The sequence below is a fragment of the Podarcis cretensis genome, assembly GCF_951804945.1.
Source record: "Podarcis cretensis genome assembly, chromosome: 10".
Taxonomy (NCBI): domain Eukaryota; kingdom Metazoa; phylum Chordata; class Lepidosauria; order Squamata; family Lacertidae; genus Podarcis; species Podarcis cretensis.
The window spans coordinates 73,934,892-73,995,839 of record NC_137179.1 but is presented as its reverse complement, the minus strand read 5'-3'; the positions used below and the strand labels follow the sequence as shown (position 1 = coordinate 73,995,839).

Genomic DNA, 60,948 nt, shown 5'->3' with positions numbered 1-60,948 from the left:
GCCAAGAATGTTGTTTTTGTTTCAAACATTACAGATTGTGGACAAGACGGAGTGCTTCCGGAAGTGGCAGAGAGATATTTCTAAGTTTGTCTGGCAGGGCAAAAAGCCAAGAATCAAGTATAACATATTAACTGATGCGAAAGAAAGAGGGGGCTTTGCCCTGCCAGACCTAAGGTTGTACTATGAGGCCGCAGCTTTCTGCTGGCTAAAAGATTGGCTACTTCTTGAAGACACTGATGTATTGGATCTGGAAGGTTTTAACAATGCTTTTGGTTGGCATGCATATTTATGGTATGACAAGGTTAAGATCAATAAGGCCTTTAAGAACCATATTGTCAGAAAAGCAGTGTTTAATGTCTGGACAAAATACAAAGACTTACTGGAAAATAAAACTCCAGGGTGGCTTTCACCACTGGAAGCTAAGGCCCGAAAAAGACCCAATATGGAGGCCAAATGGCCAAAATATTGGGAAATATTAGAAAAAGATGGAGACAATAGGAAATTGCAGAGTTTGGAGAAAATTAAGGACAAAGTGCGAGACTGGTTACATTACGCTCAGATTAATGAAGTTTTTAAAAATGACAAAAAGTTAGGGTTCCGGGTGGAGAAATCGAAATTGGAAACAGAACTGTTAGAACCTAAGACTAAGATACTTTCAAGAATGTACAACCTGCTGTTAAAATGGAATACACAAGATGAAATGGTTAAATCGGCTATGATAAAATGGGCACAGGACATTGGGCACAACATTATGTTTGAGGACTGGGAAAGGTTGTGGACCATTGGGTTGAACTTCACTGCATGTAATGCTTTGAAGGAAAATGTAATGAAAATGATATATAGATGGTACATGACCCCAGTTAAACTTGCCAAAATATACCATTTGTCTGATAACAAATGTGGGAAATGTAAAGAAAATGAAGGAACATTCTTTCACCTCTGGTGGACGTGCCCTAGAGTGAAGGCCTTCTGGGAAATGATATATAATGAGCTGAAAAAGGTATTTAAGTATACCTTCACTAAGAAACCAGAGGCCTTCCTTTTGGGTATTGTCGACCAGAAGGTATTAAAGAAGGACCGAACATTTTTTATGTATGCAACAACAGCAGCAAGGATACTTATCGCTAAGCACTGGAAAACCCAAAATCTACCTACACTGGAAGAGTGGCAGATGCAGCTGATAGAATATATGGAACTAGCTGAGATGACTGGCAGAATCCGAGACCTGGGAGAAGAGAAGGTTGAAGAAGACTGGAAGAAATTTAAGATTTATTTAAAAAAGTATTGTAATTTGGTTGAATGTTAAGAAGGATGCTAGATCATAAATAATTGACCACCACTAAATTAGATGGAATTAGGACGATAAGTAGATCGAGGAAAATATAAATCATTTGGAGAACGATTAGATTATGTTTAAAAGAATGGGACCTAAGAATTTAAATAAGATGATAATTTGCTGGTTAAAATTTAAGACGATGTAAGTGGGAGCGGGAGATGTGAGGGAGTCCAAAGAGGTTTTGAAAATATGTTATGATATATGCTATATTGTTGATTATTTTTGCATTTGTATTTAAAAAATCTTAATAAACATTTATAAAAAAAAAAGAGAAAAATTCCAAAATCCAGAGTTGGGAAATATAATTATTGGAATAATCAAGCTAAGTGTGACAAGATAGTGAGCATGACTTTGAGTTCTCCAGCCTAGACCCCAAGCTAAGGTCAGTGGCGTAGCGTGGGGGGTGCAGGGGGGGCCGGTCGTACCGGGTGCAACACCTGGGGGTTAGGGTTAGGGGGTGCAAATCCACGGGTTAGGGGGCGCAAATCCATGGGTTAGGGGGTGCAAATCCATGGGTTAGGGGGCGCAAATTACTTGCCTTGCCCCGGGTGCTGACAACCCACGCTACGCCACTGGCTAAGGTGGGGAGGATGGGGGTGAGCTTAGCACTCAAGTCACTTGTTTTTGTCTCTGCTCTCCGATTTTTCTTACATCCATCCTCATTCTGTGTCCTGCAGAACTGGAGTGATTCCTCACTATTTTATCAAATGCTGGGTGGGACTAATAAAGGTATTGGTGCACTGTAGATGTGGGGATTCCCCCACCCCATTATAAAAATGAATACAGAACCATAGAATCTTTTGTTGGAAGGGATCCTGAGGGTCATCTAGTCCCAGTGGCGTAGCGTGGGTTGTCAGCACCCGGGGCAAGGCAAGTAATTTGCGCCCCCTAACTGAGAGAGAGTGAGTGAGCCAGGTAGGGGCAGAGAGCTGCGAGTGTGAGTGCGCCCCCCCAGATGTTGTGCCCGGTGCGGCCAGCCCCCCCTGCACCCCCACGCTATGCCACTGTCTAGTCCAATCCCCTGCAATGCAGGAATCCTGCCCACAGGCTCGAACCCCCAACCTCCTGGTTAACAGCCAGACCCACCGAGCCACAGAGTGTAGAAACATGGTGTCAGGGACTCAGCGGGAGCGCAGGGAGGGGAGGAGATGGAGAGCGAGGGGGAGCAATCCGAGGGCAGCGTAGGAGAAGATGACAGCAGCCCGAGAGATTCCATGAGCCTCTCCAGCGAATCGGAAGATTCACAGAAGGGGGCGCCGGTGGCCAGGGCAAGGGGGGACCCAAGGGGGACACCCCAGAAGCAAGGGGCCAGCGGGGACTCCCAGAGCAGCAGTTGGAAATCAGGACCAGCTTCCCCACCAGAGCGCAGTGGGGGGGAGGAGTCCCAGATATCAGAGCCCACATATGCACCACCAGCGAGAGAAGATGAGTCAGGGTTGGCCACGCCTCCATTGGAGAGCGAGGGAACGGTCAAGAGGAAGGTTGCCGGCTGGGCGCGCGCGCCAAGTTCAAATGTACAGGCGAGCGGCACAGAAGGTAGCCCGGATAGGGAACCAGGTCCTAAAGCCCACCGGAAGGAGGGGGAAGAATCAGGGGGGTCAGCGTCAGAAGAGTCCAGAAAGGATGAAACCCCAGCGGGCAGGAGGGCCCAGAGGAGAAAGGAACTTAGGAAGAGGTGGAGCAAGGCGAGAGTCTTAAACTGGTGTGGAAGGGGCGGAGACTCAGACGGGACTTCGCCGGTCTAGGCTTTAAGACGTAGAGCTGCGCGCTCCGGCTTTGAAATGGAAACTAAACCTCAATAAAGACTTTTGTACATAACGACAGTCTGGCGTTGGTCCTCTGTGAGCTGGGACCTAGAGGCAGCTCTGACACATGGGCATACTCACTGGCAGGAAAGCTAGCATAGGAGAGACCAGGGTTCAAATCCTCACTTGGCCATTAAGCTCACTGGGTGACCTCAGGCAGGTCACTCACCCTCTCAGCCTAACCCACCTCACAGGGCTGTTGAGAGGAGATGTATGGAAAAGTGGGCTGTATCTTTGCAAAGGGATAACTGGATAAAGCGTCTTCCTCGTTTTCTAGGGGCAGGGCGTTCCGCAGGCCAGCCTCTCTGTCCGCACCTCCAGCTCCGCTGACCCGTGGCTCCCCGCGTCCTGCCAGCCTCGTGCCTCGGGGCTTCCCCTGGGCGCCTGGGCGCGTGTCGTGGGCGTCGCGCCCGCCTCTCCTCCCTCCCTCCCTGCGCCCTGGGCGCTTCCCCCGGTCTCTCTCTCTCTCTCTGGACTGGCTTGGAGGAGAGGCGGGGAGAGAGAGGAGGGGAGGCTTGTCTCAACACTTTCTTACCGTCAGAGGGAGTTGGGACCCGGAGCTTTCCAGTTAACCACCCGACCAAACTTGGCTCATCGCGATAAAAAGCAGCAGCTCGGCTCGCTCCGTCTCCTCTCTTGGCCGGCGGGGCATCTTCTCTCTCTTCCCTCCTGGCGACCGAAGCCCCCCCAGCCCCCATGTGGACCAGCCGGCTTTTGCCCCTCGGACTCTTCCTTCACTCCATCAGCAACATCCCTTGGGCAGGTGAGTTCGGCTCCTGGTTTTCTTTTCCCCTCAAGGAGCTGGTCGGTCGTTTTCCACTCGGGACTTCTTGCCTTTTCGTTTTCTTTTTTGAACAAATGTGCTTCTTGCGTGCATGGAAAGTGCCCCACGTTTGTGTCGGAAGAAACACGCGCACACGTGCGTGTGAACGCGCGCGAGTATGCATCTACGGGAGAGGGGGGGGGGGGTATTGAGAATTTTCTGTGCTTATGATGTATCCAAATGAGAACTATTTCATTTTTTTTTTTTCTGGGATGTCCGGAGGGCGAATGAACGTGCGAAAAGCGCCCGGCAACTAAAGGGTTAAGTTTGTTTTGCGAAGTCCCCTCCCGGGACAGGGCTAAAGCTACACCCCCTGATCCGTGTCCCAGGACGCTCGTAGGAAGGGCATCAAATCATTCAGGTGTCTGGATCGAATATGGTTCCCTTTTATCCATGCAAGCAAGTGGCAGCGAAATAAAAATCCGCCTCAAAGCAAACCCCGTTATCCTCTCTTAGCAAGTGAGGGACCAGTGGGAGACTGGCTGGGTTAGAAATCAAAACAGAAATGTATTTTGCCCCACCTAAGTGTTCCTGTAAATACAGTAGATCTAAAAAGACTTCATGGATCTGTGCAGGAAGAGAACTCTGTGGATGTTGCTGCAGAATTTGTCTTGTTCTGTGTAAAGGCACTCTCTGCCCCCTCAACCCCCCCCCATGTGCACAGTTTTCGGAGCCCAAAGACCTACATATGTGCAATCTTTGTGAACTGGACAGATTAGCAGATCTAAGGGGAAGCGGGAGAGTTATTTCACCGCTTGTTTCTAGGCTCTCTCAACTGTGATGGGGCAAGAGGAAACATCTGTCCCTTATTGCAGTGTAATTGATTACATGTTAAGCAGTATGAGGACAACAGTGAGCATCCTAACCTCAGGAGACCTAATTCCAAGGCTTGGAACGAACACCTAAATGAGGGCCATGTCCTTGTGTGTGCCCAGTGCAGTAAACTGTCTATTTCTGGACCAAGTTAATTAACATTTCATCTCCGAGCCAATCAAGTTCCCGAGGCTGTGGAAAGTAGGAAGAGCAACAATAAGCAATCAACAACTGGAAACTGCTGACTTGGTTTTTTGTTTTCTGAGTGTCTTCCATGGGACTGGAACACCAGAGGGAAGGGGCTTGTATTTCTCTGTTGTTTGGGGGATATTTTTTTATTATAAAGGAAACACGTTGGGTTTTTGTCCCTCTTTCTCTTTTTTGAAGTTAGCTAAGGCAAATGTTGTGGAAACAGATATACCTGCTTATCGGTTTGGAACCACGTGTACCTTTTTTGTAGATAACTTTGACAGCATGATGGAGCACTTTGCTAACTTCCTCTAATTTATTTATACATCTTATTAATGCAGCTTATTTATACAGCTGTGAAGAGTTGATAGTCGAGTAGTTTGTCTGATACGAAGTGCTATTTCTATTTATTTATTTTAATGACCGTCCAGGTGAACTTTTCTCAGAATGTAAATATTTCACACGCTGGGAAAAACAATAGATTGACTCCATACAGTATTATAAACACAAATATTCCCCCCCCCCTTACCATTTATTTTCTTTATTTTCTTCATAATTTTTTGTTATGGAAAGTGTTACTTTAATTTTTGCTACAGGATTTATAAATTCTTAATATCAGTTCTCAAAGAAATAGATAGAAACTCCAGAAGCTAATCTAGTTGATCACTGCAAGTGTCTAGGAATCAAATAGTCTTATTACATCATGGTTATTCTGCTGTTGGATGTCTGGGCTAGTTTTGAATTGGTCAAGTTTTAAATATATAAACATAAATGTTTATACTTGCAAAGTAGGTTTTTGTTTGTTTCAGCCAAGAGCAAGACCTCTGTTATACATCACGCCTTATTTGAATTGCATCACATTCTTGAGGGCATGGGCAGGGGGGCTTCAATTAAAAATGCATGCTGACTTTTTCAGTTGTGAGTTGCTCTAGATTATCTGAATCTCTTTCAATATACATGCGAATATAAGTTATAAAAAACCACAGATAAAAGTTTGTGACACTTCCCTGAGCTTTTAGAAAACCTGCTGTCTATATATCTTAGTGACAGTACACTATAGATTATAATTGCTCCTAAATATATTTTTGTGATCAACTAATTAAAAACATTACCCCCTTATATTTTGGATTTATTAAATTATGGTAACACTTTGGTGGTAGAATCTGTTGGCCAAATTTCTGCATAGTGGATTAATGCTACACCCTTAGCTCAACCCTGTGCATTAGATCAGTTTGAGAGAGAATTATTAAGTCAAGGCCATTTCTGAGTTTATGGTCTGCTGCTTCCCATTCTCTCTGTAAGGGCGCTGTATTTGATGTGCACCAAATACAGAGAGAACCGGGAACTGTAGACTTTTAAATTGTGCTGACCTCACAAGTTCCCAGCACCCTTAGCAAACTGCCGTTCCCAGGATTTCCCCTGGCTATTAAAGAGGTGTAAGAATGCTTTAAATGTACTGTATGGTGTGGATGCTTCTCCAGAGTACTCAGACTTCGAGTGTGTAAATAAACCACCTAACAAGGAAGCTGAGTTTCCTGCAAACATGCCTGCTCCTGGTCACATTTCATGGCATTTTCCATGTGACTCATGTAGCCACACATCACAGATGAAGAAAATCTGAACTTTGGTCAATCAAAATATTCAGAAGCATAGTAGAGATTTTGCTGTGTCTTGTTGGCTCTGTGTTTACATAACTACATGTCATTAGCCTGCAGTGATTTATTCTTTCAGCTGTAGATTATTATTATGCCGTATGCTGTCAGCAGTTAAAATGATATTCTGCCAGTCTGAAGACTGTATTCTTTTTGGATAATGGAATCCATTCGGTGCAAAGTGCCAATAGCTGCTTATTGGTCACACACACACACACACACACACACACAAACTGAGAGGGGGGGAGTCCTAAAGCACATAGCATTTGATCCCCTTTATCAGAGTTCCCCCCTCCACTTTTCCTATTTAAAGCTATTTTTGTGAGCAGAGCAGCATGAGGAAAGTGGAGCTGAAGGGCTCAAGATTAGGATGTTGCGTAAAAACTGGAAAATCATCCACTGAAATCAAAGAAAGGAAAGCCTCTTAGTGGGGAAAGCTTATCTCACTCTATAACATGGTCTAAAGCTAGAGTGGAAATGTGCATTCTCTGTTATAGAGTGAGGGCTCTCTGCTTCTGAGGGCTGGTGGATGGGTGTGTGAAGGCTGTTCCTCATGAAACTTTTTTTTAAAAATGGGTATAGATATCAGAGAACAAAGTGCACACACACATTCTGTGAAATTTGGAAGACAGATTTTAAAAGGCAGGAAAATGACAGTTTTGCTGCAGGTTTTGTTTTTTTTTAAAAAAACACCCCAATATGTCTACTGTGAGCAAAACATGGTTGAACGCCACCCATAATGATCAAGTATATAGAAGAACAAGCCTTGCTGGAGCAGAACCAATATGGCTTTTGCAAGGGCAATTCCAATCCAAAGGATGCCACCAAGGAATCCTAAGTAAGCTTAGCACTCATGGGATAGGTAAAGGTAAAGGGACCCCTGACCATTAGGTCCAGTCGTGACTGACTCTGGGGTTGTGGCACTCATCTTGCTTTATTGGCCAAGGGAGCCGGCGTACAGCTTCCAGGTCATGTGGCCAGCATGACTAAGCCACTTCTGGCGAACCAGAGCAGCGCACGGAAACGCCGTTTACCTTCTCGCTGGAGCTGTACCTATTTATCTACTTGCATTTTGACGTGCTTTTGAACTGCTAGGTTGGCAGGAGCAGGGACCGAACAATGGGAGCTCACCCCGTTGCAGGGATTCGAACCGCCGACCTTCTGATCAGCAAGTCCTAGGCTCTGTGGTTTAACCCACAGCGCCACCCGCGTCCCCAGCAGTCATGGGATAGCGAATGGCAAATGCATTTCAGTGTAAACAACGATAAAGTGATGCATCTCAGGGTAAAAAAGAAAATGAAAATTACATATACAAAAATGGCTGGTGCAGAGCAAGAAGAAACTTGCTGTCAGAAGCCCTTGAACGCTGTTATTTGACCAGAATTAGCTATTTTTTGGAACAGCAAGTTTTGCAGTCCATAGTCATGGATACAGAGGACAATGTTGGTGCTGATAATCAGACTTCAATAAGCAGCCAGTCCAGACCTGGGGAAGGGACTGGCTGGGGTAGGGAACAAGCAGAATTCAAGAGGAAAACTGCTTGTGGGGAATTGTGCTCACGTTGATTCTGCTTGCAGTTTTTCAAATAGGCATATTGGAACACCTTGGCTTCAAATGCACATGCCATCTTTAGTTAATATGATCTGATAAATATTGTACCCATTATAAGAAATACACAGTACTGGAAAGGAATCCAGTGGATATTCAATCACAGGGATAGCCAATTTGGGGCCTCCAGATATTTGTGGACTACAGCTCCTCAAATCCCTGTCCATTGATTCTGCTGGCCAAGGCTGATGGAAGTTGTAGTCCACAACATCTGCAACACACACACTGAATGGTAAGATAGAGTAAGGCAGTGGTGTAGCATGGGGGGCATGGACCCAGGTACATTTTTTAGAGGCACAACTAGGTGCCCCCACGACAGGCTCCATCACTGAGGCCAGAGCTGCGGGGAAGGAAGTCGCACCTGGATTGGGCCTTTGGGAGACAGCTTCCTTGTGCGATGGTCCAATGCTGCCGGCCTAAGCTACCCAATGAGTTCGTGCTGGATGTGATAATTGAAAAAAGGACTTCCTACTTCTCAGATCATTCTCATAGAGAAGGTATGGGGAACTGTTGGTCCTTTGGATGTTGCTGTACTACAACTCCCATAATATGGATGGGTCATTCTTCTTAGGGCTGATGGGAGTTGTAGGGCCAAGAGTTCTCCACACCTGTCAGAGTGGCATGTCATGTCAGTGACTGTTGTGTTTGGGTGTTTAGCGAGGAATTGTTTTGCCTACGCTATCACACACTGTGTTAAGCTGGGGGAATAGGTATGGCCATTCATTGTTCCAAACACAGGAGGGGATGTGTTGCTTCTTCCTCTTTACTCCCTGCCCTCTTTTCTTAATTTGGTATGTATTTCTGTATAACTCAGCTCAGGAAAATGTCATGGTGAGCTAACATTTTTTAATGAAGTCCTTCTGTGGGTTGTTCACCGTGCAGTAATATTTATTCACTTCTGCTTTCAACCATTGTTGCTTTTTCAACCTGTCATCATCATTCATTTTTTCCGTGTGTAGGACTTTGTGCACATATTATCCTCCTGGTCTTCTGAAGCTAGCCTGCCCAAATCAAACTACTTAGCTAGAAATGAGGGAAGTTAGCCTTAATGAGGCAGTGCAGGGACTTCACAGAAGAATGAGACTTCTGTATTTCTCAAGTATTAAACCTGTTCCTTTGCATTTCTACATGAGTACTACAACTGCTGCTGTAGTAATTTGAACTGGTGCAAGTGGAGAGCCATAGAATGTGGAGTTACATTTAATACTCACTGGATGTATGTCTTGCTTCATCCCTCGCCCTGATTCCAGCTGGGATGCCCAGGAAACTGGCGCCACCCCACCAATTGTTGTGTTCAGGGTTTCTTGGATGTGATACCCTGCCACACTATTACCCTTCCAGATACTCCTTCCCAAGCAATATGGATGAATATGAATCGCATCACGCGCTTGCGCAGATGCAGTGTTGCGGGTTGCGAACACTGCGGGTTGCAAACGTGCCTCCCGCACAGATCATGTTTGCAACCCGAGGTATGACTGTGGTTAGTAAGTTTAGGTGCTAATGACCACAGAGCTGTATTGCTGGTAGGCAAAGACTCAGACCATAGAAATGTAATTGGTAAAGAGAGGGCTCTGTGTGATGTCATTTCCCCTTTTCTCTTGAGCAGGAAGAATCAAAGAAGTATTTCTTGTTCCTTCCCTCCCATTTTCTTCCTTGGACCAGCGAGGGGGCAGACATGCCCTCCACGTGCTCCAGCCCAGGCATATGCCTGTTTCTACTGCAAATATAAGTATTTTATCTGCATAGTTTTTACTACTGCTGTAACTGAGAACTGATGCATGACTATAAGTAAATAAATCATATTTTAAACTTACTCCCCAATCTGCTGTCTGATTCTTTGTTAGGCGGGGTGAGAAAAGCAGGAGCCAGCTTAGTTTGTAGCTGGACTTGTTCAAAGCAATGCTTTACAGCAGGGGTCAGCAAACTTTTTCAGCAGGGGGCCGGTCCACTGTCCCTCAGACCTTGTGGGGGGGGCTGGACTATATTTTTTTTGGAGGGGAGGGTGGCTGCTTACCTGTGTCTTGCGAGCGGCAGGGGCTGACAGTGGCGGCGGGACGATGAGCAGCATGCAAAAGGGCTCCAGAGAGGGGCTGCTTAAAATGGCAGCCGCTCGAGTGCTGCTGCTGCTGCTGCTGCTGCTGCTGGCACCAACAAAGCCCAGCCCCCTTCCTCCTCTAGGCAGGGCAGGGAGAAACCAGGAGGAGGGAGGGAGGGAGGAGGTGCCGCCACCGCCGTGTGAGGGAGGAGGAGGACGAGGGAAAGAACGCACATGCTGGTGATCCACACGGCAATTCCCGGACCATCCGCAGGCCAGATCCAGAAGGCAATTGGGCCTGATCCGGCCCGCGGTCCTTAGTTTGCCTTCCCATGCTTTACAGCCTAATTCCTATGCTTCAATTTTGCTACTAAAGATGGGACTTCAAACTCTGTTCAATCCCCACACATGGGTGCCTGGAGAGATAAATTCTAATTAAACTATCCTCTCTCATCTATTAAAACCCACTCCTCAGGACTAAGATAATAAAATTACAAGAGCTAATCGAGGGGTTGGATATGGAATTTGACTTGGGCTGAGGACACTTGAATTCAAACCCAGTGGACTGCACAGGCTACTTATATTCATTAGCAGAATAAAAACAAAAATGGCACCAGTTATAAAATTATACATGTCACATAAGGGAACTGTTTCCTATGAAAAGGAGTGGAAACTTTGGTGACGTTATTACTGGTGGGAGGGGACGCTGAACGTCGAAACAAAAGCTGCTTATTCGTTGTTTGGAAGCTTTGTGCTGCTGTTCGTCCGATGTATATCTAGACTGATTGGCATCTACAGAGGGACAACAGCAGAACAAAACCTTATGCCAGGCTGCCAAACCACCCTGATGTGCAGATAACCTATTCCTGGAAGAAGGAAGGAAGGGGCTGTCCCTGTCTGGGGCATGTACCTTCCAATTATAGTTAGGGTTGCCATATTTCAAAAAGTAAAAACCAGGACACCCCAATAGAAAGACCCCGAAATTGTTCAGCTTTTTTTTAGATAACACCGCCCCATGTGATTTTTCGATTGACTTGCCTATGATTCAGGACAAAGTGCCGCCTTTCAGAAATTCCCCCTGGACTTGCCTTTGAAGTCCCAGTAATGTCCAGGAAAATCTGGGTGTATGGCAGCCCTAACTATATTATAAAACAGCCTGTGTGGCTCTTTGTTACTGCCTGTTGCATTGGTAGCCCTTCTTGATGTAGGTTGTGAAGGCAACATGTACCAGAATGCAGGATGCAAATGAAAGGCAAATCCTTTGGGGTCTATGTGGCAACTGCACAAACAGAAGCCTCAGTAATATACTGAAAAATGGATTACAAAGAAGATAAAAAGACAATTCAATGTATATCATAGCTGGGTAACATTCATTTCCTTGGTAAAAATGGTAAAGTGTTTAAAAATACCAAACTGCCTAAAAATTGCCTTCTCCCTCACCCATTGCTGTTTCCAGCATATTCATTGCTGTTTTCCCTTAAAAATCAATTGAGCTGGAGTTCAATTTTATTAGCCCTGGGGTTGTATTTGACTGTACTTTGTAAATCTATTTTGTAACTGCTGTGACCTAGTTGCGTGTGCGTGTTTTACTACAAATTACTTGATTTTTAGTATTTATTTGACTTGAATGATCCATATGCTAACTGCTAACAAGCAGTCTTACACAATACCAAGTGAAATTCTTTTCTTAATTAAAAACAAAACAAAACTACAGATTGCATTTTTTAAAGCTGATGGTTAAGGGCTAGTCAGATAAATATCTATTGACATTCCACCTACTAATGCGAAAGATGTAATCTTTTCTTTGGCATGTCTTCAGTTTTACATAAGTCCAGGGAAAAAAATGGAAGCTGTATACAATTGCCTCCTCTGTTAAAGTTCCTTTCAGTTTGGAGAGTTTGGAGATTTCATGTTTCTTCACTTTAATACACTATTGTTGTACCCCAATCTCCTAGCAGTGTGAGATTTCAGGGTTCCAGGCACTTACCCAGGGTTTGTGCTTCCTTTGTAATGAAGTGTAGCCTGGTGTCTTTATGATACATGGTTTATTTACACATATATACAACCTGAGCCTACGATGGAGGGTTTCACAGCATTAACACCTCAAGAAGGCCTTGCTTCCCCAACAGCCACAGCCTTGAATCCCAAGAGAAAGCAAACATTTTAGGGAAGGGGACCCACCCACTTGCCATCTTGCACAGATCCACTTCTTTGTTCCTCTTAATAGCCCATCACCTAGGTGATCACCTTACAAGGAAACCAGCCTGGCTTATTTTTTTAACACTTGCTGAATCCAGGAGTTAGAATGAGTTGGCATATAGCCTGCTCCCCACCCCCCAAACTTATAACACTATTTATTTCAGAGTTCCCCACCCCCTGCATAATGTGCAGGAGTACTTGGAAAAGAATGCTAGTTTCACCGGTTATATACAGGTGGTACTTGCAACAAAATATTGCAGTATATCCACATCTCATTGCAGAAGTTCTCCTGTTCAGGGTTCTTGCCAGCCAGCCATGGCTTCCTCCAGGATACTATAAACTGTAAAGATCTCAAGCATTCCACTCCCTGACTATATGTTATTTTTATTTTCCAATTGACACTCAATATTTCATAGCTACTGGGCTTGCTGTGTAGGCTGTTTGGGGGCTTTGTGCACCCTCAAGATTTTTCGAAGGGTTTTTTGGTACTTCTGCAAACCTTGGGGTTCCTCTGAGCTTTCTGATGCCACCCTCTTGATTCCCAGTGGCCCATTGTGGCCCTTGGTCCTGTTGGCACTAGCTATGTTCACTCTTAGAGGGGGTGAAAGCAGCAGGTTCCCAGTAAGTGATTTCTTTGTTATACTGTAGTCAGCTGCTGACTGATGGGTGCACAAGGGATTTTGAGAGGTGGGGAGGACAACCCACCTATCAATCATGTGACGTCATAATGATAATAGAATAATAGAATTGCAGAGTCTCAAGAGACCATGAGGGTCATTTTAGTCCTACTCCCTGCATTGCAGAATCTTTTGCCCAACATGGGTCTTGAACCCACAACCCTGAGATTAAGAATCTCATTCTCTGCTGCCTGAGCTGTCAGCTATCCCAGGAATAAAATGCCATGTCACCACATGGGTGGCCCTCCCGGCATGTCAAATTTGGCCTGCAAGGTTGATCTTGATAAGGATCCATGGAGCTGAAAGGGTACCCTACCCTTGTTCCAGCATTACGTTTTTCACCATGACTCAGACACTCATTTTGTGCTTTCCTACAGAGGCCAACCTAGCAGTTTGAAAGCACATTAAAGTGCAAGTAGATAAATAGGTAAATGGTGTTTCCGTGCGCTGCTCTGGTTCGCCAGAAGTGGCTTAGTCATGTTGGCCACATGACCCGGATGCTGTACGCCAGCTCTCTCGGCCAGTAAAGCGAGATGAGTGCCACAACCCCAGAGTCAGCCACGACTGGACCTAATGGTCAGAGGTCCTTTTACCTTTTACCTTTACCTCCCCACAATGGGGTGAGCTCCCGTTGCTCGGTCCCTGCTCCTGCCAACCTAGCAGTTCGAAAGCACGTCAAAGTGCAAGTAGATAAATAGGTACTGCTCTGGTGGGAAGGTAAACGGCATTTCCGTGCGCTGCTCTGGTTATCCAGAAGCAGCTTAGTCATGCTGGCCACATGACTCGAAAGCTGTACGCCAGCTCTCTCGGCCAGTAAAGCGAGATGAGCGCCGCAACCCCAGAGTCGGCCACGACCGGACCTAATGGTCAGGGGTCCCTTTACCTTTTTTACAGAGGCAATTCAACACATGAAGGAACTATGAGTGAATGATGCAATCACAAGTGGAAGGAAAGATGCTAATTAGGTGGGAAAGGCCCCCAAAATTGGCACCACTTGCAAGATCATTGCCATTTATATGGATCTCCCAGTTTTGGAACATTGCACTATGTGGAAGCATCTCCTTCATATGTGAAGGGTGCTTTAGAAGTAGACCTACTTTCATTTCTATAGGGACCAAGGGCTCAAGCTACGCAGCTGTTAACGGCCAGCCAAAAGTCTGTAGATGGTATTACAGGTCAAGGTTTAGTGTGTTACATCCTTCAGCAGCTGCTGGGACCCCATTGCCTTGACAGGGCATTCTGCTGCTCTAATCCAGTGTTTCTGAAACTTGGGTCTCCAGCCGTTGTTGGACTACAGCTCCCATCATCTCTGACCACTGGTCCTGTTAGCTAGAGATGTAGTCCAACAATGGATGGAGACCCAAGTTTGAGAAACACTGCCACTGCTGTAATAACTACCATAAGCTTCCCTGTGGCTTCCCAGGTGGCTTGGCAGCACCACTTAAATTTCAAAAAATACATTGGTGTATTGAGGGACCGTTGAGGGAAATTGTGGCTCCAAGCAACCCAGCGCTGAATACAGTGTTGCTGCTGCTGCTCTCCACTGCTACCACCAGGCAGTCCCCGTACAGATATGATGGATTGCCTGGTGGCAGCAGGCTTGAAGCTGGGGGACCTGAGGTCAGGCCAGCTAGGTCTGCGGAATCTGCTGCATATCATGAAGGTGGGGATAGAGGAGAGGAGGGGTGCTGAGAAAGTTTCATATAACACTTAAAAACCTGTGAAGAGCCTGCGGGATCAGGCCAATGGCCCGTCGAGTCCACGTCCTGTTCTCACAGAGAACAACCAGATGCCAATGGGAAGATTGAAACCAGAACCTGAGCAGAACCACGACTGGCAGCTTTCTCCTTCAGGAGTTTGTAGAATCCTCTTTTAAAGCCATCCAAGCTGTCACTGAGATTGAAAAATGTGGTGGAGCCACGAGATGTAGAAGTCTACAGTTGCTTTTTTAAAAAAAGGCCTTCTAGGAAACCTCTGTTGTAATCTTGATTGCTTGTGACACCTCTTTAGCTTATTACTGGTGCAATGTATTTTAGAGGAAGGAAGGAAATATTGCAAAAGGAGAAACAAAAGTATACTTCGTGTGCAGTAACGTGACAGATTTCTGGCACTCAACTATTTTTAAGTTGTTTTTAGATTTACACTTTATGTAGCTTCTTTGCTAAAGTGAAATCAGCTTTATTCTCAGAAGATCATAATGCAAACCAGTGGGTAAAAGTAATAAAGGCTTCAGCTTGTGTTCCAAATGGCTGAATGCTTATTTGTTGTGCTTATTTGTTACACTTTTAGCCCACCCTTGAGGACCTTTGAGTGGGATTTTATGCTTGCTGTGTTGGTTAGGCAGTGGTGGGGTGGAAAGAGAGAGTATTTGGCCACCCAGTGAGCGTCACATCACAGCTGAGTGAGAATGTGAATTTGGCTTTTCCAAATGCAAGCCCTAACAATTTATCCAGGCTACCACCCTGTCTGTTGAGGTTTCTGGTGTGTTTGGGTGTGTATGTGTTGCTGCTTTAGCAGTCCTTTCCCATTTTGGTGTGTGCAGTTGGAATTACCCTAAGTGAAAATGAACACTACTTCTAGGGCCACATTAGGACAAAGTAGCCTTGACAACTTTTCATGCATCCCCTTCAGCATTCACATTATCTTCAACACCAGCTGGAAGCAAGCCTGCAACCACAGAGCCTAGGGCTTGCTGATCGGAAGGTCGGCAGTTCAAATCCTCGCGATGGGATGAGCTCCCATTGCTCAGTCCCTGCCAACTTAGCAGTTCACAAGCACGTCAAAGTGCAAGTAGATAAATAGGTACCGCTCCGGCGGGAAAGTAAACGGCGTTTCCGTGCGCTGCTCTGGTTCGCCAGAAGCGGCTTAGTCATGCTGGCCACATGACCTGGAAGCTGTATGCCGGCTCCCTCGGCCAATAAAGCGAGATGAGCGCCGCAACCCCAGAGTCGGTCACGACTGGACCTAATGGTCAGGGGTCCCTTTACCTTTACTAGATGTGATGATAAACTTGCCACTGTGTCTATATTTGATTTATTTCATTAAGAAAACCCAATGCATTTAGGCAATTGGAAATGTGCTGGGACTGCAGTGCACAGGGAGGAGGATATAAACCTTTGCTTCTTGCAGTACAGTTCTGATGAAAATTGCGCCCCCATCCGGCTTCTTTTAGCCCTGGCAGGGAAACTTCCAAGCTTCTTTTCTTGGACTACTAGTACATACCCACCAAGTGTCCCTGTTTCTCCAGGACATCTATGGAATTACAGACGCAATCCCAGCTTCTGATTTCATAGAATCATGGAATCATAAAAGTAAGATTGCCACCACTTTAGAATTTGCCTGCCTCCCCCTGCCCCCAGAATTGTTGAATATCCCCCTCACTTTCAAGAGAGATGAATGGTCCCACAAAATGAGGGAAGAAGCATTTGGCTCAGCTTGAATTCAGTTTATGCCATCTGTCAGATCTTGCACCATCCCTTGGGCCCCCCAAACTCCCTAAGCTACACCTGTAGTCAAAGAGTAATTTGTCCATTGCTGCTTTTCCTTCAGCTACCATCACTCCATCATCACCTTTCTCCTGCCACATCTCCCCAATTTATAGCCCAAATCTGCAATTACTGCTGGATCCTGAGTTTCTGTTAGCGTTGTTCATTACTCCTCATTTTTCCCCCCAGTTCCTCATCCATATGTGATTAATGCCTGTATATAGTGCTTTTTTCTGGGGGGACGCAGGGGGACGCATGCTCCTAAACATTTTGTGAATCTAACTTTGGCCTCATTGGGGAGCAGTATTTAAATATGAGTAGGGAAATGGGAGTTCCCCTAAATATTTCTTTAGGGAAAACGTGCTGCCTGTATGAACCTGTTGGTTCTTTCTGCAGAAGGCAAAGGGAAAAGAAATGCCCTTCATGACTACAGGAAGACAGCTGATGCCACGTTAATGAGAATAGACAAGACGCTGAAAGTGAAGACCAAGCTGCTAAATACTACGGAACAGTGCGCCAAAAGATGCAACAGGAATAAAGGACTTCCATTCTCTTGCAAGTAAGCAATGTTTTAATTTGCTTTTAGTATTGCCAAAATACTAGTCTACTCCAAGCATCATGATATTTAACTGACAAGCTTCCATAGACAAGAGGAAACGTTGCTTTTTAGAAGAGCATTTGAGCAAAATATTTTTGAAGCTGGCTGGCTGAGCTGATGTTAGGTGATATTAGGTGCGCTGTTTATATGACTTCAGGCCTGTTCAGATTATTGTTGTTCCCCCTGCGGTTGTGGAAGAATTGCATAAACTCATTTCCTGCTACTGATCTCTTTTGAAGGCAGTCCTGGGATACCAGGCAAAGGGTGAGGGGTGAATAGCCTCATAATAAATTTGTTGATATTTCTAGCCTTCTTGTTTTGTTGGTTTTATCTGTTTTTTATGACACTTTGACAACTTTACTGCTTTGAACTTGCTTGGAAAAAGGCTATAAAATATTATAAAATGAGATCATGTTTTCAGAAGTTGGAAGATAATGAGGTGTTAAAAGTAAGTAAATGTGGAGTGTCTTTTTTTGAGATTTGCTGGTGGTCAGCCATTTGGAAAAGAACAAACTGAAGGAATTGCCTAGGGCCAAGAGTTTCTAAGAGAGAAGTGCTTTCAGGCAATTGCCCAGATCAGCTTCACATGCATGTATTTTGCAAACTTGGGACTCAGCTATACAGCTGCAAATAAAATGTTTTAAATGTGTTGTAAAGTGCAATATACAAATGCGACACTAGATGGTGCAACTGGGCTATGCAAAATTTAATGTATTTTTCAAAACTTTTTTTAAAAAAGCATTTTCACAGCATTTTTTATATATGTGTAGATTTCACCTTAGACAGTTTTGTGATATATGTAATGGTTTGGCTAGTTTATTTTTACTGTTTAGTATTGGATCCTAATGGATTATTGAGTATTGCTTTATTAGATATGTTGTTTATTTTAAAGTTAATGTGACTTTTATATAGGATCTGATTGTTACTATTAATGCTTGTTGTTATTGTTGTTGTTGTTGTTGATATGATGACAACGATGATGTTGGGAGCTGCCCAGAGTGGTTGGGGCAACCCACCAGATGGGCAGGTATTATTATTATTATTATTATTATTATTATTATTATTATTATTGCTAGTTGCTTATTCTCCATTTATCTGGCTGCTGATTGCTTTTCTGCTTATAGCAGCTGATATCCTATATGCCTTTGTGGAACAAAAGAATTTTTTTTTTCATTTTGGAATGTGTCCGCATTTTTCTTCTGGTTTACGTTGCCCAATGGCAGATGTGGGGAACCTTTGACCCTGCAGATGTGGAACTATAGCTCCCATCATCCCTGGCTATGCTTGCTAGGGCTGATGAGAGTTGTAGTCCAGTAACCTAAGTTGTTGTAACCTGCGCTGTGACCAGCTGGTGAAGTTCAGGTAATAATAATAATAATAATAATAATATCTTGTAGTCAATGAATTAAATCAGAATGGTTTTTATTGTATAACATGGCTTTTTCTACTAGTTATGAAAGGAAGGTTTCTTTCAGGTCATCAAAAATGATAGCATAATCACTGAGCTTTCAGAGCATGTCCTGGGGGATGAGCCAGGTGACTGGGGCAGTGAGGCAGGTGGGCAGAGAGAGAGAGGACGGATCTGTTTCCTGAAAACTTTGGCTTTTCCACTTTATATTGATGGCACCTCTATGCTAGTGGCGCTGCATATTGCAGTAACTCCTGAAAACTGTTATTCCCAGCTCTGGCCAATAGAGCCACTTGGAAAGCCCACTGTCCCCTCTCTCAGAACAGATACAAGAAGGAAGAAGATGAGGCAGCAGATTTCTACTAAAACTATGTGAAACTATTTGGCCCAGGATTTGGGGGGGGGGGAGAGAGAGTTAAATTGCATTTTGTGCAGAATAGAGTGCAAATACCTCCCCCTTCAAGATTGATTTGATTTTGGATTTGTGTGTGTATGTGAAATAGACCTTTTTGAGGACATGGTTTTTTGAGTTTAGGGTAGTTTTCTTTCTTTCTTTCTTTCTTTCTTTCTTTCTTTCTTTCCTTCCTTCCTTCCTTCCTTCCTTCCTTCCTTCCTTCTTGGCTGGGCTCAGGCACATAGAAGAAGAAGAAGAGTTTGGATTTGATATCCCACTTTATCACTACCCTAAGGAGTCTCCAAGCGGCTAACATTCTCCTTTCCCTTCCTCCCCCACAACAAACACTCTGTGAGGTGAGTGAGGCTGAGAGACTTCAGAGAAGTGTGACTAGCCCAAGGTCATCCAGCAGCTGCATGTGGAGGAGCGGGGAATCGAACCCTGTTCACCAGGTTACGAGTCCACCGCTCTTAACCACAACACCACACTGGCTCTGTTACTGGAAACAGAATAGGGAATAATGTTACATAATAACATAGCAAAAGTCCATGAGATATTCCTGGGGTGAGAAAAGTGACTGCCATCATGTGATGTCAGTGAGGACAGCCATCACTCCTACCCCCCAAGAGCCACTGGAAGCAAGGTTGGAAGCCGTTGGATCATCATCATCATCATCATCATCACAAGCAACGTTTGTACCTTTCTAGGCTTCTAACAATGAGTAGCAAATAGAATCTGACTTTCATTATTGGTTGCAATGCAAGATCTCCCTGAACCGGCTAGTGATTCATTTCCATTTTGAAAGAGGGGAATGGGGAGTGGATTCATGGAAGTTCAGAAGAAAAACCTCAGCATTTGTTAGTGCCAGATGTTGCATTCTGTCTGTCAAGGGCCTGAGAGTCTCCTCAGTCAGACTTCTTCCTTCCCAAACAGAGTTGGACATCTTACTAGAGTTTGACTATTTATTCATCCCATTTTCTGCACAGGGCTTTTGCATTTGATAAGGCTTCCAAACGCTGCCATTGGTTTTCCTTTACTGCCCTAGAAAATGGAGTGAGGAGCAGGGAAGACAACACATTTGACCTGTATGAAAAGAAAGGTAAGTTGCTTATTCGTTAGCCATGACATTATAGACAAGAAAGCCTGCCTGAGTGAGTGAGTTAGTATAACGTCTCATTGGCTATTGTGAACCCCCCTCCCTTTATAGAAGTTCTAATACAGGGATGAGGAACCATTTTCATTCCAAGGGTCAGATGGGGAACTGAAAAGAACAGTTCTAGGAAAAAAGTCAAGTAAAACTCCTTATTTAGCTGCAGGATTAAATTAATGAAACTAAACAGAACATTTTCTTATGTCCCAACAAAGGTTTTAAAGAGTGAATAAATATAGATAAGGCCAAGGACTTGTAAGTGGCCAATGATTTGATGTTGTTTACTTTGAACAGCAGGCTCATTCTCTGAACTATTCTGACTCTCATCTCTTTGCCATTTGGCACTGGGGTGGTGCTGTTTGAGAAACAGAAGCTCAGAGCCCCCCTTGGTGCACAGAATTAGTTGCATAGTTCTTTGGATACTGGCCCAAACATTTAACAAATTATTGTATGGAATTTTAGATTTTTAAAAATTGTACTAGTCATGAACAATTGGCACAAAGCAAGATGAGTTGACCTTTATTATGTGTGAGTATAAAAGTACACTTGCTAAATTTCTATGCATTTTTATTCACTAATAAAATGTGAGGTCTTCCATTTATCTGCTTTGTTTTATGATTCATCTCCCACAGACTATGTCAGAAATTGTATCATCGGTAAAGGAGCAAATTATAAGGGAACCATATCAGTCACAAAAAGTGGCATTCGGTGTCAGGCATGGAATTCCACAATACCTCATGAACACAGGTAAGATTGATGAGATCACAAGAACCCAGTCTTACATAACTTTCTCCTGCCAATTTCCTTTCCTTTCATTGATAATAGAATCATAAAATTGTGGAATTGGAAGGGACCCCAAGGGTTATCTAGTCCAACCCCCTGCAGTGCAGGAATCCCAAGGAAGAAGAGTCCACCAGCTTCCAAAGGAGACTTTTCCACTGTCAGGCAGCTCTTCCCATCAGAAAGTTTTTCCTGTTGTTAGTCGGAATCTCCTTTCTTGTAACTTGAATCCATTGGTTTGAGTCCTCCCCTCCGGAGCAGGAGAAAACAAGCTTGCTCCATCTTTTGTGTGACAGCCCTTGAGACATTGAAAGATGACTGTCATATGAACAACTGGGCAGTTGACAGCAAATGCACCTGCAGATCTAAGACTGCTGATGATCTCTGTATGGTGTACATATTGGGAAACACAAGTTTGTTGCATTATCATTTTATTTTTAAGGTGTACACTGGAATGATTTCCATATATACATCAGAAAAGCTGAAGTGGTTCTTGAAAAGTGCTGTACATTGAGACAGCAGTGCTGGATGGAGGACAGGGCAGGATGGGGCCCTCAAAGCAGAGGAAGTGCTTAATTTTCATTAATGATAAATGAAAACTGTGAGAATCTTGAATTTTCTCTCCAAATGTTGAGGTTAATCCATAATTTATTACACTGGGATGGCTAGATTTGTGCTATTGGATGTATGATATTCCAACATATTGTAAGGAGAGAAAACGGAAGTTAAATTGTACTAAATCTGGAATACTTGTATTTGGAGACCATTCACTGAAATATAAACAGACAATGTAAAATAGATCAGGATCATAGATTAATGTTCTTGGGCATTTTCCATGAAGAATACATATCCTGGGAAATGCATAAAGAATCAAGTATTGCAAAAGCCAGATAAGAGAAGTCTTTTGAAATTCTTTCACATAAAGAGTGGTTTCATGATCATTCCAGCTTTAAAAATATTCATGGCTAAAGTTGGGAGCCCAGTTTGCACATAACACTAAGTCAAATGATCGCTTAGTGTGAATGAGCTCAGAAAAGAGATTGTGGCTGCTTTGAGGATGAGGAAAGGAGTGGAGTGACCTTATTAGCCCCAGTTTGCTTCCCCATGAGTGGTTACCTTGCCTTGACTGTCACCCCCTTTCCCTTGGAAAAGTCTCTTCTTGTGTCTCTTCTAGGTAGTGGTGGTGAAATCCACACCCACTCATGGCAGGAACACAATTTTACCTCTGCATTGTGCTGAACAAGCCACCGTTTGGCTGAGTGTGTTGTCTGAACCTGGGTCCATGGTTTAGCAGATGTTTCCCTATTTTGGATTTCATTGTATGGGCAAAATATTTTTTTATATAGGATTCTTAAGGCAGAAAAATTCTGTCCAGTAGATTTTGTTGTAAATTTCTGTAATAAAAAGGTTCTGTAGAGTAGATTTCATTGCCATTTTCTGCAAAAAAAAATCAAAAATTAAAAAATCTGGGAATTGTCTAGTTAGTACAATAGAGTTGATGAGCATCACGGTGATCAACTTCAAGCTACTTTTTAGAAGTGTTCTTCCCCTAGAATTGCTCTTTTTGCTTATTTGTTGTGTTTAGATAAAGGTGGGACCCAGTGCACACTTACCTGTGACTTCTACATAATTACCTTTGGTATGTACACAAGTGCAGGCAAACAACGCTCAATATGTAGACACTGTCAGCACATTTAAGTTTGGGAACACATTTTTCAGGCAGCACTGAGGCTCCTTTAGTTGCCTGCCAAAGTGATGCTTCATGGTGAGCCCTGCTTGCTTGTGACATTCTTTTATGCTTCCAAGCCCATGTAGCACTGGCAAGCAAAAACTGGCCCTTGTGTCCCAGCAGAACTTTGGAAAGCTAGTAGACAGGATTGGATCTCATCCTCCAAAACTGTAACAAGAATTTTTTTGTTGTTCTATATGAAAGGCTGTATGATAACATATTTAGGGCAATCCGGATTGAATGTTGCTGGCTTGCATTTAATGCTTATCTTTCCCAAGCTTAGGACTTTCTGATGAAAGAGGTGGGGGAGGAAATTTCCATAATACTGTAAAACACAAGGGCATACCATTGTTAAACACACACATGGAATGTAATTCTCTGTCAGAAAAGCTTCCCTGAAGCTGTCCTTAGCAAAGAGGTTATGAAAGATTGATAGCATGGAAGAGGAAATAAGGAAAAATAGGGACTACATGAGAAAGGCACCTCTTCTCTTTACTCCAGAAAAAAGAGATGTTTCTAGCATATGAGCTGCATATGATAGGTCAAAACCAGGTCTTTGAAGTGAGCCTGGAAATGAATTGGTAACCTGTTCAGCCAAGGCAGAACTGGTGTTATATGTTCATACTGTCCTATTTTAGCCAACAATTGCCCTTAAATGTCCTCAGGTGTATAATATAAATTAATACCATACCTGGCCTGGATGATAAGCATATGTAAAGTAGTAGACTCGGGTGTAAAATTAGGGAGTCTAATTAATAATTGCAGAGGAAGATATTATTTGGCACCGGCAAAACCAACTGGTACAGTTCTAGGTCACAGATGCTCTTTGCTGCTGTTTGCCTGACTACATTTTTGTTCTCTACTGCTTTACTGTATAGTTTTCAAGTACTGTATTATTTTTAACTCGTGCAGGAAAGTCAGCCGGCAGTTAACATTTATTAAATAAATAAATAGGAGTCAGATAAACTAATTATTAAGGTTCGTGACAAAGTTTGCATGCTCTTATACTGTAATGATTGTCATTTTAAAACTAGCTTTTTGCCTTCGAGCTATCGAGGTAAAGATCTACGTGAAAACTACTGCCGCAATCCCCGAGGAGAGGAAGGCGGGCCCTGGTGCTTTACAAGCAGCCCAACGAAGCGTCATGAACCCTGTGACATCCCCCTCTGTTCAGAAGGTAACACCCTGAAGGTCAACCATTAGTTGATTTCAGTTTTGTGCAGAAGCAGAATTAATTTTACAAATATGACACATCACAAATTTCTGTCTTTTGAGTGCAGCTTAGATTCTGATAATTATTAGACAACGTTTTCTTGACGCTTAAGATTCAAACTTTCTGACAATCTAGGCTGCCTTTTGGAAACTCTTGAAAGTCCTTGGATGTTTTGGCAACAGAAAAACCTCCATTCTTACTTCAGATTTCACATTAGGCAAAAATTGATAAAAACCATAATTAATTTTATAGAAGACCATGTGAATCTAACAGGGGGTTGCTATTTGTCGACATATGCTTTTATCTGCAGTATTGGAATGAGGTGTTGAGCTGAAGTCACTATCCTAGAAAAGAGTCACTTTTCTGTACTTTCAGCTGAATGCATGACGTGCCATGGCGAAAGCTATAGAGGCCCCATGGACCACACAGAAACTGGCAAGGAATGTCAACGCTGGGACCTTCAGAGACCACACAGGCACCCATTTCGTCCAGAGAAGTAAAAATGCTCTTCATTTATTTTAAGGAAGTACAGATTGTGAATGGAACCTGTCTGTCTTTTTGAGACTGCTGCAATGTTGCTGTCTGTGGGCTATTGGAATCATTGCAATGCACACCGTTTTCCGTCATGAATTGGATTTCAACCCTTCATTCATGCATTTAATTAGTAACTAGAATGGTGTTTGTCTTGTCCTTCCAATGAGTTGCCAGGGTAGCTTAAAAATAAGGAAACAAAAAATGCAGAGCACAGAGAAAGGAGAAATAGCAGAATCTAAAGATGGCATGAAAACCTTCAGCAGAGAAGAAACTAACTGAAATGAAAGGGCGTGAGAAAATAAGAATGGCTCAGAATGGCATCAGAATGATAACAATGTATGCGTAAAGTGAGTCTCTCTGAGGATAGCATTCCATAACTGGAGCACCACCACTAAAATGGCCCAGATGATGGGGACACCTAAGAAGGGTTGTTGTGAAAGGTCTTATAGGATGTGAATCTAGGCAATTCTATAGGTCTGCTGCCCCCAAGCTATGAAGCCTTTAAAGGTCAAAACCAGCACTTTGAATGGAAAGCCAGCACTTTTATTTAGGCCCAGAAAAAAGTTTTATCTGGGTATGTGAATCCTCTATAGCAGACATAGTTTTTCATTGCTTGCTTTTGAAAAGTAGACTGTAGGAATATTGCTACCTGCAACTTGAGTAGATGTTGGAGCTATCACCCAATCCATGTGTCAAACCAATGTCAGTGGTGTTCCATTCATTTGAATGTTAATTGTTTAACATAAACCCTATACAATCTATGATGTATTAAATCATGTACAATCCACATTAATTTTAATTTTAATACATAGCATTGGAAATTGTTAAACTTCATATTGATTGAGTAGTAGAAGTAACTCACTTTTATGTTTGCTCATAAAAGCTTCTAATTAAAAGCATGAGGTAATCTTAATAGCATAACTAGGGTTTAATGAACGAGAGAGTGAAAGAAGAGAGGCCATGCACACACAGGTACAGATATCTCTAAAAACCCCCAACCAACTTTAAATAGCTTGTTATCAAAGTGACTTAAATAATTGAAAATATTTATGAGCTTAATCTTTACTGTCCTCCATAAATCTCTACCAGAATACTTAACCTTTAAGCTTCTCAGATTTTTGATCCTTTGCCTATTAAAGCTATAAATGTTTTGTTTTTGTTTTGCTAATATTTGATAGTGATCTAATATTTATCTTCCATCCCCCCTACCCCACAGACAAAAAAACATTGGCTGAAGGCAATGTTCATTGCTGTGAGTTTTGGTTTTGGACAGTTACTTAAGTTGTTGCAGTATTTACCGTACTTCATGCCAAAAACGTGAATCTGAGCCAATGCAAGGACACTGCAGACTAAAAAAGTATTGTTCTTATAGGCTGTTATCCAAGCATACAGTGTGATCTGTACTTTAGAGTCCTTCAAAAGGAGCTGATAGAGTAATTTAGGCCATGCAGAATGGTCCCGGGGGGGGGGGGTATCTACACTGTAGATGTAAACTAGTTTAATAGTTATTCTTTCTCTTCAGTAAACACTTGGAACATTAGATCTGTGAGGGGGACTTAGAATCCTTAATGGAAAAAAATACATATAATAATAATAATAATAATAATAATAATAATAATAGGTGAATAATATTCTGTTAAAGCCATGGCAGTTAAGTTGGTATACATCAAACTTTAATTTGCAGTGTAGATATGTCCTATGGTGTAGGATATATATTTGCATTGATATGAATTGCATAAGAAAATTCTTTGCCTTTGAATGTTGAGGTCACACCCACACCATACATTTGAAGCGCTATTATTTCACTTTCACAGACATTGAGAATCCTGGGAGTTGTAGCTCTGTGAGGTCAGCATCCTTAGCAAAGTATAGTTGCCAGGATCTTCTGTGGCTGTTAAAGTGGTAAAGTAGCGCTTAAATACAGTATATGGAGAGCAGTTGACTTATCTAGTAACGGTAAAGGGACCCCTGACCATTAGGTCCAGTCATGACTGACTCTGGGGTTGCGGCGCTCATCTTACTTTAGTGGCCGAGGGAGCTGGCGTACAGCTTCCGGGTCATGTGGCCAGCATGACCCGGCTGCTTCTGGCGAACCAGAGCAGCGCGCAGAAACGCCGTTTACCTTCCCGCCAGAGCGGTACCTATTTATCTACTTGCACTTTGACGTGCTTTTGAACTGCTAGGTTGGCAGGATCAGGGACCGAGCAACGGGAGCTCACCTCGTTGCAGGGATTCGAACCACCGACCTTCCGATTGGCAAGTCCTAGGCTCTGTGGTTTAACCCACAGCGCCACCAGCATCCCGGTTGACTTATCTACAGGCTACTTAATTCTGCTGTCTTTTAACTGGAGTCCAGTAGATAGGATTTCATAAACTGTAGCTCACGTTGGAATTGACTTTTAATCATAACAATTACTTTTAACCAGCTTGCGTTTACGAACATTGTTCTTGCTTCCATTGCAATGAGCTGTGTGATCATACGGCTGGAAATAAGGGAATTGGTATTCGGTTCCATGTCCTCCTTCCATAGACATTGTTTGTGACCTTGGAATGGTCATTAACTCATTTTGCGCTCCACTTGCATAACAAGTGATATTTTTTTCACTGTAATCTACTTAGAAACCAGTTGCTAACAGTATTGGAACACTTGTTCATTAACTACAGGAACGGTGGCCTGCAACCGGCCCCACATTTTATCTCATGCCTGATTCCTGAATCAGGCAGAAATTGTTTGCTAGGTGTAGGTGATGGTGCAAATAACATGTCTTAATGGAAATGCATGATGTGGTGTATTTACATTGCGGGCTTTCGATACTGCTGCTGTGCGTGACTGTGAAAAGTCTTATTTCTTTACCACTGTCATTAGCAGCTAACTTGAACTGAGTTGCAGAGCTTCCCCATTTTTAGCTGATAATGAAAGTTTGTATATCACATTGGAACACAGCGGTTCTCAACCTGTGGGTCCCCAGATGTTGTTGGACTACAACTCCCATCATCCCTGAGCCCTGGCCTTGCTAGCTAGGGGTGATGGGAGTTGTAGTTCAATAACATCTGGGGACCCACAGGTTGAGAAAAACTGGATTAGGCTCAGTTCTCTTGATTTTTGTAAGATTTTGAAATGTTATGCTGTTTTTGTGATGTTTGAATTTTATTTTATATGTGGCTTGTAAACCACTTTGGCACAGATTTTTCTTGAAAAGCAGCATATATATTTATTAAATTAATAAACAGATGGCCACAAGGAAGTGTGCAACATGATAATATCACATAACACATTTCCCTTGTGACAGGAGAGAGGAAGGACACTTGGCCTGGGCCAGCCTTGTGTGTTTGTTCTTTGTGATAGTTCTAAATTCGGGGTCCTGTCCATGATGTTTTTTTATCAGGTGATAACCTAGCAGTTCAGAAGCACATCACAGTGCAAGTAGATAAATAGGTACTGCTTTGGCGGGAAGGCCAACGGCATCTCCATGCACTGCTTTAGTTTTGCCAGAAGCAGCTTAGTAATGCTGACCACATGACCCGGAAAAACTGTGTGTGGACAAATGTCGGCTCCCTCGGACAGTAAAGCAAGATGAGCGCAGCAACCCCAGAGTTGTTCACTACTGGACTTAATTGTCAGGGGTCCTTCACCTTTAGGTTATGGAGATCTAAGCTTCTCATTCCTTCAGGTGTACAGGGTTGAGGTTGTTTAGGGCAGTGTTTCCCAACCTTGTGCCTCCAGCTGTTTTTGAACTACAACTCCCATCATTCCTGACTAGCAAGACCAGTGGCAAGGGATGATGGGAATTGTAGTCCAAAAACAGCTGGAGGCACAAGGTTGGGAAACACTGGTTTAGGGTTTTAAAGGTCAGCACCAACATTTGAATTGTGCTTGAAATGTGCTGGGAGCCAATGTAGGTCTTTCAGGACCAGTATTATGTGGTCCCAGTGGCTGCTCCCAGTCATCTGTCTAGCTTCCGCATTCTGGATTAGTTGGGTAATAGTTACCCAAACCCTCTGATGGTCTCTCCCAGTGGCTTCATATAGATGTTGAAAAACATGGGGGAGAGGACAGAGCCCTGAGGTACCCCACAAGTGAGTGCACAGGGGTCTGAACACTCACCCCCCCCCCACTTTTTGGAGACGGACCAGGAGGAAGGAGCCAAACCACTGCATAACAGTGCCCCCAGCTCCCAACCCACCTAGGCGGTCCAGAAGGATGCCATGGTCAAGTGATGAGAAGACTAATAGGGGAGTTTCATTGCTATACTATACACCCAAAAGATTGGATATTATGTTGGTGTATTGATTTTATCAGACTGAGAGCAAAATTCACAGGAAAATGTTTGGAAAGCAGGCATTGAGAGCATTGCATTGCAGCCCTTGGAATATGTCTCTGTCAGCCCACCTGGCTTGTGCATTGCAGGTGGGAACTCCAAGTGCATTGATGGAGTCACCAGGATTGAAGACCTACATGAGTGTATGTAACACCCAGTCAGACCTGAGACAGCACACTGCTGCTTGTATTGATACAAATTTCTGTACAGTACCAGCAAAAGGAAGCTGAAACTGGGAGGTGAAGCAACAGCAGAGGAGCAGAAAAGAAGCCAGTTACTGCACATTGGGTCTTGATAGTGGTGATGGGAGTTCAAGAGTTTTCTAAAGCAATAAACCACAGGCTTCCTACATTTCTCTACATCATTCTGCAGCTGATAAATTTAAAGAGTAGAATTTAGCATAGTTCTGCCTGCTCCCTGCTGACTAGAAAGGCTGTGCCAACAGCCAGCGGGTCTGGAGAAATCAGGCTTAGAAGTAATTGTGCCATTGCTTTTTAACACTACTGGGGAACCCCAAACCACCCCCTTGAGTGTGTGTTGTGGGAAGACACAGTATAGCAGCAGATCAACCACATGTCATTGTTTTGTAGCTCTAGGCCACTACAGCTTAATTGTAAACAATTGACATATAGCACAGGATCCTATAGAGTTGCTATAAATAGCAAAATGTCAATATGATGAAATTAGGGACCCCCGTTTTTTAAAAAAAATCAAAACTCTGCAAAGTGATGAGTTGCATAAGATTCTGTTGTCCTTCTGGAATATCTTTTGCATAAACTCTTATTAAAACAACAAAAACAAAAGCCAACAGGAACTTGAGTATGTGAAACTGGGAGACTGCAACTACCTATTTAAAATCTCAGGGTTTCCGGCCCCCAGCCCACCAAAAACATGCCCAGTCTTAACTCTTGCTATGGCATCGTCAGTACTTCTAATATAACTTTCTTATTTCAGCTCTGGGTATGTCTTAGTTGGATACAACCTAGATTCATTTCCACAGATATTTGGTGTTATAGTGGTAGAGGTTTCATCAGTACATGGTGTTTTTTGATTGACCGAGACCAATGTTTTCAGTTCTGTCTGCAATTCTCCTCTGAAATGGCAACTCCAGGGAATGTAAACAAAAGCACATGCTGTGTAGTCTAATAAAATAATTCACGTAGATGATAGAGCAATTGCCTTTAAATGTTTCCCCTGGAGGTCCAGAGTTTGGGATATGCAGCTTGGCCTTGATTAGCAGCATACGTTTTAAATTTCAGTCACTAAATGGAAGTGTCAATTATACTCGCATTACTAACTTATTATAGTGGCCACCTAAATAGCAGGTTAAGTTGTAAAGTAAGGGGGAAGCATGAAATTAATGACCCATTAAAGCTGAGAAATGCCTGGGAAGAGCCTTTCTATCTATTGTTAATAACAATTGCCTGGAATCCATAGAAATAACAAGCACTGATGGAGAGCGTTAAATGTAATTGGAGAGAGAGAGAGAGAGAGAGAGAGAGAGAAAAGAGAGAAGAAATTTTACTACCTTTTAGAAAGCTGCTACTCTGTTACAGCTAGACCTTGTCTAGATTTACTCAGAGGCTGAGTCCAAGTATCAAGTAAGCATCAAAATAAATTTTGATGATATGCAAAGTAGCAGAGTAGCTTACAGCTAGGAAGCTAAATAACTCTTCCAGGTGATTGACAGCTTCTTTGTAAAGACTATAAAGTGTCCAGACTTTTAATATTCAAAAGAACTTTACTTTCATAAACATAAACATAAACTTAAACATAAAGGTTTTTACTTTATTATACATACCATGTATAATAAATGTAATATAAACAATTATTTCTCAAAGAATAAGCAAATGCTATTCATTCAAGAAACTGACAGTTGTCTCAATTACCCCCTTCACTTCTTTCAGTAATTCCAGGACAAAGGGTATGGAAATAATTAAAAGGAGAAAAAAATATTGACAAGATAAAGGAGGGCAGAGGAAAACTGCATTTTTCCTCCTTGCAGTCCTGGAAATGAGGGCATGGCCTCAGAATAAGCAGACTTCTAAAAATAGAGCTATCATTAGCACAAAGTTTATTGAAAATAGCTTCCAGTTTGAACCCAGGACTGTTGAACCCATTTCCTTAATGAGTCTGGCATGCCAGGAAGTGTTTATATTGTCCACATTTAATTGGGCCATTTGAAGATAGGGAGTAAAGGTATCGTGTCAAGCCAGACACTAATGGGAGGTTTCCCAATTAGCAGAGTGACCCTGTTGGATGCCCTGCAGCATATCAAAACTGTTCTCCTCCAGATATTACAGCTGCTGACTGCTTTTTGATGGCAACTCCCCCTCCCACATCTGTAGGTATTTGGCACTCCACATGTTAGGGTTCCTGTTTGCCCCAACTGCCTCAGAACCCTATCAGGCTGGAGGTCATTTGGGCTGCATCTTGTGTGCCTGTGTAGCCTTGCCAGGCTGACTTGGTTGACGTGCTTGTCGGTGTGCTTTGCAGATACCCTGACAAAGGGCTTGATGATAATTACTGCCGCAATCCAGATAATAAGCCGAGGCCGTGGTGCTACACTCTTGACCCAAACACCCCCTGGGAGTTTTGCACAATTAAAACGTGTGGTGAGTTTAATGCAAATGTTTATTGTGACTTTCCCCTTTCCTTAATCTAGGCTATCTGAGATTGTCTCTTCACTGCGTGGCAACCCTGTTATATTTTCTGTAGGCTTCAGTCCTGTTGCTTATAACAAGGATCCCCTGCATTGTTTGGTCGTTCCCCTGTTCTCTTGCCTAATATGCTCTCCCCAGCCCTCTTGCTGCATTTTATGTGTAAAAGACTCCTCATGCAATTTCTGGGGCGTGGGTGCTACATTTCTGGCCTTGCCCTCAGATCACACAGGCTCCATCAATCCCTCTCCACATGCATAAATTTCCCTGGAAGCTGCAGGCCTAATAATACAATTAGTCTTGAAAGCAGATTTTAAGGGTAACAGCTCAGAATTTATGAGACAGAGTTTGCCTGGGCACAAGCAAAGGTGCATGTACAGATGAGACCTAGAAAATGCCCAAGCACCCTCTGAAGCATTGTATTGAAGGTTGTAGTGGTAGACAATATCTATCTTCCCTCTAAGCACACTCTGAAGCTCCTGTGTTGCCCCACAGTTCTTGAAAACCCAGTTTAAAAACAACTATATTAGATCAATGCTGCTGCAGGTCTCCTGAGGTCAGAGTTCTTATTGGTGTGGGAAAAGATAAGAGATCCGCTTCAGCATACATCTAGCAAATCCTTTATCTTTCCCTGCAATCCACTTAAGCAATGCAATATGTATGAGACCTTGCTATTTAAGGTAACAAATAATATCTCAGAAGTGACTGTCTAGCAGTTTTTACTTTTATGTTAGCAATTAGCATACTAAACTGCTGAAAAATCTCTCCTGAGAATACAAACATCTGGTGCATTTATTGCCATCTGGACTTCATGCTACCTGAATGTTTGACGTCCAAACTAAACTGATCAAAGACCCGATCTTGCTTAGACTTGGCATGTTCCAAACATTTTGAGGCTGCTTCTCTCTTCCGTGAGCCTGAAAATGCTAAAGAGCATTTTACCTTTTCTTGGAGTGGTAATCTATTTGCTCATGAATCTCATATAGGAAAACCAGTTTTCTAGTATTTTAAATAAATAGTTTGAACGACAGGTTTAGGTTTATTAAATTTATATATTGCTGCCCACAACAAAAAGTTCCAAAGTGATTTAAAATGAGAATAAAAATACAATAATAAAAACAGATAAACACAGTGAGGATAAAAACATCCAATCACTGGTGCTGCCTGAATGCCTGGGGAAACAAAAATGTCTTCGTGGTGCTGGAACATTAACAAAGTTGACACCAGGTGGGCTTCCCTGGGGAGATGACCTGCATGCTTGGGGTTTCTCAGGCTTCCTTTGTCCTGTTTTACCTTGGGTGCAGGTGTGCACTCGTTCGCCAGAGTGCAGAAATAGTGTAGAGAGATATACACAGTGCTTTTTCCCCCTTCAGGGGTCCTCTCATTTTCTTGTTGTTGTTGTTGTTGTTTAGTCGTTTAGTCGTGTCCGACTCTTCGTGACCCCATGGACCAGAGAACGCCAGGCACTCCTGTCCTCCACTGCCCCCCGCAGCTTGGTCAGCTTGGCTCATTTTCTTACTCATATTGAAATACTGTCCTTCAAGGAGGCCAAACTTAGATTCACAAAATGTTTAGGGGTATGCATACACCTGCGTACCCACAGAAAAAAGCACTGGAAATGCAAGATAGGAATCGTGTACAACCAGTAGAAGAACTTTGCCATTTTAAAATATACTGATTTACTTGTGGAATCCTAAGAATCTTAAGGGGAATTATTCTGTCTTTTCTGTTCCTACATGAATTTGCAATTCACAAGCTGTAGGTAACAGGGCCTTTTTTTGCAAGTGGCTCACATCAGGAAATGACTCTGAACCACTTTGTCAGGAAATGACTCTGAACCAATGTGATCATAAAAAAAGAATGCAATGGAAATGTACAACCTGCCGCACAAGAAAATATTGATGCCCCAGTAGGAGTTTGAATGTCCTTGAATTGCATTATTGCAGTTTCCTTAAGGAGTAGTTTGATATTTTTCTCTGCAGTAACGTTTGGTTTTTCTGATGTATTCATTCTATGTTACAGCTCCTTCCTAACATTTCTACAAAAGTACACAATATGTGATGTAACTAATCACTTTGCTGCAAAAACATCACAGATTGTCATACACTTCTGTTAAAGGCAAATTTGCTTTTGCAAATGGTATACTCTCAGTGATGACCATTAGTATTCTAGGAGTCAGGAATAAATAATGTTAGATACAGAGAGAATCCATTAGCTTAGTGGTACAGCACATGCTTTGCACTCACTTCCCATGTTTTACTTTGCATGAATAAGGTCGCAAATTCATTCCCTTATATCTCTAATTATGTTCCTGATGTGGCCTCAGTTCCATAAACATTTCCAGTTATCACAAATTTGTAAGTAGTAAAAATAAGCCTTGTGCCTGCCTGCCTGCCTGAGTGACTCATTTGAGGAGCTACCATTTTCCAGAATTCTGTTCAAAACAGACCACGCCAGACTGAGAGCAGCTTGCAGAGTCATCTGCAAAAGGTCTTGAGACAGAGAAACTTGTTGGCTTTCCAAACATATTACTCTAGGGAGAATTTGATATCAGATTTACAGAAGCACAGCCACTCTTTAAAGTGCACAAATATTAGCTTAATAAAGCCATTAGAATATTAAATGTAGGAATGTATTCATTTTAAAAATCAGATACTTTTGCATTAATCCATAATTGTGCGTGATCTACATAGAACAAATCTAGGATGCCAAAACACTGATTTGTGTGTTTAATTTTCCATGTGCAAATACTCTTTTGACTGAAGTGGAACCAGGGATTTAAGTAGCTAGATGGGTTTATAATAGATTTCGTCTTGTACATGTTTATATGACTGAGGTTACAACAACAAAAGATGCCTCTTGAAGAATTACCTTTGTATTTACCAGCAGACTTTACATTTAAAAACTAATCTATATTCCAGGTTAGACAGTAGACCCTAATTGTGCAAGCAGATGTGAACCCACAAAATCTTATTGACTTTATAAAGTTTGAGCTATGGGTAATTCAGGCCAGGGTGCATAAACACAGTGCCTTTACAAGGATTCCTAGTATTCTGCTCTTTGGGAAGCATGATGTTGCGCAGGCACAGGGAGAGAAAGGCACTGTGAATTGCATTCTGGGAAACTGCAATCTAGCAGACAGAAACCTGGTGTTTAGTGGTGTTCCTGCTTATGTCCAAATAGAAGTACAGTGGTACCTTGGTTTAAGAACATCTTCATTTATGAACAACTTGGATTAAGAACGCTGCAAACCTGGAAGTAGGTTTTTTGGTTTGTGAACATTGCCTTGGAATAAGAACATGTTTTGCTTCCTGTTGAGTGTGTTCCATTTGTAAATTGAGTCCCCACTGCTATGGGAAAGCACACCTTGGTTTAAGAACACTTTGGTTTAAGAACAGACTTCCGAAACGGATTACGATCGTAAACCAAGGTACCACTGTATTAATAGGAAAAACATTGGAAATGAAATACATTACTGTGTTGCAGAACAAAATCTTAAAACAGTCACAGAATCACAGCAGATAAAAGTCTTTCTCATGCAAAGCAATTCAACATTTGAACTGATGGCATTCAGTTCTTTGGAATTCAGTGCTAGCCTAATGTAGAAGTAGCTATTAGCTAAGATTCATAATGCTTGAGGAATTTAATTTCTGTGAAGTCCTGTGTGGACTAACCTCCATCTAAATTCACACTTCTCCAAGTTGTAATTATCCAGCCAAGTAATGTATACAAAAATGGTTGTGCATATATATGCATGTATTAGTGAAAATAGCTTACACAGGTGCGTTATATTGGGGGAGGTGGCCTTGCTGATTTTTCGTATTGGAAGAAAATTGTACTAAAATGTTACTGAATTTTCATGGAGACTTTCTTTTTTAAAAAATCACAAATTGATGAGGAAAGACTGAACTTAAGATCTGAAAAATGAGAAATGTGCAATATTTTCCCATCCCTATTCAGAGTAAGTCTCACAATGTTCACTTGGGCTTGTTGTTTAGTTGTTTAGTCATGTACGACACATTGTGACCCCATGGACCAGAGCACGCCAGGCACTCCCGTCATCCACTGCCTCCCGCAGTTTGGTCAAACTCATTCTGGTAGCTTCGAGAACACTGTTCCACCATCTCGTCCTCTGTCGTCCCCTTCTCCTTGTGCCCTCAATCTTTCCCAACATCAGGGTCTTTTCCAGAGAGTCTTCTCTTCTCATGAGGTGGCCAAAGCATTAGAGCCTCAGCTTCAGGATCTGCCCTTCCAGTGAGCACTCAGGGCTGATTTCCTTAAGAATGGATAGGTTTGATCTTCTTGCAGTCCATGGGACTCTCAAGAGTCTCCTCCAGCACCATAGTTCAAAAGCATCAATTCTTTGGTCATCAGCCTTCTTTATGGTCCAGCTCTCCCACATAAATATGCATAAGATTGCCGCCTAAGGGGTTGCCTTGTTTCCTAGGACCCAATGTATCTTTTAAGTGGTCTGCAGGAATCAAAGGATGAACTGTAGAACATTCCCCTTACATCAGGTTGACTTGCAGGAAGGAAAGCAACAACCATGTCTATCTTTCTAGCTCAGAATGTTGTGGACAGCTCTTCAGCAGCAGCTGAGACGAGAGAATGCATCAGAGGTCAAGGAGACGGGTACCGTGGAACTATAAGCACCATATGGAGTGGCATTGAATGTCAGCCTTGGGACTCTCAGACTCCTCATCAACACAACTTCACATCACAGAACTATAAATGCAAGTGAGTAGGGCCTCATGGGTGTCACCATTTTAATGGCAGTGATTATGACTTGCAGAATCATTATTAATCTTCAACCCAATAAATACTCATGTGACTTGTAGAGTGTGATATAAAACATACTTTACTGTCATGTCAAACACTATCTAGGAATCGTAGCTATGTTTCTGAAGTGTTGCTTTTGGGACAACTCACCTGAATCTGATTTATATAACTGCTCCATGTTTGGTGGACTCATTTCATGGATCCATGAACAATCCAATGTGGGAATCTTCAGAGCCTTTTTTTTTGGCCTGCAAAACTGGCGCATAAGTTGTGGTGTATTCATAGTGCCTGATGGTGTCTAGTACCAGCTTCTCACAGTGTACCTGGCAAACTGTAGTGTGGTGGTTTTATGTGTGTGCACATGGACTATGTATACTGGTGTGATGGAGGCACACCAACATTTCCAGTAAGAAAGATGGTAAAAAAGTGAATTAGTCACAGGTTTTGGACTAGTTGGGAGAGGTGTTAAACTGTCACTCAGGGTTTTTTCTGCAACATGGCTTTATCTTACCTTGAACACTAAAACTTCCTACCTTCTCAACTCTCTGATATTTTTAAGAAGCCACTGCTCCCCCCACAACACCCCCCCCCCATTTCCCAGTTGTCTGAAAGTTCCCTTCTCCCTTCTAGGGAATCTAATACATCTACAGGTGAACTAGTTGAAATGATGCACGCCCCAGCATCAATTCTTCCCCTCCTAATTAGGATTCCTGCTGCTTATAGAAGCTCTGGTTGTGTGGAACCATGATCCCTTGTAGCTGCTCATTCTTCAGCTCTTAAATTGGCTGTCTGTGTCCTATGAAAGGCTTCAGTCACCTGTCAGAAACCTTCGCCACAGTAGCAGCTTGATGACAAGAATCTTGTTTGAGGGTAAGTTATCCTGACTTGATAATATGCTACGGTTTTGTGAGAGTGTGCTTGTTTTTCAATGCAGGGTGAATGGGTGTCCAGTATGATTGTTGTTACCAGTGCTTTACTTTTACTAAAAATCACTAAAAATTCAGAACTTTCCATCTGGAAATGCTCTATTTTATATTCATGCTAGTGTAGACTTTAATGTCTGAAAATATGCAGGATAACATATAGTTTCTTCCCCCTTAGCCCCTTCTTGAAGGACCAGCTTTTGCATCGACAATAAAAGGATTGGGTAATGAATGCACACAAGTTCAGACAGAGGTGCACAGTGCTTGGTTTTGCTCCCAAGAGTGTCTTTCTGCTAGAATTGGAAGGCTGACTCAGTGGTGGTTCCAGACTGTAAGGGAATCTGAGGAAAAGGGTTCGGGAGGCCTTTCTAGGATGGAAAGATGATGGCTGTTATGTACTGGGTTGAATAGGATCCAAACTGCAGCAGTCTGATTGGCCCTAGAACAATAGGATCCAAAAGGCAGCAGCCTGATTGGTCCTAGAACAATAGGATTCAGAATGCAGCAGTCTGATTGGTCCTAGAACAATGCAGCAGTATGATTGGTTGGCAGGAACTACCCAATCATGCTCCAGATAGAAGTGAATCCACAACCTGATTGGCTTACAGTAGAATTCCGGAATTAGCCAATCATGTTCAGCCCATTGTGTAAATAATGTATATAAAGCAGATACCTTGAGGGGACTTTCATTCATTCCTCCTCACCACTATGAGCTGAATAAAGAGCATGAAATCACTTTGCGACTCTGAGTATATTTCACTGGCGACGAAGGTGGGATCCCGCTGAGCTGACTGCCACACACAGCACCGCAGCACCGCCACCTGCCGCACCGCTGCCTCGCACCGTGTATCCAGGCTTCAGCTCCGGGACACAAGGAACTCAGAATGGCAACCGACAGCAGCTTCTCACCGTTCAACCCAGCATCCGGAGACTGGGAAGCGTACGCCTCCCGTTTCACCTTCCTCCTAGAAGCCAAAGGGGTCACCGATGAAGAAGACGCCAAGAAGAGGGCAATATTCTTCAGCGTTTGCGGAGAGGAGACATTTGAAATTGCCCGGGCTCTCCTTGCGCCTGAAGACGTTGCTACTGTTCCATACAAAACAATAATGGAACAGCTGAAGGGGCACTTTTCGCCACAGCCCTCAGTGGTGGCTCGTCGAAATGCCTTCTATGCAAAGCGGCAAGCCCCTGGGGAAACCATAACTGGGTTTGTGACCTCTCTCCGCCAAGCCGCCCGGTTCTGCAACTTCTCAGAGCTGGAGAACATGCTTCGTGACCGCCTCGTCGGTGGCCTGAGGGATGAGAAGCTGCAACGACGCCTCTACGCTAAGAAGGACCTAACGTTCCAGGTCGCTCTGGAGGAGGCCCTGGCAACGGAAGCTGCCGAGAGGTCGACGCAAGAGGCACGGCCGAGCCAGCCATCCCAACCGAGGGTCCACCATGAAGACCTCACCGACGACTCAGGATCCAACAGGGAGGAGGTGCACCGAGTACAGCAGCGCACTCAAGCAGCCCACATACCACAGCTGCCTCGACGAGAAGGAGGGAACTGCGCAAGTTGCGGAGAAAGTCACGAGAGGAGGACCTGCCGTTTCCGCAACGCAGAGTGCAGGCAGTGCAGAAAATCGGGACACATCGCCCGGGTGTGTCGGGCTCGGCCCACCCGACGCCAGGCATCAGATGACCAATCCAAGAGCCCCAGGTCCCGGGGCCCAACGCACCAAGGCAACTCGACGGAGCTCACGGACTTCCAGGTATACCAGTTGCCCCACCCCAACGTAGAGAAAATTTATGTTGACGTACAGATAGAGGGGGCCCCATGCCGCATGGAGCTTGACACGGGTTCAACTCTATCCATAATCTCGGCAAGGACCTTAAGGAAACTGTGTCCTACTGGGGGTCCCAAACTCAGGCCGGCCCCATTCACCCTCCGGGACTTCCAGAAACGTAAGGTCCCCACAATGGGGGTGGGGACCTTCAGGGTGCAATACCGAGGGCGGACGCGGCAACTGGAATTGCTGGTGGTCAAGGGCCCCTACATTAGCTTACTGGGATTGGCATGGTTTGGACCACTGGGGCTAGCCGTCACCGGGGTGAACCACACTAGCTTACAAGTGGACGTGGACGCCATATGCAAGGAATTTCCGGGGGTTTTTGATGGGAAATTGGGACAGTATACGGGCCCCCCAATTGCTCTACAGCTTGACCCCGCAGTACGACCGGTCAGGCTCAAGGCCCGCCGGGTCCCGTTTGCCCTGAAACCCCGTATAGACGAGGAATTGGACCGGCTTGTGGAGCAAGGAGTGCTGGAGCCGGTGCCTAATGCCCCCTGGGAAACCCCAATTGTCACACCCGTCAAGCCTAATGGTTCGGTCCGCATCTGCGCAGACTACAAATGTACCATAAACAAGGTCCTTACGGCCCATGCATACCCAGTGCCAGTGGTCAGCCATGTTCTTGCCACCCTGGCTGGGTCGAAAATTTTTGGCAAGCTGGACTTGGCCCAAGCATATCAACAGTTGCCAGTAGATGAGGCCACAGCAGAGGCACAGACGATTGTGACGCACAGAGGAGCATTCAGGGTAAAGCGGCTGCAATTCGGTATCAGCGTGGCACCAGGCATATTCCAGAATCTAATGGACTCTCTACTTAAAGGGATTCCTGGCGTCACCCCCTTCTTCGATGATGTGTTGATTGCCGGGCCCACACCAGAGGAGTTTGAGGACCGCCTCCGCACCGTTCTGCACCGTTTCCAGACGGCGGGTCTCAAGGTGAAGCGGGAAAAATGTCTACTAGGAGTGCCTCAGGTGGACTTTCTTGGATTTATGGTGGACGCAGAAGGGGTCCACCCGACTGGGGACAAGGTACGGGCCATTTGTGATGCCCCAGCGCCCAAGAACAAGACTGAACTTCAGGCCTTCTTGGGACTATTGAACTTTTACCATTCCTTCCTTCCCCACAAGGCGGCGGTAGCGGAGCCCCTACACAGACTCCTGGACAAGCGGGCCCCTTGGGTGTGGGGCCAGCGCCAGGAGGCCGCATTCCAGGCAGTCAAGGACTTGCTTGTCTCAAACTCGGTCTTGGCACACTTCGACGAGAGGCTGCCGGTGGTGCTAGCATGCGACGCCTCGCCCTATGGAATTGGCGCTGTCCTGGGACACCAACTCCCGGATGGAAGAGAGGTACCAGTGGCATACTTTTCCCAGACACTCAACGCAACCGAGCGGAACTACTCGCAAATCGACAAGGAGGGTCTGGCAATCGTGAAGGGAGTAAAAAAATTCCATGATTTCTTGTACGGGCGGCCCTTCACCGTGGTGACTGACCACAAGCCGTTGCTTGGCTTGTTTGCCCCTGAAAAGCAGACCCCCCAAGTGCTGTCTCCTCGCGTCCTCAGGTGGTCAATTTTCCTTGCCAGCTACCAGTATGCACTGATTCACCGTCCGGGGAAGGCGATGGGCCATGCGGACGCCCTCAGCAGGCTACCACTACCGGAAACAGGCCCCGACCCAGCACCTGCACAAGAGGTTATGAGCCTGGAGCTGCTTCCTGACCGCCCCATTCAGGCACAAGAAGTTGCACACCATTCCAAGAAAGATAGGGTCATCTCCCGGGTCCTGGACTGGGTGTGGAGGGGATGGCCCAGCAGCAGCCCCGGGCCAGAATTCGCCGGCTACACAACCCGCAAACATGAACTGTCAGCCCACAAGGGGTGCCTGTTATGGGGAAGCAGGGTCGTTGTTCCCCAGCCCCTCCGCAAAAGGGTCCTCACAGCCCTACACGAGACACACCCAGGGGTAGTAAGAATGAAGGCCCTTGCCAGGAGTTATGTGTGGTGGCCGGGGATCGACGGAGAGATAGAGGCCTGGGTCAAACACTGCCAGGCCTGCCAAGAATCCCGCCCAGATCCCCCAAGGGCCCCAGTCCAGTCCTGGGAGTCCGCCCGAGCACCATGGTCACGCCTGCATGTGGACTTCGCTGGCCCCTTTCAGGGGAAAACATTCTTCATAGTGGTGGACTCCTACACCAAATGGCTGGAAGTCGCACTGGTACCGTCCACTTCTACGTCCGCAGCCATCCGGGTACTACGCAGGCTGTTTGCAACCCACGGGCTCCCTGACACTCTCGTCTCAGACAACGGGACTGCATTTACGTCAGGAGAATTCCAAACCTTCACAACGCAGAACGCCATCCGCCACATCCGTTCGGCGCCATTCCACCCTGCCACCAATGGCCAAGCAGAACGCATGGTGCGGACCACCAAGGACACCCTTCGCCGTATGACACAAGGGGATTGGGAGTACCGCCTTGCCACATTCCTTCTAGCACAGCACAGCACCCCCAGCTCAACGACTGGCCGGAGCCCCGCTGAACTACTAATGGGTCGGCGCCTTGCAATCAGATTGGACCGCCTTCACCCCGATAGAGCTCAGGATGAGGCAGTGGTGGGGGAAGGCAAGAACCCCCGGACCTTCGAGGCTCAGGACCCAGTGTACGCAAAGAATTTTGGGGCAGGCCCAGCATGGGTACCCGCCACAGTCACCAGGGTCACTGGCCCCGTGTCGTATGAGGTGCTAACGGATGGGGGGCAATGCTGGCGCCGCCACTGCGACCAGATACGGCGACGATTCCCAGGAGAAAACCAGGAGGAGGAAAGGGCAGAGGAGTCCCAAGGGAACAGAGGGGCAGTGAGGCCCATAGAGCACGAGGGGCCAGCAGGAGAGGCAGAATCAGTAAATACAGAGAGGACCTGCGAGGCCGAAAGGACACCGGAACCAGAACCACGACTGAGTGAGCCGGTTGCGCCAGACCAAACAGCCCCATCACAGCCAGCATCCTTGGAACACGAGCCAGAACCTGAACCCCGGACCAGGGAACACCCCAGGCCGCAACGCACACGTAGGCCGCCAGCGTACCTTGAGGACTATGAATGCGACCTCCCGGGCAGGACTGGAACTTAGAGGGGAGGGGTGTTATGTACTGGGTTGAATAGGATCCAAACTGCAGCAGTCTGATTGGCCCTAGAACAATAGGATCCAAAAGGCAGCAGCCTGATTGGTCCTAGAACAATAGGATTCAGAATGCAGCAGTCTGATTGGTCCTAGAACAATGCAGCAGTATGATTGGTTGGCAGGAACTACCCAATCATGCTCCAGATAGAAGTGAATGCACAACCTGATTGGCTTACAGTAGAATTCCGGAATTAGCCAATCATGTTCAGCCCATTGTGTAAATAATGTATATAAAGCAGATACCTTGAGGGGACTTTCATTCATTCCTCCTCACCACTATGAGCTGAATAAAGAGCATGAAATCACTTTGCGACTCTGAGTATATTTCAATGGCCCACAAATGAGGCCAGGTGAGGCAACCACCTCAGATGGCAGGATCCAGTGGGGCAGCAGATCTTGATGCCAATCTTTCTCCACCCACTGCTTGTTCCTGATGGAGCGCTTCCCTCCCTCCCTCCCTCCTCCTTCCCTGGTGGGCAGGGGAGCACCTCAGGTGCCAAAATGTCTTGGGCAGGCCCTGCTTCTAGTACTCTCAATATTAAAAATACATATTTCTTGTTGAAGCAGCTCTTTTTACATCGTGACTCTGAATGTTTGGGGAACTGTGACCAAGAGCACTCAGCAAAAAAGTTATTTTGCTTACCCTTGCTGCTGTTTCTTTTCCAGGATGCATGCAGAATGAAGCATCCCTCCTTTGTGCCACCTGCACACTTCTGAGACATTTACTGATCCTGTGATGTGAATGGCATGGTATAAGTGCTGTGCAACACTCACATGGTTTCTCCCTTGGAGCACCATGTTCATGCACCATTCAGAAACCTACTTTTGCAGCTCAGCTTCCATTTTCCAGCTGAGAAAGAACTTATTGGCACTAGCAACACTAGTGCAATGAAGCATATATAGTTGCTGGAGAACCATCCTTATTAGGCTAATGGTGTTCTAATAATCCAGGATTGTTGGTTAATGTTACATGAATGGGAGCTGTTGTAAGGGACATATTTCAATATCTTTTGGAATACAGTATTCATCAGAATTTGATAGGTGCCGCCATCTAGCTGTGCACTGGGATAGAAAAACAGTTTGAAGTAATTTTGCAGCTTATCTAGCTGGAATCAGTTGAAATGGATTTGTCCCAGAAAGACCCCACACTGTGACCAACTGTCTTTTATTCTTTCCTTCCTTTTTTACTAGAAATTTCATCTACTTGGAAGCATTGTTGCAAATAAAAGTCCCAGGTCGTTCATCAAGGGTGATGGTTGGGAGTGGCGAATGCTGCCTGCACTCAGTTGCAATTTAGAGTATCAGCTGCGATGCAACTGGTGCTGTTTGACTGGAAGCAAGTCATTGTGGCTCTGCCATTTTCATTCCATGCTGCTTTGGTACCAGGCTGAGATGCCACGGTTGCTACAGCTTGTTTGATTCTCATGTGTATCCAATAAGCACTGGCTATGCTCTGCCTCCACAGTCAGAGGCAATAATACTTCTGAATACTAGTTGCTGGAAACCTCAGGGGAGAGAGAATGCTCTTCTGCTCAGGTCCTGATTGCGGGCTTCCTAGAGGCCTCTGGCTGGCCATTGTGGGAACAGGATGCTGGGCTAGAGGGGCCATTGGCCTGATCCAACAGGCTCTTCTAATGTTGACTTCAAGTGCCAATGAATTTTTTGTGGCACGGTGGTGAAAGTGTGCTTACATATGGGATAATTGTATTCCAAGTTTTGCTAGCGAGATGAATAGGCTCCAGCATGGTGCTTACTAAAGGATTATTTTTTATTGTGGTGAACCTGATATGTGGTGGTGCTAGCTAAGTACAGCACAGTTGTACACCCCCTCATGTTGACTGCTGCAATGTGGGCTTTCTGCGCTGCATGCCAGTGTCCATGGAGTCACGGTGATGATGGAAATAGACTGTGATAGCTCACAGAACTCTGACTCCTGTGTGATCTTAGCCAGGGATCTCTTGCGAAGACTCCCACAGTTCCACTGCAACAGCCAGCAATATGGGTATATGCTTTGTGTATTTTCTGTCAGTGCTTGCTTTCTTGGGGGGGTGGGGGAGAAGGTCTCGGTTGGACATGTGATGACACACTGTTGTTTCCTTGCACTGCAGAGCTGAAGGTGGACCAGCAAGGAAGATTCAAAAGAAATCCTATTATAATTTTTGCAAATGTAACCAAGTTCCTACTGTCTTTTATGTGTCATATTTCACTTTTGTTAAATAAGTTTTTTATGTTACTATATAGCTGATGGTAGGAAAATGTGCATTATGTATGGTGTGTGGACTTGATCTTTTTATTTTGTATTGCATTAATTATTGTCATATGCGCAGAAGAGTCTTTTGGCAATGTTATGAGAATTGATTTTATAATATTTGTAGAGCGACTCCAATAAATGCATTTTTCACTTCTCCTTTCTATATTCCTTTGCTCAAATTAATTTGACAATTGCCTAGGTGAGTGTTCCAGTGGCACTGTAAAGCAATCCAGGAGCCAGGTGACATTCCTCTATACACTTTCGTAGAAGTAAGTCTCATTGTACTCAGTGGGACTTACTTCTGAGTAGACATGCTTAGGATCGTGCTGTAAAAATGGCTATATTGTGCACAACGGTTGCAGAAAGATATGCTTGGTGCTGGGCAGCCAAGGAGTCCCTTAATTGCTGCAGGTTGGAGATGGGACATGAAGCTTTTCTCATGGTCTTCTTCTTCAGTAGCCACAAACCATTCACGTGGAAAACTTTTTTGAAGGAGACAAGCTTTCTCTCCTCGTACATAACCCATTGTTTTACCCACTTGCCCGTCACTAGAACAAAAATGCGGGAGAGAATCCCACACTTGCCTGGCTATGTCATGATGGCAGGCATAAGGGAACAGCTTTGCAGTCACAGCCTCAGTAAACCATTGCTAGAAATCTGATCTATTCACCGGTGAAAAAGAGGAATATGGGAATGCTTTTTAAAATGGCACATAGGAACCTGAATAGGAAGCTGCCTTATGTTGAGCAAGACAACTCCGGCCGGCTCAGTATTGTCTCTGCTGCCTGGCAATGGCTCTTCCAAGATTTAGGTTGGGGTCTCTCCCAGCCCTAGGATTGAAACTGGCAGCTTTTGCTTACAACACCCCTTCTGCACCACTGACTTGTGGCCTTCCCCTAAATGCAACATGATCCCTTGGTAATTATTGTTGCCTTGGTGCTGTTTCCTGGGCAGATCATTGAAGACTTTACAGATCAAAATAAATGTAGATCAACAAGGCTATTAATAGAGCAGCTGTCACAATTACTGTAGACATTAGAAATATGGTGGGTAGGTCCATTTGGCTCTGTGAGCCTCTGGAATTTAATCCCATGTAACTTGTAGAAGGGTGCAGTACATGCCTTTGGCTGCATATACTTAATTGGCAGCAAGTCCAAATGAAAGTAACGGGACATCTGAAAAGCCAGGCTTTGGGCTGGTGGTGCTTGGATGTTAGAGTTGAGAATTAGACATCTATGTTCAGACCACAGAATCAAAGCCTTAAAACTATAGAATAAGGATGTAAAAGTTTTATAGCAGTCCTCAGGATTTTCACCCTGAAAATACTCGGTCAGAGCCAGAGTATGTGATTTCAAGTGTTCAGCCAAATATGTGTAACATACTTTAAAGAAAAGCATGCATGGAGCTGAATGTATCTCTTTTTCCAGAATAGTGAGCCAAATTTCATAAAATTCACTTAAAGCTGCACTAATATGGAATATCCTCTACAAATCCTTTCTTGAGAAACTCTTTAACCCAACTAGGAAGGAAATGGGGGATCTGGTCCTGTAACATGTCTCAGACAAAACACTCAATTGACTCCCTTGGGGTTTTGATTAAGCACTTTAGAAATATTAGTCAACATTTGTCATTGAGCCTATTTCCTAGGAAAACTCCCTTTATTTTTGTTTTGTTTTTTAAAGAATACTGGAGTACTGGGAAAGCTCTACAATGCTACCCTGGTTAGTTTTAGTTTCCCTGTTGGTGTTTCATTTTCCAATGCACATATTGCCCCCCCCCCCCAAAAAAAGACAAAACTGTTGAAGATGTGTGTCTGTGTAAACAAAGAATAGGGATCTTGTGGGCATCCAGATGAGGATGAACTACAACTCCCATCACCTCTGACCAGTGGCCAAGCTGGCTGGGGCTTGTTGGTGTCCAGGAGCATCTGGAGGGCCGTAGGTTCCCCACCCAAGGTTTAAGCAATGGAAAAGTCAAACACACAGAGCATACATTCCATTCAACTTGAACATTGTGGCTCTCATGGCTGATCTCCCAGCCAACGCAAATTCTGCATTTTTGAAGAATCTCTGTTTCCTTACAATTTATTAAAAATTGCAGTGAATGAAATATTATGTCAGAGATAGTCATAGTTCTTTCTTCTGCTAGACTGTCTGATGAAGACATCTCATGTTAATAAGACTGGGCACACATTTATTCTACCAACAGTTATCAATCATTATTCCAGATGGCCAAAAAAAGCCTTATGAAATTGAAGACTCAATTGAACTTGAGTGAAGTTTTCAGGAGAATGGAGAGTAACACTTACATTTCAAGAGGTTGACAGTTTTAATACAATCTGATACTTTGTTTTAAAGAGAGTCCCTAATGGTTAGACGCCAATTCAAAAGGTAACACCTGTATAGGATTTCTAATCACATTTCTCATACTCTTGGGTTTCAGTTTCCTAATTAAATCAGTGATAAAACCAAAGGGGCCCTACCCCTATAACCAGATAGATCCATTCACTCTGAGAGGGGAGCGGTTATTGTTGGCATAAGCCTGAAAGCAGAATTTATAATAGGTTTCAGATGACTCTGATCCCAGTTCACATGAAAGAGTTTGTAACAGGCAAAATACATTTGGAGCAACGGTGGCCGAAAGATGGAGTGCATAGATACCCTTGCACTTTATGTGAAATACTATAGCCATTATTCATTGAATATAAATGTACCTGTTGTCTCCTGCTTTCTGTTGCCAAATTTTACTTGAGTGTGCGCACACTTTGTGTTGTTTTTTGTGCAAATCTTTCTGCTTTAGAAACTTAGTGACACACAGATGTCAAACAGCTTTTATTATTCCTAAGCTGCATTAGAAAAAGCAATGCAAAACAGCATCATTGTGCCTGACATATGTTAACATGTTTATTTTTTTTATAGGGACTTAAGAGAAAACTACTGCCGCAATCCAGATGGAGCTGAGGCACCGTGGTGTTTTACTACCGACCCAAAAACTCGCACTGGCTTTTGCTTTCAAATACCAAAATGTGATGCACCAAGTGAGCAAGGTAACTTCTACTAGGAAGATAAGAATATTCTAAAGTACTGTGGAAGAAACCATACTATTGCCCTCAGAGTAATCCTTGTTCTGGATGCTGCTGGGAATATCATGAGAATTTTTTTTTGTTAAGTCATTACTGCATAATAGTCATAGTAGTAGATTCAACATTCTCTGGACAAATTAAATATTTTTTAAGAGAGGCCACCACAAACTAAGAGTGAAAATTTCTGTCTCTGTACCTGGATATTTGGTTTGCAAATGTCTCTAATGCAATCTGGTGCTGTGCTGAAAATCTCCCCCTATTGAGGAGAAAAGGCAGGTAGAACACCAGGTGTGGGCAAGGAGCGGACCCGAGGGACGCCTTCCCCATCTGTCGGCTCTGCCCTTGGCCCAACATCCACATCCAGGCCTGCATCCCCATTCACCAAAACTCCTGATAGGCGGCACAGGCTTACGCCCACACCACCAATCAGGAAGGGGGTCTGATGCCAGGATTCCCTCGTTGGGGCCCCAGTGAAGCATCTGCCGTCCCGCAACACCGGCTACCAAAAAGGGGGGAGCGGACTTCCATGATCTTCTCAACCATTCTGCATCAATTAATGAGAAAGAAATTACATTTGAGAATAACGAAAGAGGCAGGAAATTTCAGTGAAATGATCATGGAGGGTTTGTACTTGGGATGGTGGGTTTGTGTTGTACTTACCTTACTTTTGAGGTTTGTGAGTGTCCTTTTTCCATTCTACAAGCAATCTCTCCAGTGAACTGCATTCTGCAGTTTTCTCAGGTGGCTTCAAGGTCAGTCTGAAAGGCCCAGCCTACTAAATCAGCACCTCACACTTTTCTTTTTAAAATTCCACATCCTGTGATTCTGCTTCACAACTATAATGTAGCAGAATGGTGCAAGACTATTTGAAGTGACAATGTCAAAAGTGTTGCAGATGTGAAACTTATTCACAGCATATGCAAAGTTGTGAAACGTTTTCCGAATTAAAATAAACCAAAATGTACGTTTCAAAGATGGGAATATTTTTACTTGAGATCAGCTGTGAGCTTGTCTTTTACCCTGTATGGGGATGAGTAACTACAGCATTTATCTATCCTTGCCAGAATCCAGGACCTTTTCCTTGACTAGCTTAAAGTTCCAGTTTGTAACCTCCTGAAAACATCTGGATTTAAACTGCAGAACTAAAGATACATTGGCAGCTTTTACATATGTTAATGCATTGGGCGACCTTGTCAAGTTCACAGTCAACAAATTACCATTTGAACTGAAAAATTCCCAGTACATCTGCAATAGATATTGAAAGCAAGTTACTTATTTACTTTTGAGTTACTTATTTATATCTTTAAACATAATTATTTAAAAGATTCAAAGAGCTCTTGTCTTCATGTACATTAGCTTTCTCTTATGACTGTGTTTACTGGCCCTGCTTTTGTATGTAATACCTTCTAAACAGCATGCTGAAAAAACTGGATTATATTTAATTAACAGGATATTTAGAAAAACCAGTAACACTGGTATTTGAGTAGCTTCTTTTAAATTATTGTTCTTTATGTAGATTGCTATCGAGGGAATGGGACGAATTATATGGGAAATATGGCCCAGACCCGCTTTGGCTTAACTTGCTCTATGTGGGATAAAAACATTCAAGACTTACAAAGGTATGTACAAAATTAAAAGGAAAAAAATATTTTCCATCTCAGTCAGTAGAGAAAGTTGCAACATATTGTTCAAGTGGCTTCCATGTTTTTTACTAAACATTTTTTTACAGTGCCTTCAACTTAATTCTTTTCTTTCTTTTCAAAATGGTATGCCTATAGATGCACTTATACCCCTGTTTGAAGAGTAGAACTGGGATGAACACATCTCATTTTATATAGACTCCCTCGCACTCTTTTGCTTCCACTATTCAAGGGGTTTTTCTTATCGTTTCAGAAGAAAAGTGACTACTTAATCTAGTGAAGTCTATCACAAGCCCAAATTATTTTCAGGGGCTTTTATATGATCTACTGATGTGGTGGTATTGCACTGTGAGAAATCTTCTTCTGGTGCTTTTGCAAGAGTTCACAGACCAGTGTTAATTCATTTTGGGTCCAATATATTTTTTTCAAAAGGCAATTGCAATAAAATTAGCAAGTTCAGTGCACAGCTTGCAATTTCATAATAAATTGTGGTGTTGGGAAAGATAAGACATTTTCAGGAGAATCTTCAACTGTTGTTTTGAAGGTCCGGGGGGGGGGGGAGATTAGACTTGATTTTCCCATTATTTTACTTGGATTTCAGGGTTTCCTGCAAGCTGTATGTTCTATCATTCCCTCACATGAACAGGAAACAGAGAGCTATGTTTTAGTACTCAACAGTTTCCCACAATGCTCTGCTCTTTCTCATGAAGCTTTCTGCTTATCAAATGAGCCTTTCTGGTTAATTTCCCCCACCATGCTTTAGGGGAAATTTCCTATACTATTTCTAAACCCCATAAGCCTGAAATGTGAATGCCGTCAGAGCACAAATTGCTTGGCAAAAATGTCCATTAATAATCAGAAAATTGACTTGTGTTCATACAAGCTTATTAAAGTACATTGCTGGCATATATTTTCTTTATAGGCATCTACCAATATACAAAGAGCCAGATATTAGCAAGTTGAAGAAAAATTATTGTCGTAATCCAGATGATGATGTTCATGGTCCTTGGTGCTATACAAGTGATCCTCAGATCCCCTGGGACTACTGCCCTATATCTAGATGTAAGTGCTCAGTATAAATGATAGGCCGATGTTGCTACAGAATTGCTGGAAGTGGGAAAAAGTCAGGAGGGAGCATATATAGTTCTGTACTCTAGCTGATAAATGTGATAATTAAAAAAAAGGCTTCAGACGCTGATATTGGTGAGAATGGGGTGGGAAAAGTTGACCAACATGGCGCTAGTACTAATTTATCTAGATAAGCTTCAAAATTGGCAAAATGGAATGAAAGCAAGCCCTTGTTTGGCTAAAATTGTGTGCTTAAACTGAAGCCAACAGATAATTTTCCGAGAATATTGTCATGCGACATTCTACAAATTATGGAAGCCACCATTTCCCCCTTCAGCATGCCTTAGATATAGCATCATTCTGGTGTGTGTGGGGGGTGGGGTGGGGGGGAATGGTAACTAGATTGAGGTTCTTTCTCCAAATCAACCCTGAAAAGCCACTAAAATTAACTGCCTATAAACATGGTGAAAAAGTGGGAAGGGATATTTTGGCTAACTCCTAGTATAGATCTTCTGTTTGAAAGCCTATTGCATCCCCTAAAGAGGGATGCTGTTTCAAATTATAAATCAAATAAATGTTTAGGGTTCTTATTCGTCTTGGGAAACATTCTTCTTGGGAAAATATTCATAGTGGGCGACATAATTCAACCTGTGCCACAAGTGAAGCAGAAAAATGTATATTCTTCAACATACTTGCCATGTTTACAGTTTTCATACATACATTGTAGTTGTAAATAAGTTTATTTAACAAGAATAATCATGGTTTGATTATACTGCATTGTCTGTGTAGGTGAAGATGATGCCGTTCCTACAATGGGAAGTTTAGACCGTAAGTGGCGCTTATATAAATCCAATAAATAAATTCTGTTATGGTATATTAGCCATCCTTTCTCACACTTCCAGGGTGTATCTTAGGCCCACTTCATACATTGGTCATACTCATAACACTAAATAGCCCAACTTAATCTGTTCTGGGAATCCGTTTGATTCCCAAAATGGTTCGAAAACCAAGGCACAGCTTCCAATTGGCTGCAGGAGCTTCCTGCACTCAATCGGAAGCTGTGTCTGATGTTTGGCTTCCGAAAAACGTTCACAAACTGGAACACTCACTTCTGGGTTTGCGGCATTCGGGAGCCAAGCCGTTTGAGTACCAAGGTACCACTGCTCTCCTTCCAAGCATGTCGAAAGAGAGGCGCTGCATGAACTTGTTGCCTTTCTTGAGCTCTACAGCTTGCCCATTTAAGCACTAAACCATGGTTAATATTACTGTCAAAGTCTATTAAAGTTCCTGAATATATGCTGCAAGTGGTCCTTGGGTCCTGGTTTGTCATCCTGTTCTTATTCACAGCAAGAGCCACATCACAATATCCCCCTGCTATTTGTGATGGTAAAGAACACTAACAATTTTAGGGTGGCTTATAGACTATCTAGAGAAAAGTTGCTTGTCAGTTGTTTTGTTTTAATTGGAAAGTGTAGTTGTATAAGCTGTTCAAAGTCTTAGGTCTAAAGTGGAATATAATGTAACCTAAGAACATTCTTTCAGCTGCTGTTATCCCTTGTGCCTCAACAAAACACCTGAGAGTTGTTAATGGAATCCCAACTCAACCTGACAAAGGATGGATGGTTAGTTTGAAGGACAGGTAAGAGTGTGTGCGCTGCCCTTCACTGTGTGGGATCCAACCCTCCCTTCCTCCCACCCATATTCACCCCCATGCCCTCCTCTCCCCAAGGCTGTCCACGTAGTGGAGTGACCTGTTGAACACACATAAACTGTCCCTGTCAACTGAAACCCTGAACGAATGTTAATGCAATTACCGTCATGTGGTTCTGAACATTCGGACAGACCTATCGTCTCTGATTCTCCGTTTTAGGGGAGAAATGCTGAATTTCTAACTGCACATTAAGTAACAAGTTCCCTACATTGCTTCCACAAGACAGCACAAGTCTCACACTTATATATTCCATTGGTTCTGAGAGCAGGGTCTCATACTCAGGTGGGCCATATCCCAGTTCTTGCTCACTCAGTCCTTTGGCCTTTTGGGTTAACGAAATGATCTCCATTACCCTGACTAACAGCATACTCCTTAGCAGGTCCACACAGAAGTACGTCTTACTGAATTTGGTGGGGCTTCCTTCTTAGATAAGTGGGGCTAGGATTGCAGCCCATGGTGGTTTTGTGTTAGCAGAATCATTTATGTTGGTATCAGGTGATGCATCCCATTTTCACCCAAAGGAAAGGAGAACAATTGCAATATGCTATATGGTATTTTATTCAGAAACAAGCCCAATGCATTTCAGCCTTCTATATTTTAGACCTTCATGGGGGTCAGAATGCAAAGTGGAAACAAGCTGCAGAGCTCTCTGATAACAGAAGCATTTCTTTTTCTTGTTGTTGATTGATTCCCTTTGTGGGTCTATTTTGGATGCTGAGTGTTTATTGATATTTATCCCATTTTTACTCTCTCATACTCTTCCAAATGGCTCACCAACCTTTAGAAGAAGCTTCTTAGAGGCATTGGGTGGGTGGTGCAAATTGGGTAGAAGAGATAAGCAAAAAAGAGGTGCCCTGCCTTGCACAAAGGGAGGTGCATCTATGCATTTAAAGCCACTACTGGATAGAGCCCCAAGAGCAGAAGACTCTTGGGCCTCAAGCTTATCTTTCTTTTTAAAGCAATGCACAGAAGCTAAAACAAAGCTATACTTGTTGGGGGAAGAGGAATCTTGTTTTCATGCTATGGTACAATGGCAAAAGAGTACGATTGCTTTTGATACATTGACCTGGGTGTGGAGGGGGAACAATTTTCTGGAAGTCAGCTGGGGAGAAGGGCCCCTCTGCTCCTGGTCTGCTTCCACAGGCATCTGGCTGGCCACTGTGAGGACAGGACGCTGGATTAGATGGGCCAGGGGCCGGATCCAGCAGGCTCTTCTTATGTTAGTTATTATAAGAACAATATTGGTCTGAATTGTATGCAGCTGCTTATGACTACAAGTAACTATTTCAACCTTTTCCTCCAGCAGAGGCAGGCATTTCTGCGGAGGTTCATTAATAAAGGAAGACTGGGTCCTGACAGCAAAACAATGTTTTCCTTCTCGGTAAAGTAACTTTTTATTACTACACAGTTAGTGTAGAAAAAATAATTTTATTCTTTAAGAGCTTGTGGTAAGAATCTCTCTGTTGCAACCTAGCCCGCTTTGTATAACTATAGCCTTTATAAAGTTGCATTCTGCAACAATTTGGAGGTCTCCTTCTTTGGAGGTCTTTAAGCAGAGGCTTGACAACCATATGTCAGGAGTGCTCTGATGGTGTTTCCTGCTTGGCAGGGGGTTGGACTCAATGGCCCTTGTGGTCTCTTACAACTCTATGATTCTATGATTCTAATTATCCTTTTCATTTAATTAATATTACCACACAATTGATTTACTTAGGTGGTGAGGCGGAGAATACCCAAAACTTCTATTCTGTTTAGTCAAGAATCCAGATGCAACTTGGAGCTTTCCAAGAATTTGACCTTGTAGCCATAAACTACTTTGGCAATTGCTCTTTGAAATGTGTTGTACTTACGTTAAGCTGTAATCGAAACCAGGAAATGTAGATTAGGGTATGTGAAAATAAGAAATAAACAAGCCCCATCCTCCACAAAAAGAATTAGTTTACAGTTTTCTGCTGGTTCTTATTATCCCAAATCTATTCCCTACCAAATTGCATCAGTCACAGTTTCAGTGGTCTACTGCATTTGAATATGTATTTAGAATTTATACATTCAGAATACCACGTTAGACATTTTTTGTCACATTGTTAACAGATCTTAAGTAAAGCAGCAGAATTTTATAATGTAAAAATAATAATCATGTATTAATGTGATTAGTGTTGATGGACCGACAAACAAATGGTTCATAGAATCCCAACCCCCTGCAATGCAGAAATCTCAGCTAAAGATTCAGATGAACTCTTTCAAAAATCGCTTGCAGTTGTAAGCTTCATTGGTTCTAAATATTTGCCATTTCCTTTGTGTAATAATACAAATTCCATTTCAACCAACAGAAATGAGAAGTGTTTTTATTTGAAATGGGCAATGTTCAGCCTAGGTTGGTTTATCAGAGTGAATGAAGCTCTTCCCCACAGTGGCGTCACAAGGGGGGCGGTGTGCCCCAGGTGCCATGTCGGGGTGTGTGACAAGAAGGCACCCCGTGGGTGCTCACCCCGCCGCCCCTGGGCGTGGCTGTGCAAGCAACCATAGTGCCGCCGCATGTGGAAGATCCTCCGTTCGTGGCTTCAGCCACGAGCAGAGGATCCCGCCACCGTCTGTACAGCATTCGAGTGGCATCGGCAGCAAACCACTACATACAATGCATGCACGGTGTTGCACGCATGCGCTGGACGTAGAGCCGCCACACATGTGCTGTACATAGCGGTTTGCCGCCGGTGCTGCCCGAGCGCTGTACAGGCGATGGTGGGATCCCTCCGTCACCGCTACAGCCACAAGAGAAGTATTCCTCCACTGCAGATGCAGCCGTGAGGAGAGGATCCCACCATCATCTGTACGGTGCTCGGGTGTTGGCGGTGGGAAACCGCTATGTACAATGCATGCGTGATGTCGCATGCATGCACTGTATGTAGCGACGCCACACTTGCTCCCTACATAGCGACGGCACGTGTGCGCAGCCAGTGGTTTGCCGTGCCCCGGGTGTCGGTTAGCCTTCGTTCTCCCCTGCTTCCCCACCAACCTCAATCTGTCCTTAGCCAACCCCCACCTGCCTACCTTCTTACTTGCAACCTGCTCAGAGAGTGGCATTGCCTGTCAACTTCTTCTCCAGAAAGAGAGGAGGTACCTAGAACCTGCATCTTCCCTGTAATTATACAGAGGATCTGGGAAACTTTGGGTCAGGCAGCTGAGACGGCAGCTGACACACTTGCATTTTGACATCAAAACAGATTGGCCAATGGTGTGAAAACACACACACACACACAAAAAAATAACAACCCCGATAGCAAGTAGGAAGGACTAAGGACTAGAAGACTAAATTAAGTAGGGATGCAGGAAGTATTGGACCACAATCGAAGAGGCTCAACAGCACACCGTGGTCTTTCAAACTGACGAAGTGTTTTCATATTGTATTTATATTTAGCCCTGGGCATGCATGTCAGTGGTCTGATTTGCACAACACTTTAAACCATAGTGATAATAATAGTAATAAAAAGTTATTATTTATACCCCACCCATCTGGCTGGGTTTCCCCAGCCACTCTAGTGAAGCTTGGCTATAGTTTAAAGATGCACACGCAGCATTCTGGTGCATGGGATGAAAATCATGACTGCTGCTACCCTCCTCCGCCATTCCTACTGCTGCCACACTGCTTGGGAAATAAACCATTGTTTGGCTTGTGGTATTTAACTTCTAGAACAAAGCAAAAGCTGTAACCAAGGTTTTGTTTTTGGCTTACTGTCCGTGGCTTGTTTGGAGGAAACAAACCATGAGCTTGGATTCAGATACGGTGCTGAACCATACTGTAACTTGGCTCCTGGCAGTGTAGCAGGGGCACGGGAAGAGTGAAGCAGCCATGATTTTTGCTCCATGCATCACCACGCTGCATGTTCACCTTTGAACCACAATTAAAGGTTTGAATTCTGCCCATGGTAAACTGATCCAGAGAGCGTATAGCCACTCCAAGTGTTGATTGATTTGGACAGAGAACCACATACAAAGTGCCATTGAATTTTCCTTCCTTAGGTATAATCTCAAAGACTATCAAGCATGGCTTGGAATTCATAATGTTGAAAGAGCACACGAAGAAAAGCATAAGCAAGTTCTGAATATCTCCCAGCTGGTATATGGTCCCAAAGGATCAGAACTGGTATTGCTGAAACTTTCCAGGTCAGTTGTAATCATGTTTCGTTCTTTGCAGGTTTGTGTTGACAGTTGTGCACTTCTTAGATGGCAAGAGACTTTGCTACTGTATATAATACAATTCCCAAGTAAAGTGACCAGAGAACTTGCTTGCAATGACTACCTGTGGATTTTCCCAATTATTGTTAAAGAGTGTTTCGAATATGATATTTGTTCTGAAAGATTCAGTCAGCTACTGTCATCATCAACACTTGATCTTAACTCTCTGCTAACTGGGTCCTACTGAAATGTGCATTCATTTTAACATCTGTCTCATTGATTCACTGTTGAGGTGATTACACAATAATTGCACATTGCACATCATAACATGTGCTCCTCCATGCACTTGTGAAAATGTCCTCAAAACAATAATTCCAGAAGGCAGTTCTACTAGACAGATCTCCAAAAGATATCCCTGGACAATAAGCAGGTAGAAAAATGTGTCATTTTCCTGAAAAGAATCCCAGTTCATGAGTTCTACTCAAGTTATGCCAGCTGACGGACAGTAGCAGGGATGGGGAACCTCCCCTCCCCCTCCACCACAATGGCCGCATTTCCTCATGGGCATCCTACCTGGTGGTGCTGTCAGGAGCTGGAGTCAGGATGAGGTCAGCAATAAAAAACACAGGTGTCTAAGGCCCCTTCCCAGATTCCTTCCCCAGCAACCTAAGGCTCTGTCATCTTGTCTCTTTGCTCCAATCAACGGTGGCAACTTGAATAAAATATTGGGGGGGGGGGAGGTAAGCCCCACCCCATGTAATCAATCACATGACATGGCACACACACACAAATACCATTTGAATGGCAATGCCCATGAACATCGGGGGCCCTGTCCCCTCAAATATTTTATTGGTGGGAAGTCTGAAGACCCCTCAGTCCCTAGGAGTTGGCTCCTATGGCTTCAATGCAAATACGGATGTCATGCTATCCCCTCTAACATTTCTCTGATGAAAATAGGAATGTCCTAAGGAAAAGCGGAACATTCCAGGATCAAATCAGAAACCAGGGTGGCTTCTGTAAATCTGGAACTGTCCCTGGAAAATAGGAACACTTGGAGGGTCTGCATGTAAAGAAATTTGCCGTAGAACTTTCAGTCTGTGGGCTTCAAAAAACAAATTCTAGAATATATCTTAAGTCCTTTTGCTGAACTTTAAACTTTTTGAAAAGTTGCAAGTACATGTCTGTTCACTTGATCTGGCTGTTGAAATTGTTGTGAGCATGAACTCTGTTTTAAAAGGGCTGGTAAGAATAAGTATACATCTGTCTTTATATCATCTCTTCCCAGGCCAGCAGTAAGCAGTGATGCTGTGGCTATCATCAGGTTGCCCATTTCTGGATGTACCATTCCGGAAGGCACTACTTGCACTGTTTATGGATGGGGACATACAGGAAGTAAGAGCTTTTATTCTGAAGTAGAACATGCACTGGGATGCTGATAACCATCTGGGTTCCCAGTCTGTGTGGGTTCATGTATTATAGGAGGGTCCTACTCAGTGCTTTTTTTCTGGGGGTACACATACCCTGAAACATTTTGTGAATCTAAGTTTGGCCCCATTGCGGAGCAGTATTTCAATATGAGTAGGAAAATGAGAGTACCCCTAAACATTTTTTAGGGGGGGGGGAGCACTGGCCCTGCTTTTTAAAAATTAACACTGATTTGGACAGAGTCACTGCTGCTTAAAGTGGAATGATGAGGCCAATTTGAAGGTTCCCACGGGGTGTGGGTGTGTGGAGAATAGAAGGGGTTTTGAGGGAAGCAAAAGGAGTTTTCCAGAAGGCTACCAAAATTCCCCTGGGGATTCCAGTCACCCCTAATATATATATGATTATGCAAAGCAGCAGCAACAACACAGAGATGACCAAATGGTTGTCTTCTTTATCGCACTTTAAAAAGTTGGCCCATATTTTTCCTCCCAAACTGTTGTCTGGCCTCTGTGTAAGAATAGCCTGCTAGACCAGGCCAGTGGCTCATCTAGAGTTCCTCCACCAGACCTGGACTTCCAGCAAGACATTCAGTGCTGGAGAGAGGGAGACGTCTTCCATGCCACATGCACAGCACGCCTTCCGCTGCACCACCTGCCTCATAAACTCACACCTGAAATTTTTGATTAACTAACCTGCCAGTAGGGGGAAAGTATGGCAGGTTGTGATTTAGTTGTGTGTGTGGTATGGAAAAATCTGTTTTGCTGCACTCCTGGCATTTATCAGGTGTCATCAGGAAGCAGATCAGTTAACCTGATTTTATTTTCTGCTTAGCTTTTAATTTCCGCATATACTTGAGTATAAGCCAATTTTTTCAGCACATTTTTTATGCTGAAAAAGCCCCCCTTGGCTGATACTTGAGTGAGGGTCCTTTTGGGCTGCTCCTTCCTCCTCCCTCCTCCTCCGCCTTTGCCGCTGTCGGCGGTGGCGGTGGAGAAACAAGCAGCCGAAAAGCAGCCCTTTTGGGCTGCTTGTTCTTCCTCCACCGCTGCCGCCCCCACCAGGTTTGTGGTGTGACGAACTGCCCTATACTTGAGTCAATAAGTTTTCCCAGTTTTTTTGTGCTAAAATTAGGTGCCTTGGCTTATATTCGGGTCGGCTTATACTTGAGTATATACGGTAAGCATATTGTTCTGGCACCTAGTCAAATGACTTCAGTGGAATTGCTTTTGAGGAGATGGTTTTAGAATTACAACTTTATATAGACTTAGTCTGATTTATGCCTCATGGTAACATCTCTCTCAAAATGTACATTAATTATTTTTAATTTTTTAGCAAAGTCAAACTGTGTTATGTTTCTTTATTTGAACCAATAAAGCATCCATATTTGGGAACTTGTTTTTTGTTAGAAAAACATGATCTTTACTGTTGAAGAGAAAGCAAACAACAGCATATTCTCATTTCTGCTTTTGGGTTTCAGATGCACCCTTTGATGGGAGACTTCGAGAAGCAAATATGATCATCATGGGAAATGAGCGCTGCAGTCAAGATTTTGGAACAAATATAGTCGTGAAAGAGTCAGAAATGTGTGCTAAGGCTGAGAGCATTGGCAGTGGAACTTGTGAGGTACAATTCTGTTGGCTTATTTACTTATATCCTATCCTCCTTCATGGATTTCCAGGAATCTCTTTCTACCCATTTTATCTTCAAAACCATACTCTGATATTGGTCAGGTTGAGAGATGATAACTAGCTGGATGTTACCTACTGGGCTTCACAGCTGAGAAGGCATGTGGACCTTGATGTCTCTAGTCCTAATCACACTCTCGAACCTCTACACAACATTGGCTCAATGTAAAAAATGTTAGAAATCTGTAGAATAGCATCTTACATCTTCTTCCCTAGAGTTGTAATATTAAAAAACTGAAATTGGAGGCAAGCAATTGCTGAAGTTCTTCTTACTAGAGTACTTGGGTCCACACCCAATCAGAGCCTGTTTTGATGCTGAACCCTAATAAGAATCGCTTAGCCTATATTTTGATAGAATTAGTTACATAGGTACATAATGTTCTAGCACCAATGAAATTAGTGAAAGCTTTGCCTTTGATTTCAGTGGAGCAAGTTTAAATTGCAATGAGGCATTTTTCTTATAACCTGCTGCATGGATTAGGGTGGTCGGTCACCTGACAACACACATCAGGAGTGTTGGCATATATGAGATAGTTTTTACTTTTTGCTCTGTAACAATATAGGTATCTTTCTATTTATTTCGTTCTTTTTTCTTTCCTTTCTTTGTAGCGGGATTATGGCGGTCCATTGGTCTGCGAGCAAAACAGAAGTAAAATAGTAATGGGAGTGATCATTCCTGGGCGTGGATGTGCAAATCTCAGGCGACCTGGGATTTTTGTCAGGGTGGCCTACTACACCCGATGGATACATAAAATCTTAATGACGTTCAAATCATAGCTGAATATTCCAGCCAAGAAAGCAAATTCCAGTTGTTGGAACATTTTGGGAAGGAATGAATCAAAGTGTAATTGAAAGTTCTTTGATTCTTTAAACAAACAGCAACCATCAAGTACGGCTTGATAGTCAAGTTTTGCTGATATTTATGGATATTTCTGTCATGTTGAGTCTGTCGGTGTGTTATATGAACTGTAGTTTAAGCAAGTATGGTGACCTATTTCCTGATAATACTTGAATGGGAAAGCAGAATTTCAAAATGTGAGTGCTGGATGAAGATGGGTTCTGTGGAATTAGAATTCCCAATTTCTTATATGCTGCTGGTTACGTCAGCTGGTTGGTGAGACATGAACATAATTTGAAATTTACAATATTTTTCCATACTTATGTAAGCCTCTTAATACTTCTTTAGGACAATGATAAATGCATGCATCAGCCAGAATTGATTCTTTCTCCTACTAAAAGCAAAATGGAATTATATTTCAATCCCCTTTGTAAACAGTTGCTTGGATTTATAACCCAGTATAGTTCCACAAGCTACAATATCTGATTTTGGAGGGAATCACTTGCACAAACTGTTTATGGGATTTCACTGTATGTTCTCGGTTTTACACTCTTAAAAAAGAAAAGAAAAACCTTAAATTAATAGGGATGCCTAGAAGATGTTTGATAACAATTTATAAGCCATAATTACTATTGTATTTTTGAACTAGTTAGGTTTTCTATGCATATTTGCAATAATCTAGAGGAGTCAATGAATGGGTTCCAACAAGCAAAAAGCAGTGTGTTTTCTCTCAGTGGGTAGGCAGGGATCCAAAGATGTGTGCAACTAATTGTTTGTGCCTAGTGGAGTTCTTGATGTGCTCCTTGATATTACTCATCTACCATACTATGTGGAAAGTCACTTTGGATCCTAGAGATCTTTCAAAAAGCAATTTGTGCTCTGGTGTGCTGAGGTGGGGAGTTTTGTATTCAAAGGAAAGAGGGAGACACAAATCCTAGTAGGTCGGCCCAGTAC

The 60,948-nt window shown here is 43.6% G+C and overlaps 2 protein-coding genes across 5 annotated transcripts; both read left to right on the top strand.

Annotated features, from left to right (window-relative positions):
* Positions 1-3,643: 3,643 nt before the first annotated feature.
* On the top strand, positions 3,644-60,045 carry HGF (hepatocyte growth factor). 4 transcript variants are annotated; one of them, XM_079993660.1, is made up of 18 exons: positions 3,644-3,904; positions 17,019-17,181; positions 20,009-20,121; positions 20,805-20,919; positions 23,731-23,858; positions 24,270-24,390; positions 31,244-31,362; positions 35,970-36,144; positions 47,291-47,418; positions 48,971-49,073; positions 50,017-50,156; positions 50,952-50,990; positions 51,705-51,801; positions 53,177-53,254; positions 55,891-56,034; positions 57,332-57,438; positions 58,949-59,094; positions 59,766-60,045. In XM_079993660.1, the coding sequence occupies exons 1-18, from the start codon at positions 3,838-3,840 to the stop codon at positions 59,931-59,933; spliced, it is 2,151 nt and encodes a 716-aa protein (XP_079849786.1). In that variant the 5' UTR covers positions 3,644-3,837; the 3' UTR covers positions 59,934-60,045. The 4 variants fall into 4 exon arrangements, with proteins under 4 accessions (XP_079849786.1, XP_079849785.1, XP_079849784.1 ...); XM_079993659.1 differs by having other exon boundaries at positions 23,716-23,858; positions 53,180-53,254; XM_079993658.1 differs by having other exon boundaries at positions 23,716-23,858.
* On the top strand, positions 37,562-40,118 carry LOC307225667 (uncharacterized protein). The gene is made up of 2 exons (XM_079993737.1): positions 37,562-38,863; positions 39,765-40,118. Exons 1-2 carry the CDS (start codon positions 37,994-37,996, stop codon positions 39,801-39,803), a joined length of 909 nt encoding a protein of 302 aa, XP_079849863.1. The 5' UTR covers positions 37,562-37,993; the 3' UTR covers positions 39,804-40,118.
* Positions 60,046-60,948: the final 903 nt, after the last annotated feature.

Coding starts and splice junctions, on each gene's coding strand:
- HGF (XM_079993658.1), top strand. CDS start 3,838: ATGTGGACCAGCCGGCTTTTGCCCCTCGGACTCTTCCTTCACTCCATC. Junction 49,074..50,016: donor AACATTCAAGACTTACAAAG/GTATGTACAAAA, acceptor TTTTCTTTATAG/GCATCTACCAATATACAAAG. Junction 59,095..59,765: donor TTGGCAGTGGAACTTGTGAG/GTACAATTCTGT, acceptor CTTTCTTTGTAG/CGGGATTATGGCGGTCCATT.
- LOC307225667 (XM_079993737.1), top strand. CDS start 37,994: ATGGCAACCGACAGCAGCTTCTCACCGTTCAACCCAGCATCCGGAGAC. Junction 38,864..39,764: donor CGGAGCTCACGGACTTCCAG/GTATACCAGTTG, acceptor CTCTACTTAAAG/GGATTCCTGGCGTCACCCCC.